The sequence below is a fragment of the Lytechinus pictus genome, chromosome 3, assembly GCF_037042905.1.
Source record: "Lytechinus pictus isolate F3 Inbred chromosome 3, Lp3.0, whole genome shotgun sequence".
In the NCBI taxonomy this organism is placed as follows: Eukaryota; Metazoa; Echinodermata; class Echinoidea; order Temnopleuroida; family Toxopneustidae; genus Lytechinus; species Lytechinus pictus.
Genome location: NC_087247.1, coordinates 46,305,427 through 46,377,515, shown reverse-complemented (window position 1 = coordinate 46,377,515; position 72,089 = coordinate 46,305,427). Strand labels below are relative to the sequence as shown.

Here is a 72,089-nt window from a genome sequence, read left to right as displayed (position 1 = left end):
TGTCCGCCTCGTATTACACGGACGAGTCCTGGGCTCCGGACCGCAAAGCGGGCGAGGTTAATATTTATAGTATACTAACCTCGCACCATGAACCGCGTTTGGCAGTGGATTTCTAACTAGTGGGTCGCGCGTGCTGGGATCCCAATGGTGTCCACAACACACGACTTCTATGGCTTGAGTTTTCTGTGCGCGGCGGCATGTAACAAATGAACCCTTGGGTGGCCAGTGGGACTGCCGCAGCCCGCAGCAGTACCGTAATTACCGTACGGTACCCACTCATTCAATGAACAAGGTTATGATATAAACTTGTTCTCAGTTACATCTCTATGTGTGGCAATTAAGGTTGATTATGTTTGGATTATTTTCTCTTTTTCTTTTGGACAAATGCTTGATTTTTTTACACTGTCAGTTTCCATTACAGCTTTTCATTATATAAGTTAACTTGGCCTCTAAGTAAATTTGATTCTTTAAATTTTTTTTTCTTTATCAAAAATAGAGCTTAAAAAATGAAAATTTTCTTGCCACATTATTTTCCACCAATAGAGGGCGTACACAAAAATATGCCCAAAATTCAAGTTTTTGAGTGCTCTGGTCAATACAAAAATTATTCTAAGTTACTAATGAAAAGTGAATTGCAACTGTATGGAAATTAATAATTTTGGTCACAAAAGTGATATTTTATAAAATTTTTAATGATTTTTTAAAGTGTGTGCTCTGCCCGGGGGGGGGGGGGGGGGGGGGGGGGGGGGGGGGCCACTTCCATTAACGAGTGGATACCATGCGCGACCACGGGGTCTCAAAAAGCACCCTAAACACGTATTTTCCATGTTCTGAAAATGCACCCCTTAACAAGTATTGGCGTCTCAAACCCTACCCTTAAAAAGTATTGGAAACAAAACTATACTCTTGGCAAGTATTCCCTGAAATGAACCCCTTAACAAGTACAGCGATATTTTATTGTTGTGTCATGGGTCCGTCGGTCGTAGTTTACCTTTTACACACCATTTGGTTTAGTACGACCCCATCTTCCTCACCTCGCGCAAATCGGGACTCTAAACACGTAGTGTTGGGGCAAAAAGGACATCCTTTAAGGCTTTATACAACATTTTAATTTTGTTTTATCATCCCCGCAAATTTGACCCTAAACACGTAGCTTTCCTAGCGAAATAGATAGGCCTACCCTTTTTTCATTATTTTTGTGTTTTTGACACCCTTATCACGTTACGTACGTAACGTGCCCTATCCTGTAAGAGACATCCTTTTTACGTGTTTTTTTGGTCGCGCATGGTATCCACTCGTCAATGTAAGTGGCCCCCCCCCCTCCCCCGGGGTGCTCTGACCCTCTGTACAGCATTGGCATGCCATAGCCATAGCATAGGGCCTACTACTAGTCCAACCTGTAGATTCCCCACAGCCCAGGCAGGGTGGTTGCACTCATCCTACGTCTACGAACGAGGTTATGGGTGGTTGCAGTGAACAAGTGGCAGTGACCGGCCCTGGCATTACATGCATTAAGAGTAAGACTAACTTTAGTTTTAGTTTCAAGTAGGCCTAATCCTATATAAACAAAGTACCGTACCGTAGTCTAGAATTACTTAGGAATTAGTTTTACCTGGATCGAAGTTGTCTCTAATAATAATAAGGGCAACCAAGACAGCTCCAACAGTAGCTATCATTAAAATCTTTGAGAACGACATTGCACAGAATTAAACTCCTCTCTGGCGAATGGATTGGTTGTTACAGGGGTCCCTGTGACTGGCTCACGTCCCTGGTTGTGTTGCATGAATACAAAGCTAAGTAAGGGGCCGGGGAGGGTAACCTTGTTATTTGTCTATGGTTGGTCTATGGTTGGTATCGTTGATGGCGCTATAGGCCTTGTTCGGGAGCGGGAGCTTACGTATACGTAAGATCGTATCTCTGTGGATGTACCGTACGCTGCCCAATTCTCGCTCAGTTTACCTACTTTCATTTATGTTTCATTAAATTAGCTACGATATCCTTACTTCCAGATGTCATCTGAAAGAGAAAATACTGGAAAATCGTCTCATAGGATAATAAATTTATCTGTATTTTAAGCACCGCTGGGTAATCCGCTGTTTTCGTCACCTCTTGCGCCTGCCCAATTCGCCGCTCACCACGTGCCCTAACTCCGCTCACTTCATACAACATCATCAATTTTTCATCATAATCTTCAAAGGGCTCTGGGGCCCGTTTCTCAACACATGGACAAGTTAGTCATATCTTTATCCACCAACCACGGAGTTAGTTCCAATCTTACTAAACCTGTTTCTCGAAAGGCTTCCTAACTAGAGAATACCTTGATATCGATACTATCGGTAAAAAAAGCAGACGAGACGTAGCCTTAGTCACAAAATATCATAATTTTCAAAAAGAAAAATTATGACAAAATTGCAAATATTATGATGAATTGGGAAATAAATCTTTTCAAAAATAATAGCACATGTGAATTATGCATCATACATACCTAGACCATGAAGACTGGAGCATTCAATTGCAGAGAAAATTAAATTATGAATAATTCATTTCATGACCAAAAAATCACTTGTGGACATTGAGATGGGTACCCCCGGGAGACCCGATTTTTATAGTTTACGAAAGTAAACCATAACGGTTTTCTTTGTAAAATGATGATAATTATACGGACTTTTACGATTCCAAACGTCATCAAAATATAGTTTAACGAAACATTTTTAATCATTGATACCGAAATATACGATATTGGACAAATTATATGCATAAATTAGAGATAGAATTATCCAAATTTTAATAGGGGTCTGAAAACAACATATACGAGTTCAGTTATGGATGGCCTGACGTGGTAGAATCTTTATCGATTAAATCATTTTACTATTTCAAAATTAATGGTTTTGTGGCGTTTTACGTACCAACAGTTTTTATAGTTTCTTTGTATTACAATTATCATTGAATGCATTATCCCACTTGTTTTGTGATGTAATTTCAACCTCTATGATTGATTACGTAAGATTATAATTTTAAAATTTCTTGGCACTTTTGCATGTCATAGTCTACCCACGTGATGCCACTACGTCATTTAAGAAAGAAGTTATGACAGGTTCGGAGGTGTCATAAATATTTAGTGAGGTTGTTGTACCCGATCTTGGTAAAGAGGGCTTCGTGAAACGGTTAGCGGACATGTAGCTCACTATCTCCGATTTAGTCAAGAAGTTAGACTTATGGCAGTGTTGAGAAACGGGCCCCTGCACTCTATCTTGAAGATGTTATGTTATTCCCGATGTTACTGTCTATATCTACAGACCAAAGTATCTTTTTTCTACTTGTTTTCTTTCACTTCGGAGTGAGATAGTGTGTAATAATGATTAAATGTATTGTTTACAAGTTTTATTGTTCTACACATCCCACACATGTATAAAATGTTTCATTCGCCGAGGGCCATAATATTGCTAGGGCCCTAAAACTTGTACGTTGTTATTGATCTACGCCCATATAAATTATCATCCTCAAAAACATAATCATGCATTCCATATTTTCATAAAATCTAGTTTAAAAGGTCTTTCTCGACAAACTTTTCACTGATTTCCATTGTCTACTTATATGAATAGGCCTAATCCATTAATAAATTATGGGGCATATATAAGTAAAAACCCTTAAAAGCTCTTTTAGCACCTTCGCCATTCAAAACAATTATTTTCGCCACTCATCCAACTCCTACAATATTTTTTGTATTTCCTTATACTGACATTCATCTAAAATAAGCTCATTTGGCAAAACAACCATAACTATTCTTTGCTAATTACCTCGCTGGTTTAAGTTCATATTCGAACTCCCGTCAATGTAAATAATCGGAGAGGGAAATGCGCTCAAGAAAATTCAACTTTGTTCAAAATAAATTGGTAATCAATCAGTTCAGGTGGAGTAGGGACACCTTGAGCAATGACAGGAACGGGGATTTCATCTCGGATCTCCCATCCAAAGTGAGATGTATCCCCGGGCTCATCGGGGCTGGTACTGATCTACAGCTTTCAAAAGGGCTCGAAGCCCATGCAGCAACAGATTATTAGATGTTGGAGGCAGGGCTATTACTTCAGGATTCTCTTTCTTCTTGATGAAGAGGAAGAAGCGAGCTGACTCCATAGACACATCTGGTTGATGGCCATACATAGCAAGACAGAAGGGTTTTGCTGCTTCCATCAGAACTGTGAGAGTGGTCCCTACCCCCGGGGGGGCCACTTCCATTCACGAGTGGATACCATGCGCGACCATGGGGTCTCGAAAAGCACCCTAAACACGTAATTTCCATATTCTGAAAATGCACCCCTTAACAAGTATTGGCGCGTGAAACCCTACCCTTAACAAGTATTGGAAACAAAACGATACTCTTGGCAAATATTCCCTGTTATGAACCCCTAATCAAGTACAGGAATGTTTTATTGTTACGGTCGTCGGCTTTACCTTATTTGGTTTAGTACGACCCCACTTTCTACACCTCGCGCAAATCGGACTCTAAACACGAAGTGTTGGGGCAAAATGGACATCCTTTATAAAACATTTTAATTTTGTTTTATCATTCCCGCAAATTCGACCCTAAACACGTAATTTTCCTAGCGAAATAGACACCCTATTTTCATTATTTTTGTGTTTTTGACACCCTTATCACGTTACGTACGTAACGTGCCCTATCGTGAAAAGGACATCCTTTTTACGTGTTTTTTTGGTCGCGCATGGTATCCACTCGTCAATGTAAGTGCCCCCCCCGGGTCCCTACCTTTCCAAGTATATTAGCCAAACCTTGACAATCCCTGGCAAGTATAGTGTATTGAGTGCACTTATCTTGCCTTTGCCGTATGAGTGATTTCGTGTCGCATCCACTGAGGGCATGAACATCAAGCAATTGCAAACATTTGATCCCAGGTCAACACAGATTGTATTGATATCCAGTATTATACCATCTCACCGTTCCATTTGTACCTTGCACTATAGCTCCGCCTGATTTACCCAATAGTCAAGCAAGACAAAAATGTCTGTGTCATCGCTATAAGCACACGAATCACCTTCTGACCACAGCTTGCTGCAAGATATCAAGGTGATATCTACCTCATCATGAGTTAACACATCATCAGCAAGTGTCTCCATTGTCGTATGCTACCCTAATAGCTTCATGCCTAGACCATGGACCTACTACTAGATCCATGCCTAGACTGAAGGTAGGCATACTCGACACGCTTGCCAGCCTCCGTTTGTTGTTTTTGCTCCTCGTGATATCTCTCGTACCCCCCGGACATCTACCCCCGGACATTTACCCCCCCCCCCAGACAGGCTACCCCCGGGCATCGACTCACGGATATTTTGGATACGGGGGGTAAATGTCCGGGGGGGGGGTAGATGTCCGGGGGGTAGATGTCCGGGGGGTAGATGTCCGGGGGGGGGGTAGATGTCCGGGGGGTAGATGTCCGGGGGTAGATGTCCTAGGGGGTACTTGTCCTAAGGGGGTGGATGTCCGGGGGGTGGATGTCCGGGTGGTAGATGTCCGGGGGATGGATGTCCAGGGGGTAGATGTCCTAGAATCTTATAACTTTCTCATTATTTGTCCGATTTTTCTCAAACTTTCGTTGATCTGTTTCTTTGATTTTTCTGTTTTCATACAAGCTATCTTGTTTCAAATGTTTCATTCTCCTTTAAAGGCAGCCGCACACAATGTAATTACGATTGGTCTGCGACCCGAGTTTGGAATAAATTAACGTACCGTAGTATAGGCTAGATTTTGATGTTAATCTTGAGGCATGGACAGTGGCGTAGCTACGGGGGGGCATGGGGGGGCACGTGCCCCCCCTGAGATTTGGTGTGCCCCCCCAGGTGCCCCCCTGAAAAAAATTGGCAGAGCAAAAAAAAAAGAGAGAAAGAAGAAAAGAAAAAAAGAAGAAATACAGAAGAAAAAAAAGAAGAGAAAAATAAGAGGAGGAAGACGAGTGAATGAAATAATGTGAGGGGAAGACTTGCAAAAAAAAATCTTTAATGTTACCATATAAAATTTTTGCTTGCGCTTCGCGCCAGAATTGCCTGTTCGATGAGATTCATATCTTGCTCAATAGGCTGATATGGAGCAAGTTTTGAAGTCTATATACAAAACATATTTTAGCTCGGACATCGAGCTTTCATTATTTTTTTTTCATTTACAAATTTAAGTGCTCTGTAAAATGTCCGTTTTTATGGTTTACATATCAGCATTTTAAACTCACGCTGCGTGGTCACATTGTTTGATTTGCCAAGTTCATATTGTCTAGGTGTATTCCATAATGTTCCATTAAACAAATGTATTCAGAATGCCCAGATTCTAGGTCTAAATCTAAAACATGCGCGATAGCCTGCATGTTCTTTATTTAAAATGTACTTAAATTATCCAGTTTCACATCAGAATATCAATAATTGTCTGCTCACGCTTCATGATCGCATTATTAATGATACCCAATTAACTATATCCTATTTATGATTTACAAAATATGAATAGAGTGTCCCGCTTTTAGGTCTGAAATCTCAATTTTCTACCTCTCGTGCTTCGCGCTCGCATCAATTGTTTAGTTACATACCTATCCCATTTATTAATACAAAAAGTGCTTAGAATGACCATTTTTAGGTCGGAATGTCAAAAAAATTTGCTCGCGCTTCGCGCTCGCATTATTGATATATATACCGTCTTCGTGGGTAATTGTAAGCAGTCCTTAACAGGTCCCTTTTCGATAATGCTAGAACAGTTAATAAAAATTTCTGCTCGCGCTTGGCGTTCGCAGTAACCATCTAGTTACATACGAATCTTGTTCAGGATCACACATAACATTGCCCAGAATATTAAATTTTCAGGACAAAATACATGAAAGTAAAAAAAAAAATCGCTCGTGCTTCGCGCTCGCACTTTTTATAAGGTTTATGAGATTATTTCATGTTAATGTTGTTTTATAAGAATAAAACTAAGAAGTGTCTGACTGATCGGGGAAAATATAGGTGAAGATAATTTCGGGCACCGTCCCCTATTGGCGAAAGTCGGATCCGCCCTTGTGACACATACACACACACCGAAAAAATGGTGCCCCCCCTGAAAAAACAAGGACCCCCCAGTGCCCCCCCAGGAAAAAATCCTAGCTACGCCACTGGGCATGGAATAGTAAATGTTCTAAATAACCTTACGAATACCTACGTTCAAATTTGGGACTATGCTATTATCTTATTAGAATAAAAGCGAATTTGATATCTAGTTGAAATGACGTCACAGCAATACACGATTGGCTACGATTTGACACCAATTTGGCCTTTACTCCAACAGAAAGGTTTGCAATCTCATCTCATGTTGTTATTCCCCAATCATCCAATAATACATAGGCGGATCCAGGGGGGGGGGCGGGGGGCCCGCCCCCCCCCCTATTGGCGGAGCAAAAAAGGGAAAAAAAGGAAAGAAAGAAAAAAAAGAAAAAGGGGGGAGGAGAAAAAAAAGAAGAGGAGGAAGACGAGTGAATAAAAGAAGATGAGGGGAAGACTTGGAAAATAAAAAGAATCATTCATGTCACTATATAAAATTTTCGCTGGCGCTTCGCGCTCGCATTGCCTGTTAAGTGATTTTCATATTTTGTTCAATATGGAGTTTGAATATCAAATTTGGAAGTCAACATACAAAACATATTTCACCTCGGAAATTGAACTTTCATTATTTTGTGTGATTTAAAAAAATGGTCTGTAAAAATGTCAGTTTTATGGTCTGAATATTAACATTTTCTGCTCGCGCTGCGCGCTCGCAAATTTTGATTTATCAGGTACCTATTGTATTCGTGTATTCCATAAAGTTTTCAAAATATCCCTTTTCAGGTCTGATTGTCAAAACGAATCAGCTAGCGCTGCACGCTGGCATTTTGATTGGCGAGTTATGTATGTCTCAATATTGATTATACAACAAACTATTTAAAATCCCCTTTTCATGACAGTTTATCAATTTTCAATTTTCAATTCAATTTTCAATTTTCAATGAAAATATATTAACTGATGCATCCTATGTATGATTACAAAAGTGCTTGAAATGTCCAGTTTTCAGGCCATTATTACCATCAGATTTCGCGCCCTCATTAGGCGTTAATGAATGAGATAAATATCAATTTAATAATCAAAATTGTCCCTTTTGTTCCATCTCGCGTTTAGCAAGAGGAATAGGAAGATAGTCGTCATTTTCATATGATTAAATGTCCTAAGGATGTCCCGGTCCTATATCAAAACTCAAAGTAAGAAAAATATCAGCTCTTTGTTAAGTGCGATTCATATCCACCTCACAATTTTCCTACAAAGTGCTTGAAATATAGAGCCGAATTGACTTTTTTTTTCAGATCGGAATATCAAATAGTTTAAGCTCGCGCTTCGCGCTCGCTATGATTTTCATGATAAAAGATTCTAGATTCTAGGTCTAAATATGAAACACGCGCGCGCATGTCAGATACTCAACTTGTTCTCTATTTAAATCATTATCCAGTTTCAGATCACAATATTAAAAAAAATTCTGCTAGCGCTTTGTGCTCGCATTATTAATGTAATTGGAAGATCCCCAAGTACTCATCCTTTTCATGATTAACAAAACATGAATAGAGTGTCAGTATAAAGGTCTATAAGCAAGGTTTCCACTTTGGCGAGTTAACATCGCGAGTTATGGCGAGTTATAGCGAGTTGCCAAAATGAGGCACTCGCGATAACTCGCATAAAGCTCACCATGAAACTCGGGATAACTCGCGACAACTCGGCAGAGCTCGGCGGAGCTCGTTCAAGCTCGGGACAACTCTCCTTGAAGTCGTAAGCTGTTTCAAAATTTTTGAACATGTTCAAAAATTTTGCTAACTCGCTGTAACTCGTGCTGAACTCACCTAAACTCGTTATATACTCGCAGCACTCGCAATAACTCGTAAGAAGCTCGAGATAAACTCACAATAACTCGTAATAACTCGCCACATCTGAGTATACGCGAGTGCGTTCCGAGTTTTCAAGAGCGATATACGAGCATTGCGATCGTTTTACGAGTCAAATGGAGGTGCCCACGAGATTAGCGCGACTTTAGATCGAGCACCCCGAGTTACAGCGAGTTTCGTATGAGTTTATTCCGAGTGCGTTGCAATAGCTCAGAGGCATGCCAGCTGAATGATAAATGTCCAGTGATCTATATTTTCCCCACATATAAACCCCTCAAAAAAAGTTTGAAATCTGAGTTTGGCCATTAATTTCTCCCAACTCCAAAATTTACACATTGCATATTTGACATCATTTAAAAGGTCATTCAATTTTCTTTACAATGATACCATGCTTGTTATGATCATGCCATCACGAAAAGAGCAGGATTCAAAAGTGTTGGATAAAGTCTGAATTGAAAAGCTGCAAAACGAGCAAAAAAGTTTGGAAATCTGAGTTTGGCCATTAATTTATCCCGACTCCGAATTTTACACAATGCATATTTGATATCTTTCAAAAGATCATTTGATTCTCTTTTAAATGATCCCATGCTTGTTATGATCATGCCATCAAAAAAGAACAAAATTAATAAGTGTTGGATGAGGTCTCAAGTAAAAAGCTGCAAAACGAGCATAAGTAATCATGAAGGGTCAATACAGAACATGATGTTTTTGTCTGTGTCAATAAAGATGAAAATCCATTCAAATCAAACCCCTGCTTTTTCATTTCATAATGTTTTGTTGTGGTTTATGTTTGTTTGTTGTGTGTTTGCTTGTGCAGAGGTGTGTTTGATTCCATTTGAATGTTGATATTAAGGTGCATGAAAACAATTGCTGAGAATCTCACTCATCATCATGGAAGAAAAGAACAGTGACTTTCAATATTGTGTCATTTTGCAAATTTTGAATTTTGACCTTGCCCCGCATTTCAAGGCACTGCACCTCCATGTGAGCCATAATCATATCATGTAGGGTATCATTTAAAGACACTTAAATGATCTATTCATTGATATTAATTCAACTTGATATTTACTAAAACCGAGGCGGGATTACCGATCAAACTCAAAAGAAACCGCTTAAAATACTCACTCATCAAAGGAACAGTGACTTTCAATACTGTGTCTCTTTGCAACTTAATTTTGATTTTTGACCTTGCCCTACATTTCAAGGCACTGCACCTCCATGTGAACCATAATCATATCATGTAGCAGGGGCGTAGACAACGGGGGGGATGAGGGGGATGGCATGTACAATCATCCCCCCCAGGTTTTGGGGAATGATATTTGGTTACTTAATAAGTCATAATGATGATAATAATCAGGGGCGGATCCAGCTTTTTATAAAGGGGGGGGTTGGAGTAGTATGCGAGGGAGCGTAGCGACCGAGTCCAAGCGAGCGGAGCGAGCGAGGGGGGAGGGGGGTGTCCCCCCTCCCACAGTAGGGAAAATTTTTGAAAATCTGTGTGTGAAAATGGCGTTTTAATAATAATAATAATAAATAATAATAATAATAAATGAAATAAATACATAGAAATAGAATAAAATAAAATTACAAGTTTAAAAAAAAAGATAAGATTAAAAAAAATGGTCCCCGGATTTTTTTTTTTTGGGGGGGGTTGCAACCCCCCCAACCCCCCCTCTAGATCCGCTTCTGATAATAGTAATAATAATAATGATAACAATTATAATATTAATAATAATAATAATTATGATGATGATAATAATAATCCTCATCATTATTGTAATTGTGTTTATTGTTATTAGCCGCATTCACACGGTGAAAGCCAATTCAGACGGTAAAAAAAAAAGAAAATCTTACAAGTATTTTGTGGTTATCTTGTGGTTTGGAAACCACAAGATAACCACAAGATTAATCGCGCATATTTTGCAGTGCGCGCAATCTCGTGGTGTGGAAACCAAAAGATAACCACGAGTTTTGCGTGTTCAAATGGGGCAAACCACAAGATAACCACAAGATACCTCTAAGATTGCAAACCACAAGATAACCACAAGATTGGCTTTTAACGCGTGAAAGAAGCTATTGAAAATCAGGGATGCGGATTACGAGCGTACGCCGTGTTATGTGCGGGGAGAGAAGGGACGCGCTAAGGCAGTTAGCTAGAAAACAAAAACACGTGGTGAGTCCGCTCAGCAGGAGGCCTTGTCTTCCTTAACTTTTTAATTATTTTTGTTTTATTTAAGATGCACTTTGTTTTGTATTCATTTAAAGTATGTTGATTGATGCATGAAGACATAAGTTTGAAATGTTTAAAGAAGTTTGTTTCATGTAAAGCGCAGTGTGAATTTACCCTGTCTTGAAATACGAGATAAAAGGAACCTATTAGTATTAGCATTATTATTTGTATTAGTATTATTTTTTATTTGTATTATTATTATTATTATTATTATTATTATTATTATTATTATTATTATTATTATTATTATTATTATTATTATTATTATTATTATTATTACTATTATAAGACTGAGATCAAATAGAAGTAAATAATGCCCTAATTTGAAACGATGCAATGCCGTTATGGTTCCGATTTCTTCACAAACTTACAAAGCAGTATTGTTACTCCATGGATCATAGTGATACTGTTTATGTTTTTTGTATCTGTATGTTAATGAGCCGCCAGCCAATATCCATCTATGGATACTATGCCTGTTTCTTTGAGGTAAAAAAAAGCATAGTATGTACGTATTCATTATGCTTTATAATGAACAGACATATTGTTATTTGTTTGTTGTTTATGTGTTCTATTCACAAATGGCCACAGAGGCTGTTTTCATTCATAACCACATACCCATATCAAGACAACAAAGACTATACCTGCGTGTACACAGTTGACATTGGTTTTTTTCCTGAAGAGGTGTAACAGCAAAATTCACAGAGATAAATAAATACGTAGTGTGGTTCAATATGCAATACTATGTGTCAGTCCATTCTGTATTCGTATGCCACGGTGTGTAGATCTTGTCGATGTATGTCTGTCCATTCAAGGCGTAGTATGTGTGTGTGTGTGTGTGTGTGCGTGCGCGCTTGTGTATGTTATTTTACCTCATTAAGTATGCATCAGATTGCACGATTTCAAGTTCAAAATTGCAAAAGCTCCCTACCGTGGGAGGGGGGACACCCCCCTCCCACACCCTCCCCCCGCTCGGTCGCTTCGCTCCCTCGCTCGGGCGCTTCGCGCCCTCACTAGCGTTGGCAGCCCAGTCATCCCCCCCAGGTGTACGAACCTGTCTACGCCACTGTCATGTAGGGTATCATTTAAAGACACTTAAATGATCTATTCATTGATATTAATAACAATTGATATTTACTAAAACTGAGGAGGGAGTTTTGATTCAAGTCGGATTTCCAAACTTTTTTTGAGGAGTTATTTTAAAGTGAGAGCACATTTTAACTGACCCACGCAATGTACACGTACTTTTAAAAAGGATGTTTCCACTGCATTATTACAACTTTCAACAAATAAGGAGAGAAATATGCCTCGATCCAAAAGATCCAAGAGTTGTGGCCATTCAGATAGGGAAACAGCGAAAGAAGATGACATTCAAACAAGGGTAGAAGAAGTGCAGGAAGAGACAATTGAAACGGAAGAGGAGGTCAATGACGAGCAGAGCCAAGGTAAAAAAACAAGACATCAAACTGGACAATTAAGGTCCAAGTGGAGCGCCTCTGCATCACGCTATCCAATATAGAAGTAGTGCTGACTCTGAAAACTATTGTAAAATAATTATTCACAAAAACACCATTCATACATTGATACAATACTACGTTCATTTACAATAAATGACATTTGACCTTTATCATTTGACCTAAGACTTGTCAGTGATACTAGATTACCCCTATATCCACATTTTATAAACTGTATCTAAACTTTGAAAGTTATGACAGTAATATAGTATTAATCTCCAAAATGGCCAAAGTTCAATAACCTTAAATGACCTTTGACTTTGGTCATGTGACCTGAAACTGACATGAAATGTTCGGTGATACTTGACTACTCTAATATCCAAGTTGATGAATCATATCCATAAGCTTTCAAAGTTATGATGGTAATTCAACAAATACCCCCAACATGGCCAAAGTTTATTGACCATAAATGACCTTTGACCTTCGTCATGTGACCTGAAACTCGCACAGGATGTTCAGGAATACTTGATTACTCTTATATCTAAGATTCATGAATCAGATCTATAAACTTTTAAAGTTATGATGGTAATTCAACAGATCACCCGAACATCACTAAAGTTCATTGACCTTTGACCTTGGACATGTGACCTGATATCCGCACAGGATGTTTAGTGATACCTGATTACTCTTATGTTCAAGTTTCATGAATCAGATTCATAAACTTTCAAAGTTATAATGTTAATTTAACAAATACCCCAATTGGCCAAAGTCCATTGACCCTAATTGACCGTAGTCATGTGACTTGAAACTCAAGCAGGATGTTTATATACTTTAATAACCTTATGTCCACGTTTCATGAACTAGGTTCATATATTTTCTAAGTTATGATGACATTTCAAAAACTTAACCGTAGGTTAAGACTTTGATGTTGATTCCCTAAACATGGTCTACGTTCATTGACCATAAATGACCTCTGACCTTGGTCTTGTGACCTGAAACTCGAAAAGAATATTTTGTAATGCTTGATAAACCTTATGGTCAAGTTTCATGAACTAGGTCCAAATACTTTCTCAGTTATGATGCCATTTCAAAAACTTAACCTTCGGTTAAGATTTGGTGTTGACGCCCCCTCCGCCGGCATCCATCTTTGAGTGCCAAAAATGTGCATTTCCCACCCCTAGGTCGTATGAAACTCTTATCACTCGTAACAAAATCTTTATAACTCGTTCATAGCTCGCTTTAAGTCGTATAAAGGTCACCGCAACTCATACTAAGCTCGGCCTGACTCGTTTCGCGTTCGGTTCACTCGTACAACGAGCGTAGTGAACTCGATGTTGAGTCGTTTGTCACTCAAGCAAATTCCAGGGAAAAATGTAAATTTCACGCGAGCTTGTGCGAGCTAAGGCGAGTTAGAGCTCGCGCAGCTCGCGTATGACTCGCAACTCCAACTCGCCAAAGTGGAAACCTTGCTTTAAATCTCGAATTTTTCCGCTCGCACTTCGCTCGCATCAATTGTTTATTTAGGCCTATATAGCTATCCTGTTCTCGATTACAAAAAAAAATGATTGAAGTTTTCCATTCTCTATGTAGAAATGTTAAAATATTTTAGCTCGCGCTTCGTGCTCGCATTATTTGATTGTTGAAATATCTAACCTCTTCATGGCTAAGTTTAAGCAGTCTTTAACAGGTATCTTTTCGATCAGATCAAAACGTATATAAAAATTTTCTGCTCGCGCTTTGCGATCGCATTATCAATGTAAGGAAGATCCCAATTACTCATCCTATTCATGATTTACAAAACATGAATATAGTGTTTCGTTCAGTTGGTCTAAATCTCGAAATTTTTCGCTCGTGCTTCGCGCTCGCATCAATTGTTTGGTTATATACACCTATTCTGTTTAGGTTACAAAAAGTATTTAGAATTTCCATTCTTTGGGTAAAAATGTCAAAAAATTTCAGCTCGCGCTTCGCGCTCGCATTATTTGATTTTAAAAATATCTTCATGGCTAACTGCATGCAGTCTTTAACATATATCTTTTCCATCAGTTCATTTCTGCTCGCACTTCGCGTTCGTAGTAATTATTTAGTTGCATACACATCATTTTTAAGGATAACAAACATTGCCCATACAGAACTTCTTCAAATTTTAGGAAAAATTCATAAGATTTCCAAAAAATTTAGCTCGCGCTTTGCGCTCGCATTATATAAATAAGGATTATGATATGATATATCTATGTTGATTTATAAAATAAGAATAAAGCTAAGAAGTGACTATTAGGACCACCCCTTCAAAGAAAAAGAAAAAATCATCTTCGAGCAGCCGATCGGGGAAAATATGGCTGAAAAAACAATTTCGCCCCCCCCCTATTGGCGAAGGCTGGATCCGCCCCTGCAATATTACATTAATTCTTTCAGCTAATTTGAACCTCAAATGAAAAGATAGGGAATGCTCATTTTCAGAAAATGAGCAAAACGCGATTTGTTCCAAAATCGGATCGTGCATGGACCAGTCGTAAGGTGTGAGGTGGCCTTTAGACCATGATGTTTAGACCAAGGTTTAGACCTCAATACCCGTCCCGAAATTTTAAATTGTAATGAAATATTGATTGCACACATCTAATTTAAACCTTTTTTGGGGCAATGCATTAACTTATAGGGATTAATACGTTAATACTTCATTCATTTATTATTGGAATGAAAATCTGCATTTTTTTCTTTTTTCGTATTGAAATTTTGATTACTAGTTATTTCTATACAGTAACTTTTTTGAATTAATATGTTAATACTACATGTACTTATCATTGGAATGAAATTTTCATTTTTTTTATGAACACACATGTATCTTTTTTTTGGGGGGGTGAATTTTTTAATTATGTTTTTATTATAACAAATTAAAGTAAATTACAAAATTTACAAATGATTAAGTGATTGCAAATCACATAAACACCAGTTGGTTACACAAAAAAGACAAAATAACGACAATGATAAAAGAATAACCCCTACCAATTATCCTCCCCATTAAAATTTAAATTGTAACGAATTATTGATTACTAGTTATTTCTACACTAGAACTCTTTTTTTTTTCAAGTAAAAGAGCAGTAGTATAGAAATAACATGTATGTCATCTTTTGTCAAATGGATGCTTTATACATTATTTGGTTGTAGCCTTTATGTAAACGTGTATTCACTTTCACTGTATATTAGTTTATAAATGTAATAATGGCTTTATAATATGTTTAATACGGTATTTTGATGTTTATTGACTTGAAGTTGTGAACAAAACAAATTTCCAATGTGGATGAATAAAGACGAACTTCAGCTCGCTCCTAGATCTCGGTGACTTGGGCGGACCTAGATTCCCAGGGATCGGGACAAGCTCGCGCTCGAGTGCGTCATACACTGGGCATGCGTAGTAGAGCAAATATCCCATTCAGGATGTAAACAATCCCTCGTGTGATCTTTGTTTAGCGAGGAGCCGTGCACGTACAATAGTGGAAGGACCATACTTGATACAGAACGAGATGGAATAAATGAGGGAAGAGGCCACAGCCGTTTTGCCCAAGGCAAAACGGCACTACCATATATACATGACTGAGCAAAAGCATCATTCTTAACCTGATTATACTCTGATTGTCAGCGATGAGCAGATGGGACGAGTGATTGACCAAAATATATGAATCTGATCAAGCTTTTCGAGATCGAGCTGCCTGAGCTGGAGGAGAGGTCTTACGCGATATAGAGTAGGCATACGGACTTCCTTTTCAACCAGCCAGCAATTGCAATGGGTTTAAATTGACTTAAGTTTAACTCAACTGAAGACAATCCCGTGAAGTTGTTACCATTTAAATCCCATGAGCATTGTCGTTGATGTAAGTCGACTAGACTGGACTGCAGATGATTTTGAAAATTCTTGGTGTCCGTCCTGTTAGTACTGTTACTGTTAGTAAGGAGGACAAGTCTCTTTGACTTGAGCTGAGAAAGAGAGGAATATAAATCATGGACATAACAAGTTCATCACGCTTGGCGACTTCAAGGAGCTTTGCAGCGGCCAGCGTGCCCCACTTACATTGGCATCCCTTGCCTTCGTCAGCCCGACCGCGATCGAGGACTGAGACAGATAGAGGTGTTCCAAGTGGTCACAAAGGCAAAGCAACCCATCGTCATCATCATCCACCACATCTTGGACACTTGCATGGCAGTGGCAAAGAGACAATTACAGAGCCGCAAAATGTGAGAAGGAAATCTGACACCAAACATGGCGGGGAAATAGGAAAGATCAGTGATACTGACAAGAGTCTCCATCACAGATATGAGCATCATCACCCTTTTCATCACGATGATGTCACACCATTGCAAAGATCAATTGCATCAGGAGTTGGGACAGTCTTCATGTCTGTCACAAGTGAGTATACAAATTCTCCTCAATCATTACAAAGATCGAGATCTAAATTAAATATGTAGCTGCCAACACTTGTGTAGACCCTAATACAAACTTTGCAGGCAATTTGATTTCATAAGTTGTATTCCACTCTGAATGATCAACCCGTTCATTTCAGGACAAACTTTACCTTTTAACTAAATGGCAAATGCATGACAATTTATGTTTTTGTCTCGCCTACATAGCAGAGTGAAACTATAGGCGCCGCTTTTCCGACGGCGGCGGCGGCGTCGTCAACATTGAAATCTTAACCAAGGTTAAGTTTTTGAAATGTCATCATAACTTAGAATAGTTAGAAAGTATATGGACCTGGTTCATGAAACTGGGACATGAGGGTAATCAAGTATTACTGACATCTTACATGAGTTTCAGGTCACATGACCAAGGTCAAAGGTCATTTAGGCTCAATGAACTTGGACCATGTCGGGGGGGAATCAATACTGGTATCGAAATCTTAACCAAGGTTAAGTTTTTAAAATGTTGTCATAACTTAGAAAGTACATGTATATGGACCTACATGTACAGTAGTTCATGAAACTTAGACATTTAAGGGTGATAGTGTATCACTGAAGATCCTGCACCTGAGTTTCAGGTCACATGACCAAGGACAAAGGTCACTTAGGATCAACAAACTTTGACCATGTTAGGGGTATTTGTGCTATTGTCATAACTTTAAAAGTTGATGGATCTTGTTCATGAGACTTGGACATAAGAGCAATTAAGTTTCCCTGAACTTCCTTTATAAGTTTCAGGTCACATGACCAAGGTCAAAATTTATTTATCAAAAAATCTTTGTACAGGATGAACATGTTCAGATAACATACAGTGTACACTTTTTCAGCATGGTCCTGTTGACATACAAAGTATCAAACAACATAGAGCAAAATGCATAAAACAATTTAAATTCAGATATAGATCTTTTATAGAAAAAAAAGACTGAGTGACATAGGTATGAACAAATATAAAATATTAAACAAAAAATACATGCACGCTGAGTGATAAATTTTATACCAAATTGAAAATTTAAAATACAAACTTGCATAGAAATGTATAAAATGGAGAGCGGAGAAAGTATTAAGAGGGGTGAGTTTTCTTGTCTTTCCTTTTAAAACTATCAATTGAGTTTGCATTTTGGAGTTTTGAATCTGAACTATTCCATATGTTTCCTCCTGCATATCTTAAACTATTCTTTAAAAATTCAATGTCCGGTTTGGGTATAACAACATTAAGTGAATTGATAAATCTTGTAAAAACCATATCAATTGAATTACGGTACATAAACGTACCAGAGCATAACCATGGATACAGGTATACATAATACATGCAAGGAAATACGTTTTTTTCTAAGACTTGCCATTTCAATCGCTGAATAATGTCAGTACTCAATACCATTGTGAGTATAATCAAAATTCTTTTCTACTATTCTTGCTGCTCTCTTTTGTAATGATAATCTAAAAAAAATATTTATATTACCGACAAAATACCGAACAAGAGTAATCCAGTATGGGTTGAATTGTACAATTATAAATCTTATTGAGAATATTCATAAATTAGTGAAGTTACTGACCTTTCTTTAAAGAAAATAACTTAAAAGCTAAAGATCTACTTAGGTTCTTCACATGCAAATTCCACATAAGATTTTCATCAATTTTGATTCCAAGATACCAAATATGTTTTATGTTTAATTTCTGTGAAGTATGTGGGTTTCGTTTTAATAGCATAGTATATGTTTTGTCGACATTGACTTTTCATTATTTCTCTTGTACCATTTACTAAAGATCCGTCTGTAATTTAGATGTAATGACTTCGTTACTTTTATCAGAAATATAAAAAGCTGCATCATCTGCATATATATTGCATGAACATGCATGATAATAAACATTCACAAGTCATTAGTAAGAACAAGAAAAGGTATGGGACCCAGGCACTACCCTGGGGAATTCCTACAGAAAGATTATTAAATTTAGACAGTTTTTCATGATAATAGACAGTTTGTTTTCTACCTGATAAGTAATCAGTAAACCATATCAACTCATTATTTTTAACACCATATCTTTCCATTTTTTTTCAAAAGGATATTATTATCAATACAGTAAATACATTTAGATATGTCCAAAAAGCAAGCACCAACCATCTCACGTTCATTCAAAGAATCATACCAATGATCATCTAAAATTTTATGTAAACGTAGTTGCCAAATGATTTGGTAAGAATGCATATATACAGTAATTATTTTTGGAAGAATCATGGCTGCAAAAGAAACTGCAATTCCCAGGCCCGTAGCTTCAAGTATTTCAGTGGTGAATGGAGGCTCCAACCTTTGTTTTATTGCCTTAGTGAGGAATATTACCAGGGTCCCTTTTTACCCTGTCTTCATCCCTTTTTGTCAGGACAGGATCTGTAGATGAGAGGAATGGAACATTATTGTCCACTGTGCAGTCAACAAGTTTCCAGTCTGGCCAATTATTGGTCAAGTGACCTTGTACAATATGAATGCACATTCGTAGGATGACCCAAACAATGGACTGACCATTGATTTGATGCTCTGTCTGGAACTCTGGATCCAATCATATTATTTGCACGCTCCTTTCCACGTGATTTGTGGTATACATTCTTGGAGTTGCATTTATAACTAGGTTGTAGAGATATCCCTCTTTTGATATTTAACTTGCTCAGTTTCGGCTATATTAGAGCTTTTCTCAGACCTTTGTATGTTCAATTTTTTTATTATGGTTTGGATATTATTGTTATTCATGCTGGTTACAAATAGAGCAATTCTTTATTTTCCACAAAATAGTGTTCCTCCATTGCAGTTTTGTATACTAAACATATCATGATTGTAAATTTGTTAAGTTCCTGATTTCAGAACTCAGAAGTGATATTTCGGCTTATGACATTGTTATAATTTTATAGAATTAGGAATTCAGATCAGCCTTCATTACATGTCACATGTCGATGTCATATGTCTCTTTAAGTACTGCATGGTTGCTTTATATCTCTAAAATGATCGCCATACAGGCATTGTATTCTGATCGATATACAAATGTCATGTTTACTGAGCAAGTTGGCTCTCAATGTGCTGCAGTAACTCCTGCTGTATTTGTTTTTAAATTTAAGTGCACATTTAGTTTCAGTGTGGAGTAACACGTCCCTACATTATATGCACTGGAGTGTGAGCTTTAAAATTCCTGATCATGCAACAAGCTTTGAAATTATATTTCCATGAGAATTGGATAATTAAAATATGGTATACTCAAATCATGCAGAGGGGCACAGGGGTACAACTGCCCTATTGGTTTTTCAAGTAGTGAACAAAAAAAATAGTGAGTGAAGAGAACCTCCCCCTCTCCGCCCCCTTCAAAATATTTTTGCACTGCCCATGGCTGCTTTAATCTTTTATGTTCCAATTTTCTAATTGTTTTCCTGTGATTGAAAGATCATCACACACATTTTTATTTGCCTGTATAATATTATCTATGGGTAAAGGAGCTTGTTATTATTTCTGGCTTACTCTGTTTGAAGTACATGTAATACTACTTCTATTTCCCGATGGTCGTCGTCCAGTTCCGGATACATTGTACCCAAGTTAGGCTCTGCAATTATGTAGCATTTGCTACGTGCCAAAGTAGATTTATCTCAATTAATTAATAGCATTTATTTCTATGTATTTTTTTTTTTTTTTGGGGGGGATGGTTGTTCTTTGTTGCATGACTGCCTGGACTTGTTGCCCTTCTATGTATTTCAGTGAATGAATTTGGGGGCTGACTGAAATATTTGCACTGCAATTTACATTTCTAATGATCAGTGACCTCATTCAAAGATAATCATCTTTATGTTAACAAAAGCAAATGTTTAGGATCTCATAATCAAACTGTGTACTCAAAGTTCAGTTCCCTTGAAGGTGTATTTATTATTGTTCTTCTTGAGTTGAATGATACAAAATAAATGCTTCATCAAGTCCTTGCAGTAAAAAAAAAAACAAGTTTTATAATCACGTATGAAGCATGTCTTTTACAACAGTAAACATGTATGGCCATATACGATTAAACAGGTACACTGATGCAACCTACAGTATATGGATACAGATCCCATATTAACAATTACCTATCCAGATGGGCCTAAAATGGTTAATTATTGAACACATCATACAGTGTATCCCTTCCCCTATCTCTTACTCTCTTTAGAATTGTGAATCGCTAGCTGTAGTTTCCTCTTTAGTTCATTCGTATGTATTTTGAAGAATATCTTCTTTGTATTTCTTACATAACGCGAGCTATATTATACATGTATTTGTGTTATTATTCTCATTTGTCTTGACAATGTTTTCAATCTAACCCCTTCCCTCCCTATATCTCTTTCTGCTGTATTCCCTTTTATATGTTTTTTCTTTCTGTTTATATCTCCAGTGAACCCTCTTGATGTTGTTAAAGTTAGACTTCAAGCTCAGCACAAATTACCAACTAAAAGTGAGTATCCTATCTTCTTTTGTATTTTGACTTAAAAATGGACTGGATTTATTTTGATGTCATTTTGTCATAACCAGACATGCATGATGGGAAAGAAAATGTGCCCCGGTGGTTGGGTTTACCATGGACCCAGGAGGAATGGTTATTTATACTCACATTTGTTTAATATCCCTGCAGGATCCCTGTAGCTCAATTTTTGCAGGTTAATATTTAAATGTACTATGTATGAATGAATCCATCTATCATATAGGGTGATTAAAACATTTCCTTGTCAGAAATTTGTATAGAACTTTCTAGTATTAATATAAAATGTTGCTTGAAATGATTATGTCTCTTGAAAAAAAAAAATCATTTATGTATTTACTGCGATTTAAAAAAGATAGTTGCACATGCCAGCCCTACGACTGAATTGGGTATAATTAAATCAAACAATGACACAATTAGAGACTACTACACAGATTTAAAAACATTGAGTAGTAATTCATAGTGAAGATACAGTACTTCTCTAGTACTAGTACTACTCAAGGTAGTAGTAATGTATGCACAGATGCAGGCTACAGTCTTGTTTTGGTTGTGAGCTGACTTTTTATTGTGATACGGTACATAGTAAGTAGTAGGCCTAGATCATACTGCTGAAATTCCATCCATAGAGTGTTTGGAACCTTATACTATAGGATGAACCATAATGTCAATTGAAGGTCAAGTGAAAGCCAAGGAAAAGCAGTATGAGAAATCCATCCTGCATGCCATCATCCAAAGATAGATATCTGCAATCCATTGCAGCTATATATAGACTGCACATGTATAGAAGTTATATCTCTTTGCATCACCTTTTTTGGGGGGAGGGGGGGGGGCGGAGGCAGGAAGGTTAGTTAAAAAAATTAAATTTGTGTTTGTGTTTGTGTCAGATTAAGCCAAACATGTTGTAACCCTATGCATTATTGTTGGTGTATATGATATGAACAAAATAAAAACAATAATAACAATACTACTACTACTAATAATAATAATACAGTATGAAATTAGAAGCTCAACAAGAAAAGAAAATGAGGAAAGGAACTAAGAAATATATTGAATAATCTCTTTTCAGATTCAAATTCCAATTCAACCGGAAACCATTCAAACCAGGTAGGGAGAATGTCCCCCAAACCCATCTCAGGAATCTATAGAGACCTTGCCACATCATCTTCATTAGGGGAGAAAGGATACCAGCCAAAGCCTGCCAGACTCACTGGAACTGTTGTAAGTATGCACTCAAGTCAGTCGTTATACGCCCCATCGCCATTAGCTCAAATTATCCCACTATTTCTGATCTGGCCAAATATCGTGATAAAACCAAGTTCAAGATTATTTGTATTTGTAATAGTGCATGTGCTATTGCTTAGGCTTTTCTTCATCTTTTATAATGGATCTTGAGTTCATTTACTCCTGATTCAATGAAGATTCACTGATTCACAAAGGTGATTTTTAAAACCATCGGCTGAACCCATGGTTGATTCAGATTTTCTGTATAAATTATGCTGTTTTACTGTGTATATTAAAAATGTCCAATGCTGATGTGCGCTTTTGTCACAGTGTGCCAATTTGACACCTGTTGCCATGGTTATCTATATTATTTATTCATGAGTCCACTGTTTGAAGAGTGGACTCATTAATTAATATTGTTTCCTTTTCTCATCTCTTAATCTCAGGATGGATTCAGATCGATCATAAGGAATGAAGGTTTCACAAGACTATGGAGCGGTCTTGTTCCAACTCTGTAAGTACCACTGCTCTGTAAATATATGTGTAATTTTGCATTTCCAATTTCCCCACTATGATGTGACTATTATATTTTAATGTATGATTTAGACATACACTTGTAGTGCAGGCTAGGGCATATTATTCCGACAATGCATGTTTCAGAATCCAATTTTTTTTTTTTTTGGGGGGGGTGTGGGTTGTTACATTCAGTTTGTCATTTTGAACAAGTTTTAGGCTACAGCTGTGTCACAAAGTAATTTCTGCTGTAAGTCATAGTTATTACAAGCTTTAGTGTGAATGAAAAGTCTGAACAACTGAGCAAAATATTAGATACCTAAAAATGAAGACTTGTCTTGAGTACGAGAATCCCAATATGCTGTACTATAGCAGCCATTATAAATCCTTGAAAGCACTATGACTCATGGTGGCAGATGTAATAATGAGAATTTCCGCCCACATCTTGTAGCATGGATTTCAGGAGCGAGTGAACCTGAGGCAAGACCTTGTATTGTCCTTACATGTTCTCATGAGAATAAACCCTAGATATATACATGTATAGAACCAAATATGAGATGCATCCGCACCTTCCTTAATCAGGAAATATGTTGAAGCTTGAAAATACAATGTTTTCACATTCACACTTGCTTGTTATGGACAGGGTTCTTGTATAGAATGTGTAACAAGATTTTCTGTATCCCTATCATGCCTATAGAGATGACTGTTCATTCATTTTGTTTCAGCCTAAAAGTTCTCACAATTTGCTTTCACTCAGCAAATATCTCTAACTTAATTCCCTTCAGAAGTTTTTGTAAGTTGAAGAATACATGTATGCTAATTTCCTGGGTATTTTCTTTCATGGATAATTGGATATCATAAGTCATTTAATACCACACTGGCTGATCAGGCTACAATTCCTATTAAAGCATAAAATGCCAGGTATTTTTTCGTGATTGGACAGGTGTAAAAGCATGTATTATTTAAAGAAGGATACTAGCGAATTTCAGTTGGTGAGAAATTCATAAATGGAGAAACATGCTACTAAGAAGTGACTTTCCTTTTTGTTTGTAATTGATAATATAGATGTATTATTTAGGTAAAATTGTATTATAGAAAGGTATGATTAGAATGAATGAATTTCATGAAACATTGATAAAGGCTTGCTTTTTAAAAAACATTTTCTGTTTCTCTGTCTATTTTTTTGCCAATCATGATTTGAATTACTTACTCCTCAGTTTCCCCTGGTGAATATTACTGTGATGCATAGTCATACTCTCTATCACATATAGTCCGACCTCTCTTATCCGGCCTCCCCTTATCCGGATCTCTCTATTATCCGGACGCACACTTGCCGAGATTTTTTTTTTCAATCTAGTACGTGCATAGAGATTTCATGCATTCTAAACTCAAAATTCCTATGCAAATCACTTCGATTACATATATTTTCCAATATAGTCTACCTTCATCACGTTCTCTTTTTTTTTCCGGAAAAAAACCAACACATCTCACTAGCTAGCGCTTATAGGCCTCAATACGGACAGCGCCATCTATCATGTTTGAGCCTACAGTCAGTATAATTTTGTGAAGCTGCGATGCCCTCGGTGATGATCAATTGTAAAACCTAGTTTCATCGCGTAATTCTCTTTCTTTCGAGGTATGCTCGATGTATACCTCAATCATTTCAGCAGGTAAATTATTCAAGAGTTTTGGCCACCAATCGATTTCATTTCTGCAAAAATACCGCCTATGATTTGCACTGACAGCAGTGAAATACTGTCTGTGTACGCCCACTACAATACATTACGTGTTGCTACCGTGCGTTGGGGAGAGGCTGTTTTGTCTTGTCTCTTCTACTCCTACTGTAACTATCAACTTCACTACAGTATCATAACTTCAAATAACGGAGGCTTCAAACTGATATACATTTGGGTTTAGCCATTTATCTGGATTCCATCTTTAGCACTGTCTTGTATCTCGCCACAGATGGCGCTATTCCATAACATCCCTCTTTGTTTATAAAAGACATTGCTTTGCAAATTAACACATAATATGCATTTCTAATGAGTTCATTGTTTAAACAGAGTCCTTCTAAACTGAGTCCATCCAAATCCAGATTGTTCTCATAGCTAGACACTGCTTCAAATATGATTGTCCATGAAATAAATCACTTCAGTAAGTCGCAGTTTATAAAAGTTCTTAACAGTTCTTTGATCCTTCCATTCTTCTTGTATATCTGCGACAGCTTACAGTTCAGTTATCTTTCCATTCATATCTGCGACAGTCCCATACTTGAATGGATTATGCTTTCATTTTATATCATACTCCTGTTTTATTCCAGTCGATTCACAAAACATCTATGATGTGATTGAGAAATCATCCGGGCGACCACCAAAAATTCCATTAAAAGATATATCCGATTGATTACTTTCTTTTGTTGTTTGTTTTGTGTATGTTTGTTCAAAGGCTTTAGATTGGCTACCCAAACAATACTAACTCTTTTCCAAAACATAACAATTGAAAACTAACTTCACTAAACATATATAACATGTCATCAATACATATCAATAAACAAACTGCTTAGTCACTTTATTCATGTAAAAATAATTAAGTACATCCTCCTTTCCTCAGTTAAATGAAAGAGAACAAAATCTCAGGTTGCCTCAAAAATTGGTCAAAATTGGTTCACTTTCCAAATAAAACAAATCCATTTACCTTCTGCAATAATCTACCTATGAATAATCCAAAGGCAGCATTTGTGAATTCGACATGAGTTGGAAAAAAAAATTCTGGAAATAACAAATTTGGTCAAATACTCTCATCAGCATCTCAGCTGCGTGTATTCAATATTGGGTCTCCCAGATCCGGATAAATCCCTTATCCGGATTGGTGCTGGTCCCAACGTGTCCGGCTAAGAGAGGTCGGACTGTATTACTTTTTTTCACAATGAAAACATACAAGCTGAATAAAGAATCATTTATTTTGTGTCTCTTTATCTTAGTTTGATGCGGATACCAGCCAACGTGGTATATTTCTCAGTTTATGATGGTCTCAAGAGTCAGTTAGGATTTGAATCCCGTCACTCCAGTGATCTTAAAAGCATCCTCATCACTATCTTTGCCAGCGGAACTGGAAGAAGTAAGTAGAATAGATTTTACAAGTGTGATGTCACCGCCAATCAGCCATTTGACAGCTAAATAGTTCAATGAGTCCCTAGTGTCTACAGTGCTTTACAAAGTGAAATGAAGAAAGTAAACTAGACCCATGCTTTAACCAACTGATTGATGCCTGGTGCAAGTCTCCTTGCTTGGAACCATCACTGGGCTGTAATACAAGACAATGACATCATCACTTTGGTACTCTGTGCTAATTCTTTGCTTGACTATCTACTTTCCTACACAAGTAAAAATTACAGAGGGAATGTTATAAAGTGATTTGCTAGTGGTTGTCAGTGACAAGTTTTGCAAGCTCTTGAAACCAGGACATATAATTGGTGAAGAGCACATTCATCAATTAATATCACTATAGCAAGATGTGTCTTGAAATGCCCCTGGGTTTAAAAGCAACATATTTGCAACTTCTTCCCATTTGCATTTACATTGACCCAGTTTGTAAAACTAGTTCTGTCACACTTGATTATAATTGTTTTGTGGGTAAAGTTGACAATTCCTTTTCTCAACTGAAACTATGTATATTTTGAGGAACAAATAAAGTCTTGGGAACATTTCCTGGAGATCTTTAGGGCATTCACTGCCTGGTGTGCATTTTGTAGAGCACTGTGACAACAGCTACTATCTTCCTACAAACTATGTTGCAGGCTTGCAATTCCCAGATTTTCACTGCAATTGATTTTACTTCTCTAATGATTTGGAGGCTTTCTGCATGACAGAATCAAGATATTTGATGCATTTGAGCATTGTAGACAGAATACTTCCTGCGGTATGTTGTGTGTTAGCAGCTTTCATATATGCTTTTCACACTGCACTTTTTTTCTCCTTAACCCCAGGAAATTGGTGGGGCTAAGGGGGGGGGGGGGGGGGGGGGTCTTAGCCCCACCAATTTTCAGGGGTTAAGTTTAGCCCACTTCGTTTTTACACTACGTTTTAGCAAAGTGGGCTAGCACGGTACATAGTACAGTACTATCTGGCCCTGCAAAAAAGCAGGGTTAGACGGCTTATTGTGGTGCTAGCACCACAATTGCGGTGCTAAGAGATGCAGTGTGAAACGAAACAGGGTTAAGGAAAAGTGGGGCTAAGCATTAGCCAATCACAGAAGTCAAAATTGCACGTTAACCATGCTCTGTATGGTAAAGTCATCAATATTCATGAGCTGTGGGATAGTCTGGGGTTAAGGCGTTAACCCCGGCTAAGCAAATAGTGTGGGGTTAAGAAAGACATTGTGAATAAAAAAAAGATAGTATGGGGTTAAGGATAGTCCGGGGTTAAGGATAGTATGGGGTTAAGGAAATGCAGTGTGAAAAGCATAATAGTGTGCTAATTCTCAGACCAGTTTTCTGTCAAATGACTAAGTGGTGCCTAGATCACTGAAAGAAGCTTGCTGTCTAATCTAACACCCGCAATACAGAGTTACATGTTCCTGCATAATACTGCTAGTTTTGTTGTTTCAAAGTGCAGATAAGCAGGCTCTGGCCGATTACCCTTTATTCTGTTAGTTCAAGGCTAATCCGTGTACTAAGGCACACTTGTGTAATGTGGTAGAAATGTATCAAAGCACCAGAAGACTTCTTATAGACCATGTTTCCTAAAACAAACCCATTTGGCCAAGGATGGGATAATCAACAATGTGGAAATACCTCTGTCACCCTTTGCTAATGTCATGGCCCACCCCCCCAAAAAAAATATATATATACATATTTATATATTTAAATTACAACTTGGTTTAAACACCCTCACAGGTTATATAAGTATACTTGCACACTGATTTTTCAAATTGGTAATTCCATGCAAAATGTTTCTTTGCCCAATAAAAAACTTTTATATCTTCAGAAATATTTAGCCCCTTACAAAAAATAGAAAAAGAAAATGCATGACCAATGTGCACTTTTTCAGCTTGCTCAAGCAGTAGGGGCTTGAAGTCACAATGTGATAAACTTCCTTTGCGAAGTTTGGCCAATAGCTGTGTACATTCGCTAGTGGTATTAACAAGAAACTAACAACTGTGTTGTGACCCAGATAAAGTTAGTTCCCTTCCACAGAGTTAACCTTCTAAACAAGATGCATATATATCCTAAGGTTGATCACAGTAGGTCTCATAGCAAACCATGACTTCCTTTCAGCCATAGTTTTCCTTCTTCCTTTCCTTCCTGTATCCTGATGTGATATACTGTTGATTGACCGCATGAAGTTAGAGGTCATGCACGACGGACCTAGATGGGCCTCATTATTTTGATGCAGTTTTTTTTTTCAGTACAGAGGTATATCAAATTTGCTATAATGCACCCCCCTAAACAATATTTTGAAAGCTTGCAATTGTAATAAGTTTGTTGGGCTGTCATAAAATTCAAAATATCTTTTGAAAATTTAGCAAACAATATACCTATTACATATTGTTGCATACGTACAAAGACTAAGTTTGTGACTGAAATATGACAAGCCCAATGTTTAAATATTTCATGACCTTATGCTTCAAGAAAATATGACTTCATGTATTTGGACCTTGCATTTGTACCATGATCGATGTACATTGTTAGTCTATCTTTACTAATACTCAGTGCATTGTCAGTCTGATTCAAAGTTCTTTGTATAAACATATATGGAAACAATTTTTAAAACACGATTTTGATAATAATTCTAAGTATTTTATAAAGAATACAGATTTGATTACTGGCTGTCTATTTCTTCATTTGATCATTTTGTGCACAGCCATGTCGATTGTGTTGACAAGCCCTCTAGACCTGATCAGGACCAAGTTATATTCTCAGTATCTGACGTACCCTGAGCTAGTTGGTTGTCTTAGGTCTGGATTCCAAGCAGAAGGTATCTTCTCTCTCTGGAGGGGTGTTGGATCAACTATTCTCAGAGATGCTCCTTATGCAAGTGAGTAATTGCAGTTGAAAATCTACTTATTTATGATGCAGCAATATTAATCTTGCATCCATGTCACACATCACTGAAAAAGTGAGAAAGAATTACGTATGAGCGTTTCATCAGCACTTAAAAATTATCAAAAAATAGATGAGTTCAATTTTTAGATCCTTTAAGGACGTTCCACAGTTAAAGTGAAATCCATGTCATTTTCACCAAACTTTGCACATAGATACTTTAGAACCTTAATATTCGAAATATGCAAAAATTAACATAGGTCCATGTGCTTGGTTTTTTGCTATAGAGCTTCAAAGTTCACCCAAATTGATGTTCTTAAGAATTGCGCATTCAAAAGAATTTGGCATTTTTAGACCGCCCAAGATTACTACAATGAGTTTAAACCTTCATTACTCAGTCAAAATACAGGAAAAAGTCATCAAATTTTGCAAGAGAGTTAATAATTGTATCGTTAGAATGGAGAATCTATTAATAGTGCTATTTGTTTGCAATTTTAAGTTTAACAGCACTGTCAGTTCTTCAAAATGGCGTAAAAGATAACAAAATCCCAATCTAAAAAATGTAAAATTTCAGTAACAAACTACAAACGTACAATAAATGCTGCACTTTATTCAAAATCCATGTCATTTTCACCAAAATTTGCAGAGTTGTAGAGGAAGGTATACCTAAGAGGTACAAACATTAAAAATTAGGGGTTCATGTGCTTGTTTTTAAACTATCAGCATTTTTATTAGAGCAAATGTGCTTTTTAAAACACAAAAAATGGGCCGAATGCTTAGTATCTATGTGAAGAAAAAATCAAAACCACTCTACCATTTATTCAAACTCGGGGTAGTATTCGTGATTCTTGGCAGCACTGCAGAGTAAAGTATTTTGAAATTGTAGAGAATATTTTTTTGAATGGTCCATGGAATAATTCAATTTTTTAGCTTCATCAAATAACGCATCGGATCTGTAGTTAAAGTGCAGAAGATGAGAAAAATCAGCTCATACCCGCAGCTAATTAATCACCTGTTCATACATTGTGACGTCAGCGCGCAGAGTGTAAACTATGCGCAGATCATAATGCGCACAAACATAACTGTGGAACTTCAGATCCTTTAAAAGATATCAATTTATAAAGGATGATCCAACAAACTTTTAAATCAGTTTGAAGCTGAAAATTGGTTTGTTCCAGTATGTAGGCTATCATCCAGATCAGATTTCAGGTAAACAAGATTTGGCTAAAACACAATAGGCTTAAGATAAATTTTGAATCATGAAACACCCCTAGTGGGTGTTTCATAATGCTGTTCGTAAGTTAAGAGCGACTTTAAGAACGACTGGTGATCCTTTCTTGTGGTAAATGGTATATTCATTGGCGATTTGGTTAAGCGCATAAGAAAGGTTCACCAGTCATTCTTAAAGTTGCTCTTACGAACAGCTTTATGAAATGACCCCCAGGTCAGAGTTTGTTGTATTTCAGAGGGGATTGTCAGTTTTACATGTTTTGATAGTAAAAAAAAACTGTTTTACTTTTATTTAAACATAAAACCTTTATGCACAGTCTTGGGTGTTTCATCAAGGCCTACTCTTGGTAACATCACCTTTTGATATCTAAGTCTGATTTCAGGTTATTCAGGCAGATATGGAATTCTGGATGAACTGATATGATCTAATTGTTACCACTGTACATTTGCAATGCAGGATGGAACATGGGTGAATTTTGCTCTCATTTTTAGTACAATCTTTGTTTGGAGGAAAATTCCTGGCACTGTTATCTACTCTTAATTCAGATTAAGGGTATTGCACAAAATTAAACTTTTTTTCTTTGTAGTTTTTTTACTTACTGTCATGTGATATTTATAAAGTGTATTTCTCATTTGGTGAGACATTACAAATAATACATTTTGTTTTCATTAGTTCTCTATTGGACCAACTATGAACTGCTCAAAACCCAGGTCATGAGAGTGTACAATGTGACGGAACCAACAGTTGGAATTACATTTTGGGCTGGAACAGCATCAGGGGTGGTAAGTCAAATCACTGAAAAAATATGTTGTAATATTTGAACCAGGTTATTGTGCAATTTACCCAGAATAAAGGAACAAGACCAAGAGGGAGAGACCTTGAATTTCTTGGATTGAGTATGGAAGGAGTGGGATAGAATGATAGTGTGAACCATAATGGTGGAAAGGGAAGAAATGGATATCCAGAATAGATTCAACCTTTCTCTCCCTTAAATAATCAAGTGCTATAACTTAAATATTAGTAATTTATCAGCCACATATAAATGCACATTTTATCCTTACATAGAGCATAGCATTCAATTAATTGATCTTTTTTCTTGCACATTTTTTATTTTCTTCGTAATATTTTCAGAGTAGAGTTTAATATGGATCCTAATTTCTGAATTATTATTGTTATGTATTTTCTTTTTATATTTGTTAGTTTGCATCTATAGTCACAACACCATTTGATGTGGTGAAGACCAACAAGCAGGTAGCGATTGGCGACGTCACAAGTGGTAAGTTCAAATACACTTATGATACAGTGTAAAATATTGTTTACGCAGTGTCTGCTTGGCAAAAGGGTAAGGGCAAACTATACTCTTGCCTTGCTGTTGGTCATGAATACACTCTGGGATAGGATTGAAATCCAATAGCATATATCACTTGAGCTTGATTATTTGATATCATGGGATGGCTAATGGCTTACCTAATCAGAAGTCATGATGATGCCTGAGTGAGGCTTGCTCATAAGAAGGTATTTGATGTAATGGCACTTTCCGTATTGATCATTCCTCCACTTGGAGCAATGTTGATTAAAATTGTACTAGAATCGTGAAACTACAAATGTTATTAAATGTAATTGAATTTATTATATAAAAACCAATTAAAGTTGATATTGAAACGGTATAAAATGCCTTAATTGACAGATTATTATGATGATAAATCAGAAGATAATTGCAGTTCAAAGTTGTCCTGTAATCTTCATTAGCTCATTGTCTCTCAGAGATATATAAATATATTCTCAGAGATAAAATTCTCTGAGAGTATATTTGTTCTGCCATCATAAATCAATATGAATGTTATTGTTCATATCTGAAGTGTCAAATAGAATAATTATGTCTTAGTTACTGTAAAAAGAAAATAATGATAAATAATAATAATTCATAATAATGATACCTGGATTTATATAACATTTTTTTCTGAGGTTACAAAGCACTGCTATTGTTATGGTTACCCCAGCTTTAGCTCAAGCTATTATCACCGGCAATCAGTGCATTCAAGGAATTAATCCTGCCGGCATAAACTAGCATAAAAGAGTGCCACTATTACCCCCCCCCCCCCAAAAAAAAAATGAGCAGAATTTATTTCCTAAAGACAATTCAATTGGTGCCACAATAGAGGATATCAAATTACCGTTATATTAAGATGCATGTTCATATTCTCATACATATTTATCATAGTTTAAAATAAACATTTAATTTTTATTGTTCAGGTGCAATGAGTACAACCAGACAGAATACATTGCGAATGATGCAGCAAATACGAGCTCAGTCTGGTATCAGAGGATTATTTGCTGGTAAGAAAACAAGAACCAAATTTTGTTTCTTATCTAATTCCCTTATTTTTGCAACATTCAAGGATCACATTGCCATGTTTCATTTGATTTTTAATGATCTTATTGTATTCAATTGTATAATATATAAATGAAATCATTCTGCTGACAAAATCTAGGGGAAGTGATATACGGGCTAAAGTGAATAACAGCTAGGACAAAACTTGCTCTGAGGCTAAATATCAGTCCTAAGAGTGATACTAGGAAATGATTCACTAAGGTTGGAGGTTAATACAATCCTTGGAAACGGCCAATATGCCACGTTCCACCTGCCCGTCCTGTCTGCAATTGAGGCTATTGTAGAATGCCTGAAGCTTAAACACAGGATGAAAGCTTGATTTTTACTACAGGCAGGGTCGTTATACAGTCAACTGCTAGAACCTACTAAATTGGGTGCTTTATCTGCTCTTTCCCAACGTAAGATTCTGAAAATTTATGTCTTTGTTGCAAAATTGCAAATCATTTTCTATTATTTCTGTGAAAGTTTCATGATAATATGAATGAGCTGAAATAACGGAATGATGCAACCAAAACTTATGAAATTTGAGTACAATGATTGATGGGGTTGGGTTATCCCATAGTTCTAGTCTAAAAGCAGTTAAGGGAGATGAGCGTGATATTAGGCTGGGATGGATATTAAGCTCAGATATTCCCTAAAGCATAGTATTGCTCCCAGTTTGAATCATTCACTGTTCATTTAAAGAATGAATTATTACTATTCAGGAGAGTAAAGAAACCATTACAACTACAATGCTCTATTCAATGGGATGATAAGGATGAGGTTGTTTCATTTTTGATAATTTATCACTTGGTTGATATTCTTGTCATTAAAATTAAACAGTTTTTCCAAAGTTGCGATACAAGGCCTTATAAACACAGCTAGGAATGTGCTTATATGTATACAAACATACATTGTCATACAGTTCAAAGAAGTTAAAACATGCCAAAGTACTCAATACTGTTTACTACATAATTTATCTTTAATTCTTCCATTTTTTTTATTTTGGTTTGTAGAATATTTATTGTCTTTTAAATCTATATAATGAAAAGTTTTACTGTTTGCAAACTGTATACAAAATGGACACATTTAGCTCTTTTAAAAATATGCCCTTATTCTCTGTGTTATCTCTGACCTTGACCCAATGATTATTCTCGTCACAGGTGTGGGACCTCGTGTTGCAATGTCAGCACCAGCTAGTGCAATACTGATCACATGCTATGAATTCACCCTGCACATGTTCCGAGACTATAATGAAAGACAATGTGGTGGCCTCACGTGAGATGACCTTCCCCTCAGGATCTATTCATCAAAGAAATATTACACAAATTATATTCACTTGGCAGTATCCAGCATCTATTATTTCTTTAATTCACAAAGATTCAGGTAATAAATTGAACAGCTTTTCCCAAAGATTTATTTCATAATTTCCCCATTGGATATGTATATATAAAGACACTTGTGCATAATTTTTTTTTTTTTCAGGTACGATATTTCCTGAAGAAAGTATATATTTTGTTTCTTATGATGAAATAAACAAAGCAATGCTTACTTAATACCTTTTGTGTGATTTAATAAGTAGTAATGATTGCATCTATATCTTCCTACAATTGAGCCCACAAGATGTTGTTGTCAGTGGTGTTTTTTAGATTGATTCCCACCATTCGTTTTAATCAATATGTGTGCTGATATTGTCCTATCTGCTGTCTTCCAGTGAAGTTAAGTTCCTTTGTTGTCTTCAATTTTTTCATTGCCTAAAATCCTGTAGGCCTTACAAATACCCTTTCCATGAACATTTGTAAATAATTTATGATGAGAGATATGACGAAATATAATTGCTTATCATTCTTCTATCACCATATTGATGGGTTATGATGAAATTTGCTTTAATGGGTGATATTATAGGAAGGTTTTGTTGATGTATTTTGTTAAGCACAGGGTTAAATGGTCCAAGATGGTTTATCTCATTGAGAATGGTGGGTGTTTCATAGCTGCTTGTAAGTTATAAATAACTTTACACATGACTGGGGACCTTTACTTGTGCTTCAGTAGCTGACTAAGCATCCGAGTATGTGTTCCATTCATGGTGAAAGTCATGTGTAATTTTACAAGCAGGTTTATTTGAAACATCCAACAGGACATCCTTGCACATGTAGCTTCATCAGATATGTCTTTGAATTGCTGGGACATTGTAATGACTTGCCCTATTCAACAAGAATTACTTTCCGATAATCACCCTAAACATGGATTATGCAGTAACCATTGACTGAACAGTAGAATCAGGGAACCCAATCCTTGATAGTAAGGATTTCATTTGATTTAGGGGTCTTGAGGTCAAAGGTCAAGTTCTCCAAAATCATTTTCTACATGATTTTGGCCTGTCCCCACTAAAGAATCTTGATGGATCAAATTTGATCTTGTTTCCAATGTGCATATATATATTGGAGTGACTGATCTTTATTGAATGAATGAAATATTACCACTGACCACAAAATGACCAATAGATTGACTTAGTTATTGCTACTTGATAAGATTGGACTTCTCATCTTGAATCAAATAAAACAAAATATCATGACTATGATACCTGACCTTGAGATATTGAATTAAGATTAAGGTTGAGAATTAAGGTTGAGTTATTGCCTTTCAGAAAGTGCAACATTAAGTTATGTTTTTTCCCTGTTTTATTTTTAGTTATGTATTTGTAAAAAAAATTGCTATTCGTTTTGCGACATCGGTCATTTTGTGGTGGAAGGTGATTTAATAATGCTGTAAAAATGGGTACAATGTTCAGGGTTTATGATCGTCTGACTGCCTGCGCATATCATCATTGTGAGAATAAGAAGATCAATAATTGATGCAGCAGCACTAAAAATTATAGATTATTGATTTACAAGTTTGATATCATTTTGAGCAGCAAGCATGTGAGGTTTAGTTGCTGCAAGTCATATATTTCTGATATTAGTTAGCATTAGTTCTTATTGTACAAAATGTGTATTTGAATGCGACAAGTGCATCTTTAGAAATTTGAGAGAAATCGTAAAGAAGACTCTATTTATGTATAAGAAGGCACATTATTTTGTTTATATCCCACCGCCATAAGTATTTTTTTTCTTTACATGTTGAGGTATCATGTGGATATTTTATGAGTATTGGGTAAAGTAAAAATTATAGTTTTCTGGTGTTAAGTACAAGGTTATTGTTTATATCAGGCTGTGTTTTAAACTATGTTTTTTGTGCTTTTTAAATGTTCTTTTACAAGAATGGATCTGCAATACAGTGTTTCAACTCTTGACTGAATTCACAAAGGTGGTTTTGAATCCATGGTTTGAAATGATAGTTTATGCAGACTTATTGCTTTGATTATGCTCAATTCAGCACATGTATTGAGAAAGCATCTAATAATGAATGTACATTTTTATTTCATTGCCTTAAATTAAATTGATGCTTTACTAAGATAACAGCAATAATGTGTCCACTGTTTATATTGATTAATTTACATAAATAGTGGGCTCATTTACACAGTAACCATAGTGATCAATGTGCACTGTGATAAAACATCAAATTTTGAACATTTTCTAATTATACACACTAAATGAACCAAATTAAGGATTATTTCTCCATAAACATGGTTTCAAATAATGAATTCAGTATCACCTTCATGCATTCAGAATTTTATATTTAGTAAGTTTTAATTTTTTTCAATTAGATTTTGGTTTTACAAGCTGTTGGGAATAGCAATATGACTAGTTCACACTGCGGGCAGTATGAACTACAAAGGGAATTCTCCTATTTTTATTCTTTATTTTTTGTTGCCAATGAGATTGATTTTCATTAGAATGCACCAAGCAATTCTCATCTTCTATGACAAAGTTTTAGGGAAGCCACCCCCCCTTAAACAAATCCATCTTCTATATGAAACATCAACTCCTCTGGCACATCTCTAACATTCTACAGGCCCTTTATCGATGGCTCTTAAAAATGACAAGTTTTGCATTTTAACATGTAGCAAAATCTCTCACCCCTTGACAATAATGAAAGACTAATGAATAGATTGATTTGTGAATACATAAAGAAGTGATCAATGGAAATATGTAAACAATTTTGGCTCTCAGAATTCACTGATTGCAACAAATCAGACTCTTCTTTTACAAACATGCTTTCCCAAAAATTAGCTCACATATTTTGTGTAGCTTTTGTTGTTTTGTTTGGCACTTTCGTTCTCACTACTTACAGCTGAATGTTTACTCTTGGGCAATAACATTTCATTGAACCTAAAGTAAAATACAAGAGTAAGTTTTGATACACCAGCTCATATTGATTATTACCATAAGAGGAGTGTTTAAGAATTATCCAGGAAAAGTAATCATTGAAATCATTGTTATTTGTTAACAAGAAGAATAAAAAAGAGACATCCTTTTTCACTTTAGATTTCTGTAAAAGAAAAGTGAGCATTTTATTAGCATGTTTAGCAGTTTTCACATATTTACTAATTTAAGAGAATCATTGAGTATTGGGGGTATTTTATAATCAACTCACAATAATTAATATTTGGGGTCAAATTGGGTAGTGATTTGTGTGTATCATTTTTTCCTAAGATTTGTTCTGTTAGTTTAAAGTTAGATTGTGGACAAGTAAATGTCCTTTTTTATCTTATGATGTATCACTTTACCTCTTTATTTGAGATATTTTAGTGTATCTGTTGAGATCATTCAATTTTATTTATTGAGTCTTATAAGACTGTAAGTTACAAACATATGTATACTTTAATAATAATAAATGCAATGTATTTATACAGCGCTTAAAGGGATGGTCCGGGCTGAAAATATTTATCTAAATGAAAATAGTAAATTTCACAGAGCAAAATGCTGAAAATTTCATCAAAATCGGATAACAAAGTTATTGAATTTTTAAGTTTATCAATATTTTGTGAAAACAGTTATATGCACATCGTCGTGAATATTCATTAGGTGGGCTGATGATGTCACATCCCCATATCCCTTTTCCTTACGTTACATGAAATAATAAATATGTCATTTTTTCATGCATGACAGTAAATGATGTTTCTCCACTATGATGAAATAAGTTTTGGCAATAAATACCAATGCACTTAGTCAGTAATCCAATTGTTTTAGTTCTTGGTAGAAACATTTTGAATTAACCTAATTTCATATATTGAAATACAAAAGAACAAGTGGAGATATGACATCATCAGCCCACCTAATGAATATTCATAAAGACATGCCTAGAACCGTTACACTGGAATAATGCAAATCTTTAAATTCATTAACTTCGTTATTTTTTATCAGATTTTGATGAAATTTTCAGCATTTTGACTTTAGATTTGCTTTCAGATTTTGATCAAATTTTCAGCATTTTGCTCTGTGAATTTTACTCTTATTTATTGAAATATAAATATCTCCAGCCTGGACCATCCCTTTAATACATGATGTCTCTAAGTGCTTTACAAAAATGATTAGCTAACATATAATTCTCATTAATCATAGTTGTTTCTTCCTATTTTGAGATTATTTTACATTATCAGACTAAGAATTGATATTGTGTCATTCATTGGATGATTCAATTTTCAAAACACTTGCTTGAGGTCTTAAATGAAATATGACTGTTTGGCTTCAGTTTATGAGAGGGGCATATTTTATTAAAATGTAATCATTATTATTTTGAAGAAAAGATAGAATTGTATTATCCAACTCTACTTGCTGACTTTTTGTCTTGAAAATTCTCATGTGGACAGCTAATGAATAGTGCCTGTGTTAATTCTATCCGTGTCCATTTATATTACATGTGGTTGAAATTTCCGACGTTGGGTTAAAGCTTTATAATAAATTATGGAAACATCATTTGTCAAACCATAGGGTATGTGTTTTATGCATGTCGGGGATTTACCTTTTGTGTGCATTTTGTATAGATTAACCTGAAATAATGTTCTTAATCTTGAATTGATTGATGGCCTACCTGTAAAATGTTTTTTTTCGCTATTGGCTTGACGAGTATTAAAAAAAAAACCTGTGTAAATATTTATATCAGCCTTGTTTTAGCTTTTTCAATTAGCTTGGAGTAAACCATAACTCGGGATCAGTGTGGGTGAATAAATGGCACGTTTATGACTGACTGGTGATGATGTGATGACTTCATGCCCAACTCTTCCCTTCTGTTATTTAGTGGTTGTGTCGAAAGAGCATTTCAATCGAGTGGAAGCGCTGTGGTGTAGCGGTTCTGCTCTCGCCTTGTAATCAGAGGGTCGTGTGTTCGAATTCCACCATGGCCTAGCGTCCTTTGGCAAGGCGTCAGTCCACAATTTGCCACTCTCCACCCAGGTGCTAAATGGTTATGTTTTCAACTGTATTATAGGATGACGATAGCTAAATAATTCGCATTTATTGATTCCCTGACTGTTTGTGAAAGCCATTGATTGTGATTTCAGTGTAGGTGAAACTTGAGTTTTTATTTTTTTTCCTTATTCAAATGTTATCAAATCTACCATCGGAATCCATTCCATTCATTCAGTTTCATTTCCAAAATTGAATAAGTAAATGGGAGGCTTGCTATGATTTAAGCCTGAAGTTGAATTTAGGGGAATGTGGGGACCAAGTTACGTGGTTTGATGCGCGTGGACTAAAGAATGTGTTGTGTATGTGGTGATAAAATGTTATCAATTACCGTGTTTACACTTAATCGGCTTTTGTATCGGCTCGCGGTTCTGAACCGCGAGCTGTAACAGCGTGTAAATGCAGTGCAAGATAAACCAAAAGCCGATTCTGCATCGGCTTTTGGTTCTGAACCAAAAGCCGATCAAGTGTAAACACGATAATTGTTGATTGATGGTATACCATGTGTGAAATCAACTTTTATTATTACTGACTTAAAATCAAAAATCAAATATTTGATAGATGGTGATGAATGTAGGAAGGCAGATTGGTGACCAACTTTGCACTGAAGAACAACTTAGTTATTGCATTTCAAAACATTTTCCAAGTCAACATTCAGCCACCCTCCCTGATATAACACACAATCTAAAGATGATGTAGAACTGATGATGTGGATAAAGGTAATACCCATAGTTGAAATTATTGATAACCATTGTCTAAATATTGTAAGTTCCCCATGCTTGAATGATGCCGTAATAGTAAAACACCTCAATAAAGTTCAAGATTTAAAAACACTCGACATGAGTGATTTATTCAGCTTCACATCAATTTCATAGACGCATACATTATTCTGATAAATCTTAATGATATCTCGATATTTACGACGGATGCAATTAACTTGACATGGAAAAGGCAAGTTATATAAATCTAGATGATGATTATGAAGAATTTTTTTTCGAGACATGATTATGACCGTTGAAGCATTCAATTTAAATTACTCATAAAAAAAATTCTTCTGAATTCTTATTGATTCAATCAAATATTTTGTGAACTTCATACTTATCCACGGTAGTATTGATTATTTTAAAGTCAATATTTAATTTTGTATATAATCTATATACATTTGTGTTACAGTGTTTATATCTATATAATTTTATATAATTTTGCTGATTATTCTACTCTACTTATATCATATTACCCTTGTTGCAGAAAACGTAATTTTCTGTTCATGTGGGGAGTTGTCACAACTCCCTGGTTCATGGGAGCATTTGGTGAAACTTGTCATAAGCAACCGAAAACCTTGCATCTGATTGGCTCGGAGCAGATTAGTCAGTGGGAACCACTATTTGTTTTATGAAATGCTCCCTTAATATCATGCCTATATATTACGGCAATAATTATCGATACTCACTTACGGTGAGATCGCGTACATAATAAAGAAAGCACGTCTATCGGCCAAAAAAAAAATTGCATTTGCGACATGGCGTATTTATAGAACATGGCATGACTTTGCTTATTGCAATATTAAGGTAATATTGCGCTTATTTTTCTAGTGTCGAGAAAGGAGCAAAATACTAGTATATTCACGGGCCCCAGTTCATCAGTTCATACGCCACGAAATGAATACACAATACACAATTTAAAGTGGACGCAAAATTTGCAGAGGAGCTTTTTTTGCGGATTTGTTTCAAAGTGGGTAAACGGGAACTCTGCCAGCATGAAATATAGATTTACATGCTAGTTGTTAGATACGGTAAACAATCGATTTCAACAAATAATTGATTTACTAGTATTTGATGGGCCTTAAAAATAGAAGAGAAAAAAAAAGTAACGGTGAACGAATAAGGTCATCAATGAATAGGCTTTTTGGACATATTATTACACTCTTTTCTTCTCTTTCTATTTGAGAATTAAAAAAATAAGTCACCCATAGGTCTCTATGCTTCCTGTCTTGCCCCGGCTTGTTCCCCTCCCTCACCAAAATACCCAGGTAGTGTTTCGTAAAGTGATTGGTCGGATCGACCCTACAAGTCCACTTTTATGGGAACTGAACTTTTCAGCCAATCAAAATCACGGAGTTGTCAGATCTAAGAACTTGTCGGACGACCAATTTTCATAAAAATTTCCCGCTCTTACACCATTATGAAAAACGAAAATAGAACAAAACGGAAAAAAAAATATTCGCAATTTTATCAGTATTACTCAAAAGTTTTTCTTTGGTAGCAAGTTTGTTCCAACGTGTCCAACGAGAAAGCCAGTGTAGTTCATTGATACTCATTGGCAATATGGTCTATGCTCCTCGAGATTCTATTCAGTCAGCTTTTACTTTCTTAAAATGTTTTTTTTTATCTTATACATATTTCTACATGCATAATAGAGAAATTGTTTTTGTTGTTTTACTTCATGCACGTTTAATCAATTTCAGCGATATCATTATTCATCAATAAATTCATTTCACTCGAATTAAATTAGCGAGTATCTGTATATTGCACTGTAGGCGGCAAAAGCACTGTTATTTCATGAGCAAAAAGTTATGATAGCCTCTTAATTTTCACGACTTCAGTTCTTTCCAACTTCTGCTACTGGTAAATGTTGGTTTCGTGAAACTTGCGAGATCGGGAATGTTTAGATGAGGCATTGATGCCTGAGAATGGAATTTGTTCTCCCCGCCCACACTCATTGCTCCACCCACAGCACTGAGCGTACGAGTCATTGGTTGGCTGTTCATGGATTGGGAGGCGGAGACAAAACGCGAAGCGGGCAAGCTCAATCTTCGGTTTTCGAGAATCCTCAAGTCATGATTGGACATTGAATGTCGAGTGGGTGGCCTCGAGTCAGAAACTCGCGTGCTTGGCGGTCTACTACAGGTGAGAGCGCGACTTCCTGGTCTTGACGTACCTGCATTGGATACATCACTTTTGCCTAGAAGAAAAAATATAAAATAGGAAGGGGAGTATCAGAATGTTGTATCTCATTAACCATGGAGCACAAATCTTCTAAACTTTGTGTAAAATGAAGTAACCAATCGCCTACATGGATAGGAATTTTTGAAACGAAATGTGAAATAAATCAAACTTTGTTTTTTTTCTTTATAACTACCATCGCTACTCCAGATGCCTACTTCTATTTAAATTGGATTTGATTCTACACCACAGAAAGGAATGCAGTTAATAGTACAATGTACCTTTACTTCCACAAATCCACCATGACCATGGTCCCGTGACCGGTTCTTTCGATGGTATATAGTGGATGAGCCGTGGCCGAGTGGTCTAAGGCCGCGCTTGCTTGGAGATCCGAGGATCGGGGTTCGATTCCCGGCACGGCACTTATGCCCTTGAGCAAGGCATTTTATCCACATTGCTGTTTTATCGTACATCAAATAAATGAAAATGCTATGTGCATTATGAACATCAATGTGTGGACTTGTTTTTTAAAAGATATATAAAAAACATAAACAATAAAAAAATAAATATAGTGCTTACCTCTTTGCCGTATGCGTGGACTTCGGGCGCTATTCCCCCTTTCTACGGCACTTGTAATGATTTTGGGGAGAGGTGTGTTTCTCGCTCCAGTTGATTCTCCTCCCATCGAACTCCGCCTACTCCATGTATTCGTCACCCAATCACTGGTCACCGATCTCCTTGATTTAGGCCTCGCCCTACTATCTATAATCGTTGCTGGACCGGACTGGTGCGCATGCCTCATGACATCAGTGATCACGCCATTCTTGAAGTTTCTCCACTTGTTCTGTTTCTGGAAACTTCGCCACAATGCAAGGTCGCTTGCGTAGGTCGGAAGAAGTTTGGTTACTTTGGCTAGGGTTTCGTCATCAGCGAACTCGCGGAATTTCGACATTGATATTCGGATAAGTTCGCAGCCGTGACTGACCAGGGAAAGGTGGGGCATTTCGCTCCTTATACCCTGAATACCCTAAAAAAAAAAAAAAAAGACTTAGGACTCTATCAAAAGTTATTAGACACAGACGAGACATAATATTCAAGGAGATTATTGTTTGGAAAAAGTCTCAAATGGTTTCAAATTTCTTGTTTTAATAAGCTGTTGACAAGTCGAAAGAAAACAGTAGCCTAATATGGAAAATGCATTTCAAGAAACGTGACTCAAGACCACTCTGCCAAGAGTGAGACAAGGTTTGAAATATTAGAACTTTCCCAGAACATGTCAACCAATAGGTGAGTGAAGATTTGCGTTAAGTTCCAGTATGAATTATGTAGAATTTGTCCCTATGTTTTTACAGCGCCTCGGGTCCAGGGCCTTGGGAAGCCCAACAATTTCCTTGGGGGTGTTGCATGTATTATGAGGCAGCATCCCCAGGTATTCTGGAAGATTATGTAAAAGTGGAAAAATGTAACCAAAATATTCAATTTTCTGCTTTTCAAATTTCTCGGGACCAAATTTAGTGAAAACCTTTTCCATTTTTCCCTGCTTTTCAAATTTACATCAGCAACCCAGTAAAAATCGTTCTCAGGGCCCTGCCTGGGGCAGGAGTAAAAGTCACAAGAATAATTCAGGAAGTACATGTGATGCAATGAAGGTAGTCTTCGAATTCGGTGTAATATTCAATCCTCCAACACTGCACACGGAGACATTCGCCGACACGAAATATTATACAGATATTGCCTACCTAGAGTTTGAATATAACATTTCCTCTCCCCGACGGAGTTATATTTTTCCCAAGGGATTATATTTTGCCCGAAGCGCGCAGCGCTGAGGGAAAATATTACCCCGAGGGGAAAATATAGCGTCGGAGGGGAGTTGAAATGTTATTTATTAAAACGATAGACCAGGCAATATCTGTTATATTATATAGTATATGTGGATTCGCCATCAGAAATTGCATTCATCATCTGGCTCAAACCCGAAATTCTTGTTACAGCTCTGATCCATCTACGTCATAATAGATTTTTTTTTTAATACATCAAACGCGTTCTTCATGCAATCGACGCGTTAACATTAGCGCGTACATCAAATAAACTACCTTGTTACGCAACTTGTATGCAGCGAGTGACGTCACCTTAGTGAATATAACGCCGCAATTGAAAATACAACGCAGTATATTCCCTGAGGTGACGTCAAAACCTAGAATATAACAAATGCGATCCTCGCAGCTATGGTCACGTGATGGCGTATTGACCTATCACTGATTCGAATCTACATAACCTATGTAATATCACAAAATAATCCATGCATCTCGATACTTACGAAGAAGTCCCCTGGTCTGAGGGCGTCGACTTGGATGTACACTCCTGCTTCAACGCCAGGAGCTTTGATCGTTTCTAATCCTAGTGTAATATGGCCCGGCAGGGTGGACATATCCTCTACAGGTTCTGAAAGCCTGTTATAAAGAAATAGTTAAATAAGGAGTTTTTGATGTGCAATTTAATGATGGGAGATAACTGAAATACATAGGAATATATGTCGTTCATAAGCTATCTTTCATTGACACGATTGACATCAACATTGGTAGATTCCAGACATCCAAAGATTACCTTTACATTTCACGTAAAACACTCAAATGTAAACTCCTAAAAAAAGTTTGGAAATCTGACTTTGATCGATAATCTCTCCGCGGTTTTAGTAAATATCAATGTGTAATTAATATCAATAAATAGAGCATTTAATTTACTTTAAAATGATACCCTATATTATATGATTATGGTTCACATGGATGTGCAATGCCTTGATATGTGGGGCAAGGTCAAAATTCAAAAGTTGCAAAATGACACAATATTGAAAGTCAGTTCTTTTTCCGTGGTGATGAGTGAGTTTCTCGGCGGTTTCTTTCGACTTTGATCGATAATTTCTCATCGGTTTTAGTGAATATCAATGTATAATTAATATCAATGAATAGAACATTTAATTTTCTTTAAAATGATACCCAACATGATATGATTATGGTTCACATGGAGGTGCAATGCCTTGATATGTGGGGCAAGGTCAAAATTCAAAAGTTGCAAAATGACACAATATTGAAAGTCAGTTCTTTTTCCGTGGTGATGAGTGAGTTTCTCGGCGGTTTCTTTCGACTTTGATCGATAATTTCTCATCGGTTTTAGTGAATATCAATGTATAATTAATATCAATGAATAGAACATTTAATTTTCTTTAAAATGATACCCAACATGATATGATTATGGTTCACATGGAGGTGCAGTGCCTTGAAATGTGGGGCAAGGTCAAAATTCAAATTTTTTCAGTGGTTATGAGTGAGTTTCTCAGCGGTTTCTTTTAATTGTTTTCATGCACCTTAACATCAACATTAACATGGAATCAAACACACCTCTGCACAAGCAAACACATAACAAACAAACAAACATGCATGGGTATTTCAAACCACGACTGAAAGTCTCAAACCATGTTATCTCACAGAACCATCACTACTGTACAGAAGCAGGGGCTTGATTTGAATGGATTTTCATCTCTATTGACACAGACAAAAGAATCATGTTCTGTATTGACCCTTCATGACTATTTCTGCTCGTTTTGCAGCTTTTCAATTCAGACCTCATCCAACAATTTTGAATCCTGCTCTTTTCGTGACGGCATGATCATAACAAGCATGGTATTATTTTAAAGAAAATTAAATGATCTTGTGAATTATATCAAATATGCATTATGTAAAATTGGGAGTTGGGAGAAATTAATGGCCAAACTCAGATTTCCATTTTTTTTGGTCGTTTTGCAGCTTTTCAATTCAGACCTTATCCAACACTTTTGAATCCTGCTCTTTTCGTGATGGCATGATCATAACAAGAATGGTATAATTTTAAAGAGAATTAAATGATCTTTTGAATGATGTAAAATATGCATTGTGTAAAAATGGGAGTTGGGAGAAATTAAAGGCCAAACACAGATTTCCAAACTTTTTTGAGGGGTTTAGATCTCTCGACGCCTATAAGTTATAGTACAGAGGAGGAGCTAGAGGGTTTTTCATATCGCGCCCGTTATCTCATCCTTTCCCCAAACTTTTTCTCTTCATGTTTAAGAATGCTGAAATCCGCCAGTGCAATAATTCCATTTCTGAATAGTTTCTAGTCATCTCAACTTACGTCCGCCTGTGATTTGCTGAACTAACTCTTGAGTTCGACTTATGTATGTCATGAGGTTGGTCTTCATCAGCGGCTTCATCACCGTTGCCACCAAGCTTGTCTGAGGGAATTTTTAGTCTGACTGTGGCACTTTTGCTTCTCCTAATCCCTTGCATGTCGTCCTGTACATCACTAGGTACGGGATTGCGAGTACGTGATGCGATCTGACCTAATTCATGAATAAGAGAATAACGAAGAAGTCATGAAGACTGAAGAGTACCTTGATTGAAAGGAAAGACCGACAAGGGCAAATTGGAAAACTTTCTTGAGTAAATAAAATTTGTGGCACTGCATTTGCAAAATGCTTGATTCTTTCTTAGCTGTATCTTCTACCCCCATCGACGAAATAAATTGTTCTTCAACCCCGAATAATGATTGTAAAATCCTACTTAATGATTCAAATCAAAGGGCAATTTGCCGAACTTCGATCGGTAACTCACCGGTTGTCTTTGGCCTTGATGGGACATCTGATTTCTTGCCATTCTTCTGGGGTTGCCGTTGCCCATCGTCCCCGGTCATCCAAGGAAACCTTGGATCTGAATTGGGTTGTTGATTTTGATGATACTGTTGGTGCTGTGGAATTTTGGAGAGCTTTGACGAGAAGTCTTCGTTCCATCCGACCGCTGACCTGCCGCTGAGAACTCTAGCTTTCCGGGACACCTCCATTACTTCTTCTTCCTCGGCCTGTTTGGACAGGTATAGCTGAGCAAGGTCCACTAACTTCAAGACGTCCGCTCGGCCCTGTAAAAATAATGTTATCGTGCTTATAATGTTACAACTTCCCAAACCCTACGAACAATAGTAGCAACAAAGAATGACACTCTCTCTTGACAAATGAGCCCGGTATTAATCATTTACTTACATACATAACTTCGGTACCTTATAAAATCTTAGAAATACAAGAATTATATGCAGTTATGCACAAATAGATAGAAAATATCCACTAGAAATGCCATGTACAGTTAGATAGCTACATCTAAATTAATGGTGTAGGTTTAATGTATAAAATATCTCACCTTAGTGACTATGAACAACCATTCAGTATCTCTAGCGTCCTTGACAATCAGTGATTCGTTACAGTACTCCTCAATACGACCCATGTCAGAAATTTCTTCTATCGTCTCCGAGGACCAGGTTGAAAATAAGTCTAGGCGACTGTAAAAAAGGAATTAGATTACAGTACATAGTGTAATCATCATCTTCACCATTTTCCGCAGAATATGTAGTGATTGAAATGTGCATTATGCTGTTAAAAACTCAATCTTATTTCATTCCAACCCTTTTCAGAGTCTTAAAAGGAAATTATGTATATCGTGTACCTGACTGATTAAAGAAGTTGAAGAAATACATAATAGAATTAGCCAAAGTAATATATATGTGTTCAACTTACAATGGGCCCTACATTCAATAAGTATGATTTCTTACTCACTATTACCCCAAAAATACAAAATTAAAAATAAAAACAAACTCGACAACATTTGAAGCAGATTAAAGCAATGGCTCTTCATTTTTAAGAGTCCTGGTGAAGCCTGGTGAAGCTATTAGCTCAAACCAGTTACCTGATCAATAACTAGGAGCTTAGACCCATCCTCGTTTCCCATCCACGTCTAAATTCGCCAGATCTTTTCATTCACCTGATAAAATTTAGTCGATATTCAAAGTCTTGTTGGATGTGGAGATGGAGGTTGTTATCAAAGAAGTCGTCAGAATCAACCACTAAGAACTCAGTGTCTTTTAGACAGACTACCGTTGCCTTTCGTCGAGAATCCTTTAGTAAAGCGATCTCCTACTCAATTTCAAGACAGAAACATGAAACATTTAAGTGTTAGTTAAAGTACTGGGTTATAGTTACCAATTATATGACTCCTCGGGATTGGAGAGCATGACACTCACAGGAATATCAGTCCCAGCAAATTAATGGTGTGACCATATTTACACATAGGATTTTGTGCATTTTATGCATGACCGTTCAATATTTACCAGAATGATGCTTCTACGTTGGATATCTTGCCAGTTACACCGATTGCATTGGAAAAATTATTAAGAACAACAGCTAATTTAGAATTCGGAAATAAATATATTATTCTGGGGATGGCGCTTATACTATTCAGATGACGAGTAGGCCGATATACTCGGTATTATTGTATTTTATCAGTTTTATTCATATTCACTATCATTTTATACTCTATACCGGGCATGTAATGAACTTACACCAAAGCTAGCTCCTTTTTTTAGAATGTTGACTTCTTTCTTGACAAACGCATTCACCTCGTCCTCTTCCAGTGTCACACCAGCCATACCAGAGAAGATGAAGTAAAATGAGAACCCGGGATGACCCTTACGTATAACCACCCGCCGTCGACCGTACCTACCGATTTTGAAAACATAAACGCCATTGTACTTTTGTTTACAAAGATGAAAACCTAAATGAACATGGTAAACTCACAAATTTCAAGGATGGAGTATTGATGATGGGATCTAGAGTGATTGCGAAGGAATAGGTAGCATCACATGCTTTCTTAAAACTGTCAAATTTCTAAAAAGTCTGTGCTATCTAATCATCACTTATTTTAACCAGTTTGATTTCTTAGCTTGGATCAGAAAACATAACACAGGGGCTAGGATGTTAGTTTATCTTATAAGAAGACAATGGCAGATTGACGAAAATATATCGATATGACATCAAAGAAGAAATATTAGGCCTCATTTTATGAGTCCTGCATTAAGAGTGAGTGCACTGACTAATTCTTCAACGGATGATGATTCTGTTATCATGGTAATCTGTATTTTGATGTCTCTCTTTTCTCAGATTTATAAAACCAATGTTTAAGCACAAAGGAACTTTGTTAGGCCAAGATAACTATTGACGGCGTGATAGAAGCAAATCTAAACTTGGCATATACTGTACATTCTTGCTACATTGACGAGCACTCTCCATATAGGGGTACGTACTTTGCGTATCGTATCACTTTGCAGATGAGATCCTGAAGGTTTGTGGAATACTTTCTGAAGCTGTAGAGTCCTCTCATCAAACTTCGGACTAGTCTGATGTCGTCGGGTGTTCGCTCTGAAGGAGCTTTCAATAGTATTTCTTTCGCTTTCTCTGGCCACGTAAACTACATGAGACAGAAATGAAATCTTGCAATCAAAGTGTAAAAGTTTTGTGTTTTCTTAACATTACAACCATACGTCCATCGGCAGTTATTATTCACTTAACACGTGGAACGTCTCTGGCAGTCTCGCCAGCATTAAGCGAATTCAATATATAGCAGCAGTGCTAATTTTTTTAAACAGCTATTGAGTACATGTTTATTCACAAAAGAAAACACTCATATGATGATAAAATACTATGTCCGTTGACCCGGACATTTGACCATGACCTAAAACGTGTGCAAAGCATACTTGATAACCCTTATGTCTATGTTTGATGAACTACACGTGTAGATCCATAAACTTTCTAAGGTATGATGCCAATTCAACTAATACCCCCAACACGGCCAAAGTTCAATGACCTTTGATCTTGGTCATGTGACCTGAAACGCACACTTGACATTCAGGGATACATGGTTACTCTTACGTCCAAGTCTCATGAACTAGATCCATAAACTTTTAAAGTTATGATGACAATCCACACACACCCAACATGGTCAAAGTTAAATGACCACAAGTTACATTTGTTATACCGAGGTTTTTTACCCGACTGCTAAGCACGAATGCCTGTGAGCAAGCAACCAGGAGACCAACGGCTTAAGGTCCTCTCCGAGGGACCTGGTAATGAGGGTGAATGCCTTACCAAAGGGCACTTTGGTAAGGGAATCGAACCCTGGTCACCGGAATCCGAAACCCCGCTCTACCGACTGAGCTATCGCGCCTCCCTAATTTGACCTCAGTCATGTGACCTGAAACTCAGGCAGGATCTTCAGTGATAAACTATTCCCATGTCTAAAGTTTCATGAACTAGGTCTATATACTTTCTAAGTTATGACGACATTTCAAAAACTTAACCTTGGTTAACATTTCAATGTTGACGACGCCGCCGCCGCCGTCGGAAAAGCGGCGCCTGTAGTCTCGCTCTGCTATGCAGGCGAGACAAAAATGGCTCTTGTATGTAAGAGGGTATTCGCTCTGCAACACTGTAGAGAAAAACACAAGTTGATATTCTTTAGTGATGTCGTCTCTTAAAATGATTTCGATTAAAATTTATAAAATGTTTGGGGCATGATGGTGCCCCCCCCCCTCCCATCAGTAGAAATAGAAAACCAATCTCACCTCGTATTTGGAACGGTAGTCTGTTGCGTTGAAGCTGAGTTTCTCTTTGCTGTTCTCAGGGATGTAAACAACACTTGGTGTACGGGACATCTTCTCCAACAGATCGGCGATCTGGATGGAGAATGTCCCCTTGCCAGCCTCTTCGGCACATTTATTTAGACTTAACTGGACACCACACATGAATTTTACCTGGCGACCTGCCTTCTGAAACCGCTGCAAGGGCTAATTCATAAAATTAAATAAAAATAGCATTGAATATTAATGAAGGTTAAAGTTCAGATTAGGGATTAATAGCAGTTAAGAAATCTATGACACAAGCATAGGACTTATCATATATCAAATCATTAGTTTATAATTACATAAATATGTTTCTGAAACTGTATCTTGTTTTCAATATTCCATCAGGTTAGAAGTACGAGACTTATTTCATTCATTGCTATATATAATGAAATATTAATAGGATGCTAGTCTAGATTGACATCCTAATCACATATTTGATTCTGGTTACCAAATAATATTTCATGATTGTAAAAATTGCTAATAAATATAAATGACAGTGTTTTTTCGGTGTATAATTCAGGTAGACTCCAGCTACCATAGATTCCAATAAATACACAAGGATTGTATAGTAAGAAATGATCAGGATGTTGCATGAATTTAATGTATGCATGGTCAAGTAAGTATTTCCATTTAGAATTCCAATCTAATTATCGATTTGTTTCTATGAATAAAAGAGGTTTAATATATAAATTCATCTTGGATCTATTTGTTAGTGAGAGAAATAAATAAAAGATAATAGTTCAAATGTCAAAATACAAAATCGCAAATACAGCATGATTAATAGATTGCTCTGTTTGTTTAACAACTTTAACTTACCGTTAATGAAGAAATTGTGTAGCCATCGTCAGATCGTAACTGTATTTAGTGCAAAGAAATGTAAATCATCTTGTTATTGAATCTTTATTTCATGTGAGCGTCTGAGAGCGTGTGGGGGAACATGAGTGGGGTGTTTCTGAGTTGCTTAATGAAGCAAACCATTAGACCAAATCCTACAGAGGTGCTCCTTCGAATAAAAAACTAAAACAATAACAGCAATTAAAATATTACTAATCACACGGAAATATGTATTCCAGAACTTAACGGATAACGTGATTGTAAATTACTCATAAAATGTAAAGATAATGATTAAAAGATGGCACCTCGTCCCCATTATCGAGGGATTAGATTTGGTTAATGCACCTCTATACAGAAAAGATAATGCAGTTGCAATGTGTTTATCTTTATTTATATAACTCAAACGAAGATTCTTGCCATCTGATTGGTTGAAAGGTGTTCAACAACGAACGTAGAGGGCAGCAACACACAAGCGTGTTGCTCTAAGGAAGGTCAACTCGATACGCGCATGCAGCTGAGCTGCGCGCGTATTTTATTGTTCATGCCAACGAAATCAAATGCCGATCAAATACAACAACAAATTAGTAGCGATCAAAAAACGAATATAAAAGAATATGACTACAACAATATCAAAGATAACTTTAAAAATATGTTGAGGAATATACATACATATAAAAACATACTTTGATATTTAAAACTTTACAAATATAGTTTCAGGAAACTAAAATCATTACCAAATCGGTGATTGTTGTTATCAGCGATTTCACCAGACGGCTGTATTAGGTGATTTGCGTCGAGACGATTTTGTGACCACTCGCAAAGCATTTCGGGATTGAATATAACCACCTTATTTTCTCTGAGCTCTTCGCTGAACCCATCATCACAGTGCAGCTGCAGCGCAGCGCGCAGCCAATGCAATGCATCCGATGCATGGGTTGTTTTTTCGCCGTCCATGCCATGGTCTCGGACTCAGAGTTGAAATTGAGACCCGGATTTCGGGGATACAGCGCCTTTATTTCAGATTTATAGACTTAAAAGTCAAATGACATTTAAAATTTGAAATCTAACCCTGAACAATCATCGTTGATAAACATCAGCCCTGAAGCCATTACACTTCAAATCAGGCCAGGCAAATTAGACGTCATTGTCTAAGTTGCTAGATCTATGACGAGTCGCCTGAAGCCCCAGCGCATCATCAACGTCACTAGCTAGCTGCGCGACCGGCCCAGACTCGGCGCACCCAGGCCAGAAAAATGACCTCGATTATTACGGTGGTTGTCTATGCATTTATTAGTGGTGCAGCGAAATTCAGCAGAAGAAAATAAGAGATATGAGGTATCCTCGTCACAGGCTTAATATTCCAAAATGAGGAAAAATGTCAAAATCATGATTATTTAAGCTAAATATTTTCTTTAAAAATAAAACTAATATTTTTAATATTTATACCCAGAATAACCGATCTAATAATTGTTCATTAAAAAATATTTGAAATTAACAAATGAAAAAAAAATCAACTCGACAAATTTCCCAAAACCCCACCTTATTTTTTAAAGTGGTCACAAAATTCGAGCGGAGTTGACCTTCCTTAGAGCAACACGCTTGTGTGTTGCTGCCCTCTACGTTCGTTGGTGTTCAATATTTGGTCCATTCTTTACTGCGTGCATTTTGTAATTTTCCATTGCACGGTGACCATGCATTTTTTATTTTTCCATTGCACGGTGAGCGCGCTAGCGCTCCCTCAGTATAATCATGTGTATGTCTACTTACCTTTTTGTGTATGTGTGTGTGTGTTTGCGCGCATGAAGTTAGCGCAGATCAAACTGACTGTGCGCGCTCGACTCAGATCCATGATCCATGAAGCAATGCGCGTCACAAACATGAAAGCAAAGGGCTGATGAGCTGTCGATACATGGTGTAATCCACCGACTAGCAATTATCAGAGAAAAGGAGTTGCTGGAAATAGGCCAACCTAATCTTTATCTTTTTTATTCCTTTTTTACATTTTTAAAAACTTTGTAACTTATATGAGTTATATAAAACAAATAATGAATGTAAATATTTGTGCAATGGAAAGAATATTTACATTCGATGAAAGATTAAAAGGTCCATTCAACTCGGCTAACGCCTCGTTGAATGGAACTTTACATCTTTCATCTCATGAAAATATTCTTCCCATTGCACGCATACACATTCATTATTTGTATACTATCGTATGGGAGGAATTTGTTTTATTGAACGTATAAAGAGTATGATGATATGCCGACTGGCAACTGATTATTATATATTGCTTTCTGGTTCGATAAAGAATGTCGTACATGGAAAAATTGAACGGGTGCATGGGGGGGGGGGGGGCAACAAACAAATGGGTGATTTCAAGTACGGTGTTCAGTGTTACTTGGTGTTGGTGTTGAGAGCGTAAAAAGGCCGCTGAACCGAGCTCCAACACCGAGCTGGGTTCAGAGGAACGATACCGATTGCGTTGTCGATAGCACATGACGTCACGCCTCTGCGCTGCTAAATCATCTCAACTTCACGCGAGAAGTCTCGACGACGAAAATGAAATCGGAGAGGAATGCATTAAATTCTCATCGTACAGAATACAAATACTTTAATTAATTCAAGAATTCGAAAGAGTGAACATTATTCTTCATCAAAATATACAAAGCTCTAATGATTTGTACTCATCTTAACTGTAAAAGCTAATTTTACGGGGATGTTTCATCGTGTTCGCCGCCTGTTCACGAGCTTGAGATTGCCAACACCAACACCAACACCGAACTTAAAATCATGATTTTCCCAATCCCTGGGGGTTGGTGTTGGAGAATAGGGAAATTGCACGTAGATCGTCAACACCAGCCGCAGTGCTAGGTTCAGCAGACGACATTCAACACCATCCTTCAACACGAACTGCCGGAAATACGTCATATTTTCCGCGAGGTCAATCCCAACACCAGCCTGATTTCAAGTACAGTGTTGTGGCTGGTGTTGGTGTTGTCACAACACCAACACCAGATTTCAACACCGTACTTGAAATCACCCATTTTCTGACACCTAAAAAAAAGAGGACAAAGGTCATCGCCATTTCCAGCAGCACTTTCACATTTTTTAAATGAAACTTTTCTTACAACTGAAAAAAGAAATCATCAAAATTCTGTCAGCGAGGGGCACCCCTCGGGTTCGCTCGTATTGAGTAGAATTTTGATCGGGGGGGGGGGCACATCCATTGAAGAGGGGATAATATGTGTGACCAAAAAAAACACGTAAAAGGGATTTATTTTTCAAGATAGGGCACGTTACGTACGTAACGTAATAAGGGTGTCAAAAACACTGAAATATTAAAAAAGGGTATATATTTCGCTAGGAAAACTACGTGTTTACGGTCCAATTTGCGAGGGTATAAAAAGACTAAAATACTTTATAAAAAGATGTGCTTTTGCCCCCAAAACTACGTGTTAGGGTCCGATTTGAGTGAGGTGTGTCATGTGTGTAGGGTGGTACTAAACCCAATGGGAGTAAAGGTAAAGCCGACGTCCGTATAACAATTGAAATATCGTTGTACTTGTTTCGGGGGTCAATTCAGGGAATACTTGTCAATTAAGGGTACCTTTTTGTTTCCAATTACGTTAAGGTTTGGGTTTCACACGCAAATAATAATTGTTAAGGGGTGCATTTTCAGAACATGGAAAATACTTGTTTAGGGTGCTTCTCGAAACTCCATGGTCATGCATGGTATCAATTCGTCAATGGAAATGGCCCCCCCCCCCGGGATTTGATAATTCATTTACTGTATATTATTCCGTCTATTCTGGGTTTTCCATATGTCTTCATAATACGTATATCGGTAATGTTACGATGGTAACGTTGCAACCACTAAGTTCTTCTGGGAAAAATAAAAGCGCATTTGACGGTATCGATTTTTGTATTCCTCTTCCACAATTCTCAACCACTCGATCCAATTAGTACGATGACTTTTAATAGGCTATTCTCCATTTCGTGACGTATTCGAGAACTGAAGATTGATTTTTATTATGCAATCCACCGGCACCTACTATAGAGTACCAGTAATACAAAGAAAATGTTAAGAAAATTTATACTCAAAAGCGATGAGAGAGTGATAGAGAGAGACCAAATAATAGATTTACATCGTGCATGTGTTGAGTAGCACTATATTGAAATTATATTATCTTTGTGTATTTTCATTTAGTGGAATGTTATGGCAAAATGATAACTACACACTGTTTGCCTTTATCGAGTATACAGACAGTTTGCAAGTGTCATTTCAGAAGAATGGATTTACTAATCTTAAGTGACTATAATAACCTCTTTATCGACACCACTTTGCCTGACCATTATACAGACGATATTTCTAAATGGTTTGACGTCATTATGAGACAATGGACAAAACCACATCAAACGAATTGAGACCTACATATAAGACAGAATGATTCTAATACAAGATTTTTTTATTGAAAGTTTAAAGGACAAGTCCACCCCACCAAAAAGTTGATTTGAATAAAATGAAAAAAATCCGAGGAGCATCACACTGAAAATTTCATCAAAATTGGATGTAAAATAAGAAAGTTATGACGTTTCAAAGTTTCGCTTAATTTCACAAAACTGTTATATGCACATTATCGGGCCCGTCTTACAAATTAGAGTTGCGATTGATCCGATCAATCGCAAAAAAGTTAGCAAAGTCAACATAAAAATGCATACATTTGTTCCAAAAATTTGTCTAGATATGATGTATATATTCATAAATTCATTGATTTCTTGACAATTTGACGTGTTTTCCTCAAAAAAAAAATTATGACAACGATGGACGTCTAGAGAGTAACGATTGATTTGATTGATCTTAACTCTTTGTAAGACGGGGCCCAGGTCGGTATGCGAATGAGAAGACTGATGACATCACCCACTTACTATTTTCTTTTGTATTTTATTACATGAAATATATAAAATTCTATTTTTTCCTTACTGTCGCGAAACCAAATTTTATTCCTCCATGAACATGTGGAATTACCAGTATTTCAACAGTTTAGGGTTAAGTCAAGTTGTTCCTTGTTGTCAAATCTGTAAAAATTGAAATATGTCACACAAAAAAAGAAATAGTGAGTGAGGGACATCACGACTCTCTCATTTGCGTATCACTGAGTTGTGCATTTAACTGTTTTGTGAAAAATAAGCGAAACTTGAAAATATCATAACTTCCTTATTTTACATCCGATCTTGACGAAATTTTCAACGTTATGCTTGTTTGGTTTTTCTCTATCGATTCAAACCAACAATTTTCTGGGATGGACTTGACCTTTAACGAATTTACCTTCCGAAAAGTAAATCATGATCTTCTCCACCATAATTATGTACTATAAATTCTAATAGCTACTGATATTACCCAGGCCCCAAGGAATAAATCACACACATGATTATTTTGCACGGTTCTATGAAGGAGCAAAAAAAGAAAAGAAAAGAAAAAAAGGAATTACTGCGAAGTTTGCAACGCCACAAAAAAGTACCATTGACATTAAAGTGCTATTCAGTTAGTCTTTTGTGGATTTTCCCTAAAATATCATTGATATCGCGTTTCTCTTATATTCCAGATCTCACCCCCCACGGTGTATATGAAAGTCCTATACATAACAAAAAAAAAAGAGTTTTGATATAGCCCCTGGCACCTCCCATTCCACTCTCATACTGTTGGACATCGTGTTTCAAGCCTGAAAAGAGTTAACGTCACCCCTCAGCAGTTCATTATTTTGAATGATGATACAACGTAAGAGTATTAACGTGTCGATACGCCTGATGATCCTTTTGCAAGCTTTTAGAAAGGAGTTCTAGTTTTAGGATAAAAAAAACATGATTGCCCATGTCATCCATGGATAAGAGGGGAAACAAACACGATCCGTCATCAATTTGAAAATTATTTTGAAGACAATATAATTATAGGGCCTTACTCCCCCTCCTCGATCTTCCCTCCTGGTCCTGTATCGTCCAATTGAATGTACATGTAGCCCTATAAGATAGAAGAGGCCATGCACTTGTTGAATACTGCGTCTTTCTTTTAATTCATCATGACCATGTAAGCTGGTCAAATACAAAGTGACAAGCAATATTTTCGGATGATAATTTTTATCTTCACTTACATATTTCACGGCTGACTGTGACATGATGTCGCGTAGCAACTGTCGTTCTATCATAATCTATGGTCTAATATAGTTGCAGTTCAGACACAGTGGTTATGATGACGGTAATTAAAAAGTATATGTCCATGTCAACTCCACGTTGTGGGAGCTCGATGGCAAGAAGTACATGGATCCATCCTTAAAACAGGGTTGATGTCAAAGTCCTCTGTTATCTTGAACATGCTTTAAAAGTGGTGCACATTGTTTCTGTACCATTTTTTCCATCAAGATCATTGTAATTTTTCGTCAGTATTCTTGTAAATTTGGTATGTTCTTACTGCAACAACGTACCCCTAAACGCATTGTTTCTGCTGCGCATCTAAACAAGCCAAAGAATTAAAATTCCGATACATCCAAAAGATTGTTTATTAAAGACATTCAACCACAAGTAACTGAATTTCTTCTAGATGAGTATACATTATTATATATCGCGTATACGGTATAGTCCCTGCATGTACAACTCCTTTGTTGCAGTGCTTAATTGGCGACTGTTTTGTAGTTCTTGTAGGTTTCCACCATATTGACCATGTTGATCAAAGTTTTGAGATGCTGTTCAATCTAATCCAATGGAAAATATAATCTGAATATAATTCAGTCAAGTTATCTTCGAACACTTTAAGGAAATATGATAAGAAGCAGACCACAGTCACAGATATAGGTGAATTATGGAAGAGACATTTATTGTAATCCAGAAAAGAATCGCAAAGGACTCATCCATTTAATTGGTATATGTCTTAAGAGGTTGTTATCACTCATCAAATTATAGAACTGCTGTTAAAAAAAGTGTTATATACGTTTCTGGTATCATCTCTCTACAGTTTAAAATTGATCAATGCCTTTTCTTCTATCCACTGCATTTCAATATGCTAGCTGCTCTTACAAACGATTGGAAAGCACTGACAACCTACGGGTCACTAACAACCATTTGATAATATACGAAATTAAGATTCATTAAAACTGATCTTTGAGACTATAAATTGACCACACTATCATTAACAATGTCAACAGGGCACAATCATGATTTTGGTTTCCGAGAGTGCAGTGCTTCTTAAAATATGTCTGTTAATCGTTTTTTAATCTTCGTATCTGTCATCAAGATTGTTTCTAATTGGTTTATTTTGACAAAGAAATTATCAAACATACTTTAGTCATTGTCCAAACCATCAATTTGACACATTTTTTAAAGGTACTAACAATCTTCTTACATTAAACTTACATTAAATTTACACCGAGATATTTTGTTAGCTTTTAAATTATGTTGAATAAGGTGCTAAATCCTGCACATATCAAATTTCGAGAAATCATGAAAATATATGCGAGTTTGTTTCGTGTCTTTGCTCTTCTGTAGCAACGGAATCTATGAATGCATTTATGATGTTGACACAAGGCACTCTACGGTTGATATGTAGATTTGATGTAGTGGAATTCTGGATTTTGACAAATTGAATTGACCCACTTGATCAGAGACCAAATAAATCGATGTTTATTCTTCGTCAATAGAATCCTCGTTATCATGAAAATACATGTCATACCTAGCAATTTCAAAATAAGAATCAGGTCGACGGGATTGGTAAACGTGTCATGAAGCAGCACTTTAGTTCAGGCATGAAATGCTATCTCTTCATTCTTTCGTTTTAAAAATGTTAAATACATAATGTTTCATAAGTCATAATACATGCTTCAAAGCATTTTCAAATAATTTCAAAGTCAAAGGCTGACTTGTAAATGTATAATTTCATTTTCTTTCAAATGAAAATTAACATTGTAGGACATATTTTTATAAAATATTGAAGCAATAGTCATTAGTGGAAGTAAATCATGTCAATCATGAGGCATGTAAAAGTTGGAATAAAGGGACTTATCCCATGTGTACATGCTTAGAGAAGTAATGATTTGATGATTATAATAGCAAATTTATCAAACAACATAATTGTGTCACGCTTTTTCTTTTGATTTTATGCAGCCGAATACATTCGAAAGGGCTAGCCCACCCGTCCGCCAATTATACATTAATCATCTAAATCTGACAATCATAACTTCTGCTCATGCAGAGGGAAATGGTATTTCCTTTGTAAAAGAAGTTATAAAATGTGTAAAAACGATATATGAGCGTGAAAGAACAAAAGGAATGCATTGCACAATGCAAACTTGAAAATAAGAGAGAGATAGAAAGGAATAGTATTCTTACTTCATCGTCGAATTCACACTCGTCGCGATCATCGATGTTGAGTTCTCCACCAACCACATACGATATCGACGAACTCGGTCTTGTAGAATTTTTTAGCAAATCGTCATAAACGCTTTCTACAGAAGACATTCGTTCTCGAAGATCGTCTTCCAGATCGAAGTCGAAGTGGTTGCCCGCTGTCGAGTCCATGTCTAGATGATCCATTGGATTATTATTGACATCACCGTGCTCCATCGATGATGTCGAATCACATAATCTACTATCTCTATCACGTCCTACTCTTTCTCCTCCTCCCAACTGGTTCAAAGCAAATGAGTTGCCGCTGCTTCCAATCTCCATAGAAATGATGCCATCCTCATCAATTACATCTTTATCAGTGGCAGCGGTGGGATTGTTTTGCTCGAGTGATATGATTTCAATATCCACGCCCTCCTCAACCTCCGTTGGATACCTATCAACATCCCTAACAGAACCATCTTGTTTTGATTGGTTGACATCCATTGTCTTCAAGTTTCGATCATTAAGATCATCAAGGTGTAAAGAAGGTCGATACCTCTAGGGCATCATCATCTCCACCATCATTACCAACACCAAATGCCGCTAACCCGTAAAACACTGGTTTTTGTCTATTCTTTGCAAGAGAGTGTATTGATCGCTCTTGGAATGCACTCACTTGTGGCGCTTGGCTTTCAACTTTGTGAATAACTTATTCATGTTATTGGTATATGGGTCTTGGATGAACACACAAAAGACGTGATTATATCCACTGTCAATCCCACGGCTAAACAGTCAATGATTATAGTCTTTAAAAGATTAATTGTTTTAAATCAATCGTACACAAATAACAATGTCAGACATGGCAATTTGTCGTCTTTAAGTTGATAGCCCTCCTATCATTTTTACCAATGTTGTTTTACAGGCGCCAGCCATATCACGCCAATCACTATCGGGTAGTGTCATCAACAGCAAGATTAGTCCTGCACCTAAAATGGGAAAGGCAAAATAAGTTCTATAAATCACAAATTCATTAAAAATTATTGTAAAAGATTCATTTATTCTCAAATACATAAAGACACAGCTAAATAGAGATACGTGTAGGTTAGTTTTGATGCAATGAGCAGTATTATATACATATCGCTCAGTAGATGATCGGTCAATGCATAACATGTTCAATATCAATTTCAATTTATTTCATTTTCAACAGAACAAAGAAAAGTGGTCGAAATAATTACAATGAACTTATACAGACAATATAAATTGAGGCATGTACATGTACAATATATGATATTTATCTATAAGTAAAACAAAACAGAGTATTATATGTATAAGCATAAACTGTAAAACGGAAGCGTGGCATTACAATTTTTATTTTGAAATAAACTTATAGCTTGCAATTTGTCTCTCATTTTCAATTCAGAAGGTGATGCTTGTGTCAAGTGCTAAATTGGTGAATGCAATAACGTGACTAATCAAGAGTATAGACATTTAAGGTCGTGATCAAAGGAATCAAAGCTCATCTTTGAATCGGAAGTATAACGTTTTCGTGAACCTATTTTGAAAAAATATGTTTTTTCAGTCAGTCGGCAAGCCCTGAAAAAGTAGCTTCTTTTATCCAAGTGATATTCATGACTAGAGAGTTTTTGCAGTTAATGAGCTTGGTGCGAACCAAAACACCTCTTTTTATTCGGCCATTGCTGCTCTAAATATTGACCAAATCTTATGTTTTTGGTATCTTTGTAAAGAAGAAGAATCATTCTTTCTGGACATGCGTTTGGATTTTTAAAAGGATGTTGTAATATAGGAAAAACTTTTGATCTAAAACATGAAACAAAATAATTTTTTTCATGCAACAAAAGTTGTTATTTTCACACTTAATTTCTTTTGAGCACGATTTTTAGATCATGATAAAGCTGAAGATCTAAGCTTTAATATGATATAATTTTTATAAGAAGATGTATTTTAGATGGGTCAGCAGCCAGCTTTTCATAGGCCAAGTACATTTAGCAGCTCAAAAACAAGAATACTGCGCTCTGATTGGTCATAGAGACCACACACCCACGCAAATTCCAATGTTCCCCACACTGGGCCTCTGCAAGGTCACACTCACCATGTGCTAATCTTTTCAAATTACCCGCGCCTGTTGTGTTGGAAACATTATTCAGCCAATCAGAACACTGTATTTTATGTTACTCAGAAATTTCAGAAATCTCGTCTTGCATCTTGATGGAAAAAGCTGGCTGCTGACCCATCTAAAAGATGCCACATATCAAGAGTGACATTGTAAGAAAGTATAGAGTTTGAGCTTTCTGATGATATAAATAATGTTGGTGCCTAAAACACAAAATGTTGCACAATTTGCAAGTGAAAACAGAGGAAGAAAATTCTGTTTGATGCATCTTTTCAGGTAAAAAATTCACTTATTTATCAAAATATTTCATTCAAAAGAAATGACCAATATAAAAGAGTAACATTTACTCTTGCCCATGGTACAAAAATAATCAATATTACTCAAGGTCAAGGAGAAAGTGGTTAAATTCTTTGAGAAAGAAAGTCTCACAATTCACGAGATTTTGCAGGGACATGAATTCAGTCACGAGAGGACTTGGATAAATCTTGCTCATTTGCTCATTAACACAGGGGCTTGCCGACTGACTGTTTTGGCAAACCTTATTGCGCTATTAATATAATGTGCTTTCAGAAAAAAAAAAATGATAATAAACTGCTCTTGTACTCTGTATTTGTATTGAAAAGTGTAAATAGGTCAATATTTTTGCATTACTTTGTATCGGGTTCCAAAACTCAGTGACATTCAAACATAATTATACACTCTAAAAAATGTTGGGCAACATACGGTCCACACAACAATTGGTTAAAACTTTATCCAATTCTGGGTAGTTTTACACCAATAATGTGTGCTTTGGGTGAAAACTACACAGTATTGGTTGAAAACTACCCAGAATTGGATAAAGTTTTAACCAATTGTTGTGTGGACCGTATGTTGCCCAACATTTTTTAGAGTGTATTGAAAGCGGAATTAAAGATGATTAAGAAAGAGTATAAGATACCGGGGCGGATCCAGGATTTTCCACTAGGGGGGGGGGGCAAATTTTTCGGAGGAAAATTTTGACAAGCAAAAAAAAATAATGTTTTCAACCACAAATTAAGGATATTTCGTACCCGAAAAAATTTGACAAGCAAAAAAAAAGTTCTTCAATTTCAAAAGAGGGGGCACACCTCTGTTTTAATTGCATTTTTACATTACAAATTTTAACTTTGCTTCTCAAGAGGGGGACACGGGCCGGCTGTGCCCCCTCCCCCCCTGCATCCGCCAGTGTAAGATATGACAGATATTCAAAACCAAGTGCAAAGATGATATCTGTAAAGACGTCAGTGGTTTGGGAAGTTTAAATTAATGAGCTATGTATGAAATATGACACATTATGATTGGCCAAGTAATGTTCTGAGTAGGTTGGAAATAAATGTTCGTTTTAATAGTGTGAGGCAGGAATTTTGAATGATAGTGTGATCATGGCATTTTCGACTGATGCACACTTGAAACTTTCTGGGACCAGAATATTTACAACGATGGTAACTTTGACATTATACCATGAAAACCGTGATTGCGATTGGCTGATGAACCCTGTTATACACTGGTAGTACCGTTTTGGCAAAGTTACCCAAGTTTCCATTGTAACTCTTTATGAAACGGGCTCCTGCAGATGCACAAATGAATCTTGAATAAATTACTTTGTACGCCGAAAAACTATAGAAAAATATTTATCGTTGCATCATTGCATGATCAATTATTTCACAATATTTTTTAAACTATCGATCGTCATGATCTAGTATGCGTTATTAATATAATCATAATTAATTAAACCTACGTTTTGTTCAGGCTATTCGACTCAAGTCGGTGAAATCGTAAAAAAAGGATAAGGAAAATGATTCTTAAAATTGCAAAAAGCACGCTGCAGATTAAAGGTTTTAAGACCTCATTATCACAAAACAGCTTTACCATTGCCTTACACCGTTACATACCTTTTCACTGAAATCATCGGCACATCTGCATCTTCAAAGCTGCTGCTGAGAAACTTTGGAAATGTAATACAGCTCAAATGCTCACAATCATAATCATACTTCAATTCGTCACATGTGCGTCATCTGTAGAAATGCCAATCTCCGTTGTCAATATTTTGACATGATCCATAAGATCCACCGTGCGCACGTTATACCTGGAATAATTTTTATTTTATAAAAACGATTCGACGAACTGTCGAAACAGAAACCCCTCACTGTATGATGCATGGGCGGGTATATTGATGAAAGGTATTCGGGGGCAATACGATGAGGGGTTCTTTCTTCTTCTGGCATCAACAAAAACATTCCTGACAATGGGGATTAAAGGATAAAAAGGAGAAGGTACGACAATAGAGAAAAGGGAATGGACCGATAATTTGGGGATGACAAGATCTTTACCTCCTAGAGCTGTTCTTTGGCGAATAACACATTATTAGGTTTCTATACCGAATCTATCCCAAATTTCCTCCTCCTTGTTCTAAACTTGCCATTGAAAAAAGAAACTCCAAAACCAACTACATCAGTGGGGTAATTAACCAAAATATTGAAAGGGCAAAGTTTAAGATAAGGAGCACTATCTCACAAAAACAAGTTGCGTGTGACAGAAGCGAGCGAGCTCCCCAAAGTGAAATATTTCAATGTTCTGTCATTAATACTTTGCCATGTGAATATCAGACTTTATTAAAGGAGACACTGGTGACAAACACGATACAAAAAATAAATGATGGGTCTCAGCTACCCCCAAATTAGTACACCATTGCCCATTGCACATTGCGACACAGTCTCTTCTTTGTTAGTATTTTTTCTATAAATAAATCTCATCATAAAATTATATTTAAACAGAGCGATCACTGATTTATCAAAGTGAAGGAGTATAATCGACCAACTGTTACAATGACACTGCAAACGGTACAGTGAAAACGATAGAATAGGTAGGCCTACATACATAATTATCTTAAAAATTTCAATTCTGCATTTTATAGATTCTTTCAGATTTTTTTATAGATTATACAGTATATTTATTCAGGTATGAAAGATCAACGAAGGCTGATTTTTCATCAATGCCCTGTAATTATGTTCCAGTTGGCTCATAAATATAATCAATATGAATAGATTATGTTGGAGCGTTTCGAATGATATTAAAATATATCCTGTTTTCACTTCATACACTCCTCCCTCTTCCCACTACCTCACCAATTCCCCCCTGCCCCATATAAAGGTACCCCTTTTTTATATCAAGATCGATATAATCTGTTTACACCCCACTGGTTGTTACCATGCATCTTCTTCCCTCGAATCCCGATCAATACAGAACACTTCAATGACATTTCTTCACTCATGCTTCAACCAGAACCACAGCCTTTTTTCTTCATTTTTGTGTAATTCATATCATATTTGTATGAACATAGAAGGGTTAAGACCCCTAATAAATGTAGACAAGTTTACCTGTCCATATTTTTTCCGAATAGGAGCATTGGATGGGTGGGGGCATTGGCGGCGGAAGCCAATAAAAAAAAAAAAAAGGTTATCAACAGAAATTTTAGGGGGGGGGGGTCGTCCCCCCACCTCAAATTTAGGGGGGACACGAACCTCCGCCCCCCCGCTTCCGCCGCCTATGGTGGGGGGGGGGGGGGTGTTCCAACCCCTGCGCCCTTTGGTGGAGCTTTTAAGTGTGTGTATGGGGAAATGTTATTCATTCTGATTATCTTACTGAATTTGACGCCTGTTTGGTGAAATCTTAACTTTAAAAAAATTAATCCGACAGTGAGGAGCATAGGCTTCGCCTTATTATTAAGGCGTAGTCAGTATTTGAAGTGCTCACTTGCAAAAGGGGTTAGGTCCATTTTTCATCAAATTCGATTTTTATGTCTTAATGTATAGACTTTTAGCAGCTCTATATAAGATGATACCAAAGAAAAGTTGAAATTCCTATTAGAAAGTGAACTAAAATGGCAAAGAAATATCACTTTTTTCAAAAGGGATTAGGTCCATTTCAGTTTAGTTGCAAAAGGGGTTAGGTCCACACAATTTTTTTTTGGAAAAAGAATATCTTAAAAATTATAAAGACAAGTAGATTTATTTTATACCCAATTTTATGTTCTCATGGTAGAGTATCATGAAAATTCAGTTTCGCATAAGAATATTTCAAAATGGGAGAATTAAAAAAATGATTTGCTTGGGGTGGACCTAACCCCTTTTGCAACAAAACTCTTCTGAAGAACTCATTTGTCGAAAGGGGGTTAGGCCCATTTTTCATAAATTTTATTTTTTTCTGTCTCTAAACCACTAAACTTTTAGTCACTCTGATGACACCAAAGACAATTTGAAATTCAAATGAAAACGTGAATGAAAGTGGCAAAGAAAAATCACTTTTTTAATCAAAACAGATTGAATTCACTTCAGTTTGCTTGCAAAAGGGGTTAGGTCCACAATGATATTTTTTTAATATATAGAAAAAAAATGAAGACAGGTAGATTTCTTTTATACCCAATTTTATGTTCACATGATAGGGTAGTACATGACAATTTAGTTTCTCATAAGAATATTGCAATAAGTCAGAATAAAAAAACACGTTTTTTCTCGGAATGGTCCAAAGTGGACCTAACCCCTTTTGCAACTAAACTCTTCAATTTGGTCGGTGTATGTGCGCGCGCACAAATGTGTGTGTGTGGGGGGGGGAGCTTCCTTGAACCCATTATTTTTCATTTTATTTCTATTTACAGCCAGATAAATTTTTTGTGATAGCAAGTAGCGTAGAAGGTTTTCCTTTCCTTTTTTATTGTGAAAATTATGTTAATTTATCGTGTCATTTCAGTCACATTATAGAAGTCAGAAGTATCAAATTTCTATTCACTAACATAGCTGATTAACTTGGGGTAAATGCTTCAAGCTTCCCCCCCCCCCGCCAAAAAAGATGATCAGATCGACTTTTCCCTTTCATTGATGCTGGAGAGCACGAAGAGTCAGTTTGAAGATGGCGAATTATCAACAGTCTATATTTGCACATGTTCGATTATGTGTGATATCAACATGATCAACATCAAAGGGACTTTGCGTACCATGTGAATACTAGCAAAATGAAAGATAATCAATCAACGAGCAACTGGAACAACAGAAAAAGCTAGTAGAGGATTATGTATTTCTTCGTATCGATTCTTCGATTCTCCCAAAAATAAAAGGAGGCCTGAGAAATGGAGATAAGTAGGCCTATACAGTGAATGTACATCTCATTGCTATCAAAGCAAATAGGCATACCGTGAAAGAATTGGAGGAAGAATTTTGAACCAAGAGTGACTTCGGACTGAGATTTTTCCTTAAAAAAAATTGCATACGATGTTGTGTCAATCTTTTCGCCCTTGTTTATTTTGATAATCCCTTTGTCCTTTCTCCTTGCGGGTCCATGTGCTTGTTTTAGATGTAGACAATATTGGCTTATTGTTAATGACTCTTTATATCAGTTTTCAAAATAAAAATCATTAACTGAATGGCGGTTCATCCCAAAAGCAATTTTCTAAAGCTAGCATTCTTATCTCTTCACTATAAGAATACTTTCCAATTTTTTTCGGGGGGGGGGGGTGGTTATGGGCAACACTTCGCACAAACTGTAACTTATATTTTTAGTGATTTCTTAAACTTAATCTAAAATTCCTCTCTTTCTACAATTCCTTTGAAAATTATATTATATTGCTATTAGCTTATTGCTAATGTTTTTGGAAATTATTTTTGTTGGCCCTATATGAAATGAAATAAACACATTTCGGGTGATCGTAAATAATCAAGTACAACTGTGATCACACCTTTTTTTTTAATTAAAAAAGGAATTCAATTTCAGATATTGTCAAAATGATTTTCAAAATAACCCTCTTTCACTTTCATTATCATCCTAATTTAGACCCCCCCCCCCGAATACGTGTCCCAAAGCACACTATTATCTTCAATATTGCCATGGTTTATTTTTGTTCACTGTCTTGTTCTGCTTTGTTACAGCTTCCAATGGCGTCATTTTGTATTATTAAGACGCAAAGTGATGAAACGAAAATTAATGCTTACATCAATTGTAAATGGTAGATGGTAGATTTAGGTACGACGATCACAAGAAAAACCTTAGAAATACGAGTTTTACACAGTAAAACAAAAGCACGTGGTTTCAGCCAGTCACTCTTAGCAACAAGTTGTTAAACTTTTTTGTAATTGTTTAAATTGTTTAAACAACTTGTTTAAAAAGATTAAACAGTAGTTGTTAGAGTGACAGGCTTAAACAACGTGCTCAAAATGTTTAAACAGCGTTTTTACAGAGCAGTAATATTTGAGATTTTAATACTTTATAGTTACATTTTTCCAATAAGATACTGATTTATGACACAACATATACATTTCATTTAAAGATTTCCCTTCAAGGACTTTAAGTACAATGAGCCCATAACATCAATCAAATCGATTGAATAGCGAGGCTCACATAGTGAAAATGCATCAATCGTTTTGTTATGAATCTTCTTCTCTGATGTTTAGATCGATACCATGATAATGAAGGATGTAGCATGGATGTTATTAAGGTTACAATCAGAACAATGAATGGTGTCGTATTGAAAGTCTGTCCTTTCTTTCGAACCTTCTGATCGTCGGAGGAGAAAATTATCGTCAACTTTGATGATTTTCTTTTCCATTTTTTTTTCGTGGAGGGAGGGGGGGGGGCTATAAATACATTATAATCTGTTCAAGATTAACTGAACAGATAATAATAATAATAATTAATTACAAATAATTAATTAATAATAATTAATTACAAAAAAGTTTAACAACTTGTTGCTAAGAGTGACTGGCTGAAACCACGTGCTTTTGTTTTACTGTGTAAAACTCGTATTTCTAAGGTTTTTCTTGTGATCGTCGTACCTAAATCTACCATAACAAAATTGTCCATCCGACAATTAATTTGGGAAAGAATGAACTGGCCCTTTTCACATTGATTGCTCTCTCTCTCTCTCTCTCTTTGCTCTAATTTCTTTGCTGACATTGGCATTCGTAACGTCATTGTTTGCCAACAAGATCCGTTAAAATGCGAGAGTAAAATATCGGAAGATTCATGAGTAATACGACTTCAGTTTCACTCGTAAATTATTGATTTAATATAGAAAGCATTTTGCCATTTAGTCCAGTAGATATGTGAAAAAGATGCTCGAATCTGGCAGAAAGTGTGAAAATTGGCATACAGGGGTATTTTTGGGCGCTGATTTCAAAAATTGCCGGCCCCAAGCGATTTGACCATCGGGTCGGCCGCCATTTTGAAATCCAAGATGGCCGCCATGAAAAATCATCAAATATCATTTTCTTGAGTTTTACATGGCATGTGACACTGAAATTTGGCATATAGGGGTATTTTGAGGCACTGATTTCAAATATTGCCAGCCCCCAGCAATTTGACCATTTGGTCGGCGGCAAAATGGCCGACATCTTGAAATCCAAGATGGCCGCCATGATATATTATTGCAATCATTTTCTCGAGTTTTATATGAACTACGGTATTGAAATTTGGCATATAGGCTTAATTTGGGGTGCTGATTTCAAATATTGCCGGCCCCAAGTGATTTGACCATCGGGTCGGCCGCCATTTTGAAATCCAAGATGGCCGCCATGAGAAATCATTAATGTCATTTTCTTGAGTTTTACATGACGTGTGACACTGAAATTTGGTATGTTGGGGTATTTTTAGGCACTGATTTCAAATATTGCCTGCCCCCAGCAATTTGACCACTTGGTCGGCGGCTAAACGGCCGCCATTTTGAAATCCAAGATGGCCGGCGTGAAAAATCATTAAATGTCATTTTCTTGAGTTTTACATGATATGTGACACTGAAATTTGGCATATAGGCTTAATTCGGCGTGCTGATTTCAAATATTGCCGGCCCCCAGCAATTTGACCTCCAGGTCAGCGGCAAAACGGCCGCAATCTTAAAATGAAAGATGGCCGCCATGAAATATCGTTGCAATAATTTTCTCTAGTTTTGTATGAGCTATGGTATTGAAGTTTAGCATATACAGTGTAGGTGTAGTTTAGGGCATTTATTTCAATAGTCTTACCACCAGGTCAGCTGCCATCTTGAAATCTAAGATGGCCGCCATGAAAATCACTAAAAATCATTTTCTTGAATTTTACATGTGCTCTGAACTTTGGCAAATAGAGTACCTATTTTTGGGTGCTGATTTCAAATATTGCCAGCCACAAGTGATCTGACCATCAGTTCAGCGGCAAGATATGGCTGCCATGAAAAACCATATCAAAATAATTTTCTTGGATTTTACATTATATATGACACCAAAATTTGGCATACAGAAGTACGTGGCACTGATTTTTGCCGGCCACCAGCAATGTATAACCACCGGGTTTCGGCAAAATGACCGCCATGAATTAAAAGTAATGATAATTGTCTTGAGTTTTATATGAACTCTGGCCCTGAAAGTTGTCATATAGGCATATATTTAGGCACTGATTATTGTCATACCCCTGTTTGGTTGCCATTTTGAAATACAAGATGGCCGCCATGAAAGATAATTTGCTCAAGTCTTACGTATGGCCTGTAACACTTTGAATTTGGAGAAAAACTTGATCTTTGCATCCTTGATCAATGAAAAAAACATAATAAATAGATGCTATTTTGAATTCCAATATGGTTACCAAGTTTGAATGATGTACAACATTATAATGGTGAGTAAAACCCATTGTATTGGCACTGAAAACAATCCAACACAAGTTACACAACCACATCTTTGTCCGTTGCAAGGATTATGATACTTTGGCACCATTAATTGCTGATATAGATGTTACGTAAGTATGAAGCACCATAATACACAAACAGCTAGCTTCTTCTGCAGTTACAAATTTGAGGTGGCTTTGGTTGAATAATAACCATCCGGAACAATCATTTTCTGTTGAGAGGCTGTAAATTATTTCTTTGAGTTTCATATGATCTGCAGTATTGCACTTTGACATATCGACGGAGTGCGGGGTGCTTATTTCAAATATTGCTGGCCCTCAGCGATCTGATCCCCTGAGTCAGAAGCAAAATCCAAGATGGCTGCCATGAAAAAAGATCATTGAAAAAAAATCACTTTATCTAGTATCACGTAATCTGTCCAATAGATATGCTGCAAAATGGCCACCTTCTTGAAATCTAGAGTGGATCGACTGTCCTGAAAATTCATTAAAATCATTTTCTTGGTTTTAAATAATTTGAGGCACTGCATTTTAGACATACAGGCAGGTTTTTGGCCTGCTGGTTTCAGAATATTGCTTCAATAATTGCGATATTTTATTACAAATCGACAAGAAGAAAACTGCTCCAGACTTGAAGTACTGATGGTTATATAGTGGTAAGATGATGATGATGAAATTAATATTAATGATGGATGATAATAATACATATTTTATTGTTCAAAATAGAATTCAGTAACAGAAATGCTCCGAAAATTTATTTCGCCCATACCCTGTAGATCATGAGCCCGGCAGCAACTTAGCAGCGCCACATCGGACGTTGCTCTATCCATTAAAAAGGAAAGTTCACCCCGGAGAAAAGTTTGTTGTAAAAACACAAGAAAATATGATATAAAAAGGATATTGGTAAATCCATCAAAGATATTGGAATTTTAAGTTTTTGATTTGTGACGTCATATACTGTACGAGCAGCTGCCCCATTATGTTGTGTGATTTAAAATGGCAGATAAAGTGTGTTATGTGTTATAATTATGTTCATTATCTATCCTTATTTGAAATTAACATACAATACAAGTTTTTGCTTCATAGTACCAATTTACAGTGTCACAGGTAATGTAAAATTCAGGAAAACATTTTTGAAAGATATTTCGTAGTAGCCATCTTAGATTTCAAAGTGGCGGTCATTTTTAGCTGACCCGGTGGATCTATTACTGGGGCAGCAATATTCTAAAACCAGCAGGCCAAAAACTGCCTGTATGTCTAAAATGCAGTGCCTCAATTATTCAAAACTCAAGAAAATGATTTTAATGAATTTTCAAGATGGTGGCCATTTTCAGCATATCTATTGGACAGATTACTTGGGGGA

General features: G+C 36.5%; 2 protein-coding genes across 4 annotated transcripts; one reads left to right on the top strand and one right to left on the bottom strand.

Annotated features, from left to right (window-relative positions):
- The first annotated feature begins 16,023 nt into the window (after positions 1-16,023).
- On the top strand, positions 16,024-38,954 carry LOC129257138 (probable mitochondrial glutathione transporter SLC25A40). Of its 3 annotated transcripts, none has more exons than XR_010293095.1 (11): positions 16,024-17,013; positions 21,456-21,515; positions 22,606-22,757; positions 23,207-23,274; positions 26,254-26,390; positions 29,135-29,308; positions 31,217-31,326; positions 31,745-31,820; positions 32,798-32,881; positions 34,079-37,613; positions 38,338-38,954. XR_010293095.1 is itself a non-coding variant. In XM_054895396.2 (10 exons), the coding sequence occupies exons 1-10, from the start codon at positions 16,608-16,610 to the stop codon at positions 34,195-34,197; spliced, it is 1,386 nt and encodes a 461-aa protein (XP_054751371.2). In that variant the 5' UTR covers positions 16,024-16,607; the 3' UTR covers positions 34,198-38,954. The 3 variants fall into 3 exon arrangements, 1 of the variants encoding a protein (XP_054751371.2); XR_010293094.1 differs by having other exon boundaries at positions 34,079-37,758; positions 38,222-38,954; XM_054895396.2 differs by having other exon boundaries at positions 34,079-38,954.
- Positions 38,955-40,078: 1,124 nt separating this feature from the next.
- LOC129257139 (uncharacterized) lies at positions 40,079-64,396 on the bottom strand. The gene is made up of 13 exons (XM_054895397.2): positions 63,979-64,396; positions 59,941-60,923; positions 51,553-51,591; positions 50,677-50,898; positions 49,360-49,523; positions 48,619-48,775; positions 48,042-48,193; positions 47,424-47,562; positions 46,848-47,148; positions 46,369-46,576; positions 44,522-44,654; positions 42,784-43,231; positions 40,079-42,223 (listed from the first exon to the last, which is right to left on the bottom strand). Exons 2-13 carry the CDS (start codon positions 60,439-60,441, stop codon positions 41,853-41,855), a joined length of 2,835 nt encoding a protein of 944 aa, XP_054751372.2. The 5' UTR covers positions 60,442-60,923; positions 63,979-64,396; the 3' UTR covers positions 40,079-41,852.
- Between the last annotated feature and the right edge of the window lie 7,693 nt (positions 64,397-72,089).

Coding starts and splice junctions, on each gene's coding strand:
- LOC129257138 (XM_054895396.2), top strand. CDS start 16,608: ATGGACATAACAAGTTCATCACGCTTGGCGACTTCAAGGAGCTTTGCA. Junction 26,391..29,134: donor TGCCAGCGGAACTGGAAGAA/GTAAGTAGAATA, acceptor TTTTGTGCACAG/CCATGTCGATTGTGTTGACA. Junction 31,821..32,797: donor GATTGGCGACGTCACAAGTG/GTAAGTTCAAAT, acceptor TTTATTGTTCAG/GTGCAATGAGTACAACCAGA.
- LOC129257139 (XM_054895397.2), bottom strand. CDS start 60,441: ATGGATGTCAACCAATCAAAACAAGATGGTTCTGTTAGGGATGTTGAT. Junction 50,899..51,552: donor ACACAATTTCTTCATTAACG/GTAAGTTAAAGT, acceptor TTTATGAATTAG/CCCTTGCAGCGGTTTCAGAA. Junction 47,563..48,041: donor TATCGACTAAATTTTATCAG/GTGAATGAAAAG, acceptor CCTTTTTTACAG/TCGCCTAGACTTATTTTCAA.